The sequence below is a fragment of the Sceloporus occidentalis genome, unplaced genomic scaffold (genome assembly GCF_023333645.1).
Source record: "Sceloporus occidentalis isolate IW3139 unplaced genomic scaffold, rSceOcc1.0.p SCAF_26, whole genome shotgun sequence".
NCBI classification, from domain to species: domain Eukaryota; kingdom Metazoa; phylum Chordata; class Lepidosauria; order Squamata; family Phrynosomatidae; genus Sceloporus; species Sceloporus occidentalis.
This window is the reverse complement of record NW_028317006.1, coordinates 10887586-10959674: the sequence shown is the minus strand read 5'-3', so window position 1 is coordinate 10959674 and position 72089 is coordinate 10887586. Positions and strand designations below refer to the sequence as shown.

At 42.1% G+C, this 72089-nt stretch overlaps 3 protein-coding genes across 5 annotated transcripts; all 3 read right to left on the bottom strand.

The window, feature by feature from the left end:
• Window positions 1-6263: 6263 nt before the first annotated feature.
• Window positions 6264-12852, bottom strand: LOC149300151 (max dimerization protein 1). 3 transcript variants are annotated; one of them, XM_089485678.1, is made up of 6 exons: window positions 12780-12852; window positions 11180-11276; window positions 7928-7957; window positions 7040-7154; window positions 6796-6955; window positions 6264-6457 (listed from the first exon to the last, which is right to left on the bottom strand). In XM_089485678.1, exons 1-6 carry the CDS (start codon window positions 12850-12852, stop codon window positions 6264-6266), a joined length of 669 nt encoding a protein of 222 aa, XP_089341804.1. The 3 variants fall into 3 exon arrangements, with proteins under 3 accessions (XP_089341804.1, XP_089341805.1, XP_089341806.1); XM_089485679.1 differs by having other exon boundaries at window positions 6264-6454; XM_089485680.1 differs by lacking the exon at window positions 7928-7957.
• An 18827-nt stretch (window positions 12853-31679) lies between these two features.
• On the bottom strand, window positions 31680-45183 carry LOC149300150 (beta-adducin-like). Its single transcript, XM_089485589.1, has 14 exons — window positions 45001-45183; window positions 44268-44406; window positions 43729-43880; window positions 41599-41679; window positions 40952-41101; window positions 40167-40310; window positions 39791-39889; window positions 36458-36634; window positions 35542-35790; window positions 35139-35258; window positions 34553-34642; window positions 34311-34476; window positions 33975-34100; window positions 31680-31975 (listed from the first exon to the last, which is right to left on the bottom strand). The coding sequence occupies exons 1-14, from the start codon at window positions 45181-45183 to the stop codon at window positions 31680-31682; spliced, it is 2172 nt and encodes a 723-aa protein (XP_089341715.1).
• A 905-nt stretch (window positions 45184-46088) lies between these two features.
• Window positions 46089-70345, bottom strand: LOC149300149 (uncharacterized). Its single transcript, XM_089485575.1, has 4 exons — window positions 70136-70345; window positions 69751-69903; window positions 68639-68872; window positions 46089-46451 (listed from the first exon to the last, which is right to left on the bottom strand). Exons 1-4 carry the CDS (start codon window positions 70343-70345, stop codon window positions 46089-46091), a joined length of 960 nt encoding a protein of 319 aa, XP_089341701.1.
• Between the last annotated feature and the right edge of the window lie 1744 nt (window positions 70346-72089).

Genomic DNA, 72089 nt, shown 5'->3' with positions numbered 1-72089 from the left:
AATGTGCTGAATGAAGATAAAAAAAAAAAAAAAAAAAAAGATAAAAAAAAGCACCATTATGTGATAAACACAGAGCCTGGGGGAAATTAAAACAAGTGGTTAATACATTAGGTGGGAAACATTCTACACAATCGCACCCTGTGGCTGGGTGAGGGCTTTTCTTAAACCGTGGAAATAATTAGATTCACAAACCATATCCGCGTTATCAACCGGGGTGAGAAGTAAGGCTAATAGATTTCCAAATTTTATAACTTTTAAAATATGAAAGTCCTCTCCCATAAAAGGCAATACTTATATGATTATAATGCTGAATTCTCTGCCCAATTTAGTAAACTCTGAAAAAGGCCCTGAATATTATTATTTTATATAAAAATAACAATGCACCAACAAGCACCAGTGATGCACAGTTAGAACATATTCTTCATTTATATATTTTTTTTAAATATTATTTATTTTATTTAAATGATAGGCAATGTACAGTTTTGAGTATTTTATGATATATTTTGTAACTGGGTTCTGCAGCAGCTAAACGTGTGCCTTATTGTCCGATATCCAATAAAACTAAAAATACTTAAGGCAAAAGAGGCTAAAGGATCTACTTTTAGGAGACGCAAGGCGCACTCCAAGAGTAATAATTTGAAATTATTCAATGTTTCTCTTATTTCCAAGGAAACAAACCCCCCCCCCAAAAAAAAATAATAAAATAACCTCTCCACATAAAAGTCCCCCTGGCATAGCTTCAGACATCACCCAAGACAGACCATCTAAAGATCAAATTATGCATGTTTTCATAAGATTGATGAAATTCACACACAAATCTGACAAGAGTTAAGGTGCAGGTAATCGTAAAACATCTGCCGATTATATCCAAGGGAAGATATGAAATGATACAGTACCCCCATAACAAACCACACGGCTGGATCATTGAAATATTTTTGGGACTGTCATTTAATGAGCTCAATGATTAAATTATAGTTCGCTTTCATTTATATAGCCATCTACAATGAGGTTATATATATATATATATATATATATATATATATATATATATATATATATATATATGAGACTTAGCTGGTGCAGTATATGGGGGGGGGCTCCTAATAGAGACATTTAAAAAATGGGATATGTGGGGGGAGTGGTGTTTTTCATTGCTTCCCTTGATTGTTTGAAGCTTTAGTTTTTATCACCGCGATGTGTCGATAGTGTACATATGAAACAATGTCCCGTAATGTAAGGTGGCATCAGAGCACCATGACAAGCCTCATTCACAAAGGATGACTATCGAAGCCAACGTGTAAGATATGATTATATGGAGCAATACTTAAAAGTAGAAGTAAAACTAAAAGTAATAATGGTAAAGGCACTGTGAAGATTTGGGGTCCTTATACCTTTAAGGAAAAACCTTTTGTGATAAACTTGGATTGCTTAGAAAGAACATTTTTCTTTACAGAGGACCCAATCTCCATATATTTACAGCCTGGGGCGTACCCTTCCATGTGTCCCCCTGTTTTAGGTAGACAAACGTCTGAGGTTCCAAGCCACTCTTTCCAACCCTGACATCCCTTCTTCCAAAACAATGGCAGACACTTGGCGTCTAGAAGTGTGCTCTACAGCCATAAAACCCTAAGATGCGGCTATGCAACAGTAAACGGTTTTCTGCATGAATAAAGATCAATAGGTCACAAAATTCAACACCCCCTCCAAAAAAAAAAAACAAAAAAAAAACAAAAAACCACCGCACCCTAACAAAACCTACAGCCATGTCCCACTTGGGCTGCTTGAATTTTCTTTAGAGGTGTGATGAAGAATCCACAGTTAAATAGATAAAATCAATAAAATGGAAAAAAATATTATATATATAAGACAAGCTCTTTCTTTTGCTTATGTGATCAGTCTCATATCTGTAAATGACCCTATTAAGGTGAGTTCTGGTGTCTCCGTGGCCATAGAATGGTTAGCAATGTATCTTATTATATGATGTACATAGACAAATCTTTCTGTTGGATTTTTAAAAGGAAGGCTGCAGGCAGCGTGGCATTTAGTAGTCTGGGGTTTTAGCTTTTAAGGAGAATATCCATTATCTAAAAAGCTTTGTGCACAAGCCTGAGATATTCATTTTGGTTACAAATAGATCTCCAACGGGGGTTATAGCACTGACCGCAATGGTTAACACACATTTATGTATCAATGTATGGATACGGTCAAATGAAATGTTTTCTACCCTCATCGTCTAACGTACGGAAGAAGCTAAAACACTTGCCGGTGACTAATGCTTTAACACTTTAGCTGGTTAACCCTAATAGGGTTATAAATTTACTTTAAAATGAGAACAGTAAGGAAAATATAACTTGGTATGATCTGGGGAATGTAGTAAATTACAGTATTTTGAAGTAAAAAAATTACCCAGAAATTCACATACACCCCAGAATTGTAACCTTTACCTTAATACGGTCTTATAACTACATTTTTTTGTGAACAGTTCTCATTGGGGCCTTTTCTCTAAAAGGGGTGCTTATCGGAGTGTGCAGTAGAGCTGTGGTTTCATTTCCTTGACTTCATTATACTTCTTGAGGGAAAACCTCAGGGAACGTCGCTGTAGGAAGAGCTTTCCTCCAAAGGCTCCTTGGGCCAGTTCAGTCCTTGTCACGGGACGAACCTGCCAGTCACGAACCCGTCATAAGGTATACTGAAGTCAGGGAGCAGAAACCACAATTATCTGGGTGGATTCTTCTGTTTGCACAAAGCTTTTTGATGATGCAAGCCTGAAGGTATAGCTACCGTGTTAACATAAATCTCGGATCTTGTCCCAAGTTCCACCAGGTGTCTACAAAATATGGTGGTGCTAATGAATTGTAAGTAGAATCTGACATTATATGGGATATTAAAGGCTACACCACAATGAGAAACAGAAATAGCTGGATATTTGGTTTAAGCATTGACCTTGGTTGACCTTAGAATGAATGTTTTCAGAGTTTGGTGGAAGGGAAGGGTTCTCTGGCTCTATTTTGTTATATACCCAAAAGGTTTAGGACAATTTCATAATTCCTTGTGGTAGAAACATGGAGAATCAAAGCTGGTGAAGACAAGATGGGCTTTAAGATGACAAATTTTCCTCTGAGCTACAAAACAATATAACAGGTTTCCCATTTGGAGATTTGGCACTGCATTCTCATTAGAACGTCTGCATTACGTTCTAACATTGGTTCTATAGGTTTTCCCCTCATTCCAGGTTTATGAGAAAGTACTATTAATGCCATGTTGGGTACATTGTCCTGCTGGTTTTAGACTACACTGAGTGCGTGAGAATAGCAGCAAACACTTAACTTCACAAATCCAAATCTTATACTTCTTTAGCATCCACTCAGCAGACCTTTGATTTCCATCACACGTATGGAAGCCTACATTTGTAATATACAGAGGGAGTTTCACCTACAAGTTAAATACCTTTTTTGGCTAACCCCCACACCCTCCAGGAGTAGTCACATGTAAATGTGCATTAACGTCAATGTAACCCGAGAACCCCCCTGTGTTTTGGCCAAGAAATTATGTGTCTCCCAACATCTGGGGGTCTCGTACATGGCATCTACATAGCAAAATAAAATGGCATAACATTGAAACTAGAAACGTCAGGTGTGCTAAGGTATTCTGTATAATCTCGGCATACACACTTTAATAATTTGCTTATATTACACACACAAAACACATACAAAAGAGTGTTTCAGAACATTTATAAAAGCACAAATTTGTAAGAATCTCTATTACATCAGCTATACAAAACATGAATAAATAGTTATATATTTCCATGTGATTTATGTACATTTAGGTGTGCTTTTTCTTCAATAGGAGAACTTACATTTCTCTTTTTATAAAGGTAGAAAAACTTTTTAGCAGGAGGAATTTCTCTAATAACAATAACAAAAAAAACAAGCAACAAAAACAAAAAAAAGAAACAAGTGGGGGAGAAAGCAACAAAAATAAATATATATTTGAGGACCCATGGGCATGACTCTCAAAACAATTCAAACCCCGTTATGTAAATCGGTTTTCCCTGAAATGATGGAAACCTGTTATCAGGGTGCAGTCTGTCCTCAATTAGTATTTGCTTAAGCCCTTTCTGCTTGTGCTGAATATCACGCCGTTTAGCACCCTCTTTTTTAGCTCAATGTCTGTAGTTACTGCGGTGGGCTGGAGATACTGAACACAAGTAAAAGGGTGATTTATGATCGATACCCAGAGTCCTGCAGTGCTAGTTAACCATCACTATCATACACAATTCTAAAAATAATAATAATCATAAAATGTAGCCAGTGTCTCAGGGATAAGATGGGATTGTTACAATTAAAAATCATCCACTTTGGGGGATAGGGGGCAAAATCACCCAAATAAAACCCCATGCATTTTGTGGTTTGTAGGAAGAACAAAATAAAGTTGTTCATTTAGTTCAGGAGCTGGGTCCCTAACTCGGTTCAGAATTTTGCAGTGATGTCACCAGATTCGCTAACTCAATGCTTCACGTTATTGCTTCAATGTCTCTATGGCTTCCTAAGACTTATGGATCCGCAGAGGTTTAGCTCCTGATAACACTGAATATTGGATTGTGAACAGTAGTCAAACGTAAAGTAATTAAAAGGGTATACTAAGTATGCCACACAGGCCCACTTTTTGCGGAACAGGCTACAACTAAAATACAATTAAGCAAAGTAAAAGATAAACCAGTCATCATATATGTTCCTTCAGAGTTATTCTTGTTCATCCCTCTCTGAGGTAGGAAAATAAAATGATTGTACCATTAACTAGTAAGCAAAATACAAATACTTCGATGGGTTTCAGCCTGGGATAATTCACAAGTTCCAGATGAATGACACTATGGGGAGTTTGGGTTTAGTTACTGAAGATCATACCTGGGAACTCTCTGGGTTTGACCTGGAGTCTCAGGGTGAAGTGCTGCTTCCCTGGCTCTCCTGGTCAAGTTCCTCTTTCTCCGAGCAGAGGAATGCTGCTTGATCACACCCACTCCCCGCCCATTTCCCCTCCTACTGTGAGCACACTGGCTGTGCCCCTCTCAAAGCCACTCCCCCAGAAGAGGGAAAGCTCCAAGTGACCTATGCTGGGAGGTCCCCAGGTATGCTGATGATAAAGTGCCCAAAACACTGCTTAGAAATATCTCAACCAAGTTTTAGGTTTACGAAAAAACAAGGTTTGTAGTGCTGAGGGTATTGTATTTCTGGCATATAATCAATTAAACTAAGATTCTGCCTACCAAATAAAGCAAGAGCTGCACTGCTTCATGGGGTCCTTGAATCCCGAACCTAATTTACCCCTTAACTACATATTACAAATACGCAGACCTCTGCTGGTGGGAGGGAAATAATATACTGCTAGGAACATGAAATCATACAAAAATATTCAGAATGGCCCATAAATGAGGATGTAATAACTCATACATACATCTTATCAACATTAAGCAAGACGCCAATAACAAAACAAACAAACAAACAAAAAAACTAACAGGAGGCTTTATAAATCCCCAAAAGAAGCCAAGAGGCTCCAGCTTTGTTATTTTAGACTGTGCTGGGATCAGTGCAACAAAAAGCACAATTTTGTGAAAAAAAAATAACATTAGCAGCATTCTCAATATTTACGCTAGAACCCCTGAATAGAGACACAGTGTCTTATCCATAGCTTCCTGGTGGCTTCTGATTGGATGTTACAGGAGCTGTAAACGGAGGTCTTGCAGTAACGCAAGAGGCTTTTGACATAATCCTTCATACCATTTCCAAATGGGAGTCCCATGTGACGAGAGAGAAACAAATGTTTTGGTGTTGCTGGGAGACATACCAAAAGCCATCGTGTTAGGCCATTTCTAATGGGTACAGATGTGTTGTGGTGTCCCCCACTTTACTGCATTACACACCATCTGCCATATATATATATATATATATATATATATATATATATATATATATTTCCCATTGAGTGCTTCATTGTGTTGCTGGAATGTAGGCTCCTGTAGAAGTACTGGCTAATGGGATAGCATATCATCTACAATGTAAACTGCAAGCACCATACTTCTCAGGAGCTTTGGGGAAGGGGTAAAGAACAAGACCTGGGAGAAAGTCTGAGTGGGGGAAATTCACGTGCAAGATTACGTTGTGAAAGCAGTTGCAAGATAAGACAGTATCTGATGTGCGAGAACCGGGGGGGCAGGGGGAGAACTGCTGGGATGTGTGAATCCCCCCTCACCTTGTGTGACTGGCGGCTTATAGAGAGATGGTGGCTTTGGGATTGTCCTGAAGTTGTATCCTTTTAATGCCCGCGCTGGAGTAGCCTTCATCACTGCACAGGCTTTGCATACTGCCTCTCTCGTCCAAGTCACTGACGCTGCTGCTGCTGCTGCTCCAGTCCAGGTCTGCGGTTAAAAAGTCTGTGCTTTCAACGTCCACATCGATCTCTTCTGTGAAGACAGGTATTAGATGCCGTTAGCAAAGTATCTTTTAGCACTAAGCTGTTGCGGACTATAGTTTCCACAACCCTCCCCCAGACACAACTGTAACGCCCTGTAAGACTACAGTCAGGTGACACAGAGCTTTTTAATAATTGTATGGTTACTAAGAATGCAATTATAAGAAAGAAAAACCCTGTCACCTGACCTGTGTTATAGATTAATGGTTCTCCTTTAATGTGGAGCGCGATGTTATAGTTTATGGAGTCCAATGTAAGTTTTCTCCCAACCCCCCCCCCCCAATCTATACTTATCGCTAGTAAGATCTAAAGTCACGGTTTTTCTCCTACCTCTGTCGGAATCCGACCTGTCTGAAGACACAGCGGATCCTATACTGTCCATGCGTATCCTTTCCACCCCAAATTTTTCTAGCTGCCTTTTTAGGTGTCGCTGCTCTCGCTGCAACTGATCGATTTGGTGCTGCGACCGTTTGTCACAATCTTCAAGTTTCTACAAAACAAAACCAAAAAGAATGACTAAGAATTTGCGTATGAACGGGATAATAAGCATTAGACGGACGTACTCCTGGCTCACCTTTATGTGCAATTTTGCTCTGGTTAGCAGGCTTAACGTGGTATGTCTATTGGATTCTGGACCAAGAGGCACCAATACTTTTAGCTTTTCTAGACACAATCTTAAATGTGCTCGCCTGAACGAGAGAGAAAAAAAACAATATTAAAAGCCTATTCGGTCTACGTAACAACATTAGAAGTAAATAAGAACTTCCGCAGGATACCGCTTGAGAAAATAAACACAGAGATCAGTATCTACATTCTGATGGGTTGTACAATTACATAACAGCCCAAATATTCAAGTCAGACCTTTTTCTTTTTTTAAAGAAAATTCTTAGGCATCTGGCGTCTGCAAGACGGATTTATCATAAACATTTATTACTATATCAACATTTTGGTTGATACACAGTATACTAACACAAAAGCGTGCCCTGGGGAAGAGTGAAATATGATATATAATCAGATGGAAATTCCTAAACCCTATGGTTTGCAACTAAAACACTATGAAGTTTATTGGAGCCCTACACTGACGTCCAATCATGAACCTTTAACAATGTATCACACTTGTTGGTGTACTGGATCCATTAAAGTATTGAGTTCGATCTCTAGATTTAGAGTATAAGGGTGTCCCCAGAACCCAGAATCCCCGGAAATCCCCAATTACAGCAGTGTTAAGGAATGAGGCACACGAGGAAGAATGAAATTCCTCTCTTGAAGTCTTCACGCGGCCAATGGTGACTCAAAAACCAAACTGGTTTATAGTAACCGGTTTCTCGACCTACAGTTATATGGGTGGATTATTCCGTACTTAGGTGTCACATAGGTAGTGGCTGGAAATAAAGTAGATTAACCGTAGTAAACAAATAAATAAGGTACATGGAACTGAATTATATGAAGTCACCAGACGTACCTGTTTTTCTCCATTTCATTGTGGGTTGACCTGAAATGCAAAATAATCGATATATTAGTCACATCCTCCCTTCTAATATTAGCCCAGCAAATGAACCCTAATTTAAATATTAAGTACATCTCTGTTTGCAAATGACAGTGTGCCAGACTGTAGGCCTTGTAGATCCAAAACACGTTTGCCCCCGCTGCTTAGGGCACAATGGTTTGGTCCAGCTGCACAGAAGTTTGGAAGACATTGCAGCTGTATCCAGTGGTGGTTGCCGAGCAACCGCTATTAAAACTAGTTTATTTCCTACATTTTTATTTTGTTCACATACATAAAATTGTATTTTAATAAGCCTCCCTGTTTAAAGATGAATAAAGCAATTGTAGACAGATTAATGGGTGTAGAGGGAGCCGAAAGGTTATTGACAAGAATCCAATTTGATTCTCATAGACACATGGTGGAGCTTCACCGACCTCAGGGGTCAATAGAGCGATAGAGAGGAGGGAGGCTGGCTGTAAGCATTTAGTAATTGGTAAGAGGAAAAGTCTTCAAGAAAGACAATTTATGGGGGTTGCCGTCATTAAGGTGTGACCTGCTCAGGTGGTGAAGTGATATCGTAACATTAGGAAAATTGGTTGTTGGCTTGAAACAGGATGACAAAAATGACTAATGTAAGAATTTCAGGAGCAAATTAATACATAAGGCCTGCTTTTGTATAAGTGTATACATATATATATATATATACATATATATATATATATATATATATATATATATATATATACACACACATATATATATATATATATATATATATATATATATATATATATATATACATACACACACACACATATGCACACACCCACACACATATATACATATACAACAAAATGACGAGCACGGTCAGCTTTAGGATGCAGCTGTTATCAGTTTCCATACAGATGTGGAGGTAGGTGAAGATTTCTCATAAAATGTTACCCTGAACACACAAATAGGAAGTGCAGAACAATAGAAGCTGCAAGAAGACCCTAAACCAGCATTCAAAAGCATAGGCAACGAGTGCGCAAACAGAAAAGAACACCACGAATAGCAAGAAACATGTCCAGACAAGAACACAAGAAAGCATTGCGAACCCCCCACATATACATATAATGGATGTATTTTGGCAAAATATCCATCAAAATGGCTACAAAATACACGAGGCATATTCTGTCTCCAGGAATACACAGACCGGGGGTATATCTAAACGCGTCCCGGGATCGCTGGAACGTGGTGAGTTAATGCCTTCTATTTCCACAACATGGTACCGGTACGTGTGTATGGGGGGCAATAAGATGTTAAGATATGCTCATAAAAGATAGCAAACTATACTCAGAAACTACACTAACCAGAGAGCTGGCGACAAAGACGCTACGCCATATTTAAGATATTTGGGGAGGGGGTTGCAAGGGCAAAATGGGTCAAGTCTAATCAATGACCTTGTAAACACCTCCAAAAATGGAAGGTCTCCGGTGAACCATGTTTGGCGAGATGAGCGATTATAACATATAAACAACCTTCTGCAGACACCTTGTATGGAAAGAGACTACACGGGGTTAATTCTTCATCATCATTATCTCTCTATGTACGGAGCATCTTCATGGTATTTTTTACACGATTAAGCGTCACCGTTCTATCCCACTATAAAGGTGTCCTGTGTCGCCCATTACTCTTTGGCGCCATGACGGCACCATGCAAGGTGTGCACGCTTCATGGGTTAACCCTTTCACTGCATTGCTAAAGCTTTTCTCACGGCAGGGAAGAAAATGCAACAAACCCTCTACATCAAGAACCTAAAACACACTGACATTTTCCTCTTTATCTGTAACATGCTTCATGTGTTCATATTTACTGTTAAAAACATGCATCTAGAAAGCAGCACTTTGATCTGATTTAACATATATATATATATATATATATATATATATATATATATATATGTGTAGACTATATATAGCCACATATAGCGTATACCTTAACACTATAGCTTTTGTAGGCTGGATGCACCCGACAACAGAAAACAAAAGCTGATTTATTGTGAGAAATGTGTGTTTTGTGTCTTTTCTGTACAGCCAGGCTTGGCTTTTAATTTATGAAAGTATTGCTAATCTGGAATCAATAAACAATGGGGGGGGGGCCTCTTAGTTCCCATCATAGTCATTTTTCATCCCACCGAAACAATAGCTATTGACGCCTGGAGATATTTCTGGTCTGGTTAAAGATCAATAAATCGTTTTCTTGAACTGTTAAAATCTGTTGGCAGATCCCCCCCTTTGTTTCCCAGCACAATGAAGTGAATGCGATCACACAAATGCCTTAGACAGACTTATTTTACCAGCGGCCACAGGGAGGAAATGACACAAGTCGGGGAGGAAGAAGCAATGTCCCAATCATGTGTTTCCCCAGCCAGCGTTCCACGTCATTGTATGTGTTTTGTCATGTGCACAAACATGAACACGCATGGGGAGCAGACATGAGTAACGGAGTAAAATCCGCACCAATGATTCACCCGACACACAAGTTATGACTCGGGCGTCCCGCAAATCAAAGCGATCCGTGCACCTAAATAGTTACAACTCCAACACATTAAACGTTACTAGAAATAGTTCCAGAAGCCCAACCATAATATTTACATTTCCCCCTTTGGCCGATGTTATAGATTCAGTGAAAAAAAAAAAGTCCTGTGGGATTCCAACATATGCCGTGGAGGGTGTTTTCGGAAGCGAGTAGCTGCCAGGGCTAATGGTTTATATCGTGTTTCTACTGAACATGGAAATTAATCTGGAGACATCCGAAACGCCGGGACATTTAAAGGACTCCCATTGGCTGCCATGACCGCATTCTTGTTGGCTCGCGTCGCTCTGCTCAGTCCTGATGAGCATTCTGCATGCAAAACCTAGAGCAAAAATAACATGGTCCCCTGACCCTTGCACGTGTTTGAGTGTGACACGTGCTTAATATGTTTTCCGTACACCAGTTGCGATGATGTAGTCATTGGCGCCATGCTCTGCGTAGTGGTTTTGTGGCCCCCATCCGTTTGGTCGCATAATGCAGCATATGAATACCAACAGATCCACGAGAGGTTCCTCTCTGCACCTGAAGAAGTCCTTAATCCACACGGGATCCGCAGCCTTCCCCGCGTCGCGTGTGCACGGTATGTGTGAAGCGACACAGCCTTATTATTATTAATCAATTATTATTATTTATTATTATTATTGCTCCTACCTGCTACTGCTGCTCTTTTTCGACTTGCTTTTCCTCTTCACGTTCTCTCTCTCCTTGCTGTTGTAAGGCATCATGGAGGCATAACCATGCTCGGCTTCTAAGAGCAGAACAAACACGTAACGTGAGCATTACACTGGTACAGCATTCCTTCCGAATGACAGCTCTGCGACTACAGTGCTCAGCTCCCTGGCACGCGAAGTGTTAAAGAACAGATTTTAAAGGAAAAAAACAACGATCCCCAATATTCTGCAAATAAATGTAAATACAGAACAATCATTTAGGTAGATCTGCGACAAACTGCCGCTATTCACCAGGCTGCTGCGGGAATGCACGGTACTCTCACCTGCACAGGCAGCGGCGGCGCATGCTTAACCACGGCGGTGTGCAGCGACCCTCCAAAGACTCACAGAGCCAGCAGGCAGAACACATGCACATGATACGCTGCGTGCGCAATTAAGCTTTATTTATTTGATTTTAAGAAATACACCCCCGTTACTAGAACGTTTGTGGTAAGGCTCATTTAACCCCTCGACAACCAGATCTTTACATAGAATTGCTAATATGACTGTACAGTAGGCATGCTAGGGTTAATTATAAAACATAATGTCTTCCCCCACTGTGTACTGGTGCTATATAGATGTAAAAATAATACGTTAATGGCGATGCTTAGAGGAGAAAAAGATGTTATTTGCCTGTTATATATACTATATATATATATATATATATATATATATAGATATATATATAGGGAGTCTATGCTTGGTGACCCCCTAAAGAGGCTTCACAATATTAGTCTTTTTGCATGCAAATGACCTCTATTTTTAGAAGTGCTTCTATTTGTCGGTGCGGCTCCGGAGACAGCATGGAGGACAGGCTCCGTTTCCATGCACCATGTGAACTATTCGCTCTATCACCATCATAACAGCCGTCAGATCCCTGCCGACGGGCGAAGGTGCCGCTCACAACCACACAACACGACACGACACCTGCTTCCCCAACAGCCTCATCAGCACAGTATCCACTACTCTGGAAAGGCTACTCATACAACACACACACACATATATATATATATATATATAGAATATGCAACATATATACATAATAAACTACACCTATAATGCATATCATGGCTGGTTGGGAAAAAAAAGGGCAGATGAAAAAAAGATGGAATTGACTTCAGCTGCAGCACTAATACCGGTATACAGCTATGAGATATATATATATACATACACACAGACAGACAACACATAATAGGATATAGATACACACACATGCATACATACATGCATGCATACTGGGATACACAGCAAGAACAGACATCTGCAGACGATCTAAAAATGTATCACCTATAGCGGTGTATGTAAACAGGCTTGATTTGAAGACAAACCGTTTGAAGCCCGTATAAGCGCATGCAGCGTTTGTCTGCCGGCACATACACTGTCATATGTCTGTATATGTTGCCGGCACATACACTGTCATATGTCTGTATATGTTTAGGTGAGAGACATCCGCACACACGGCACCGTCCCCGCACATATGACCGGCGCACTGAATGTACCGCTGCAGGCTCGGCTCACACGGGAGATACACTCACTCTCACCTCTCTCCCTCCGCTCCAGATACTCGGCCGCCTCCAACAGCATCTGGATGTTGACACAGACCGAGGCCGCCATTTTCCAGCACCAAGGAGGAGGAGGAGACCGGGTAAGAGACAGTCTGGGGATACACGGGGAGCGCGGAGGCCACAGGAACAGATGACAGAGAGGAGGGGGGTCGTGTTTGTCACCGGCCGGGAATAGAGATTATTAAGGCGCTGTGGCCTAGTGTGGGCACGGTGTGTATTTCGGCTGCCCCTGACTATCCGCTTCCTCTCCGTGTGCTCAGGAGCTGCCGTACCACCGTAACCTAGTATCCCGGGGAAGCGCAGCGATTGTTGTTTTGGCTCCTGACAGACACGCCTCGGTCAACCCAACCCCCAGCTGGACCGCGCAACCCCGCCCATTAGCAACAGTGTTCGCACGTTATTGGTTGACCTGTAATCGAGTGCCACCCCTTCATTGGGCCTGGCAGTAACGGCTCCCTGATTGGCAGGAAATAAAAAGGAGGCGGACACAGCTGTCACTAACAGCTGACACCTATTCGCTAGTACGTTGACAGCAAAACACCCAGCACCCCTCTGGCTTCTCATTGGTCACATGTTGGCAATGTGTTGCACAGCGCCCCACCTCCTTAGCAGACAGTGACGTCACCAGAATACATATAATAAATTCCTATATTTCCCATATACAGTATATAATAACACCCTGTATGGACGCGCATATGAGGGGGTACATACAGACATACATGATGTACCATATACATTGCTAATACCTGTACGGGAAACAAAAGGTCAAGATTCAGCGGACAGCGACCATTAGTAAAATGCAAATCCAAACGTAGACAGCGCGATGACACTTCAGTTGCGGCGAGAGTCATGTAACGTGGTGTAATTCACATGCATGCAGTATTTCCGGGACTCAAGTAACCGCTGATGAGAGCGGTATCATTTGCACAGTTTACATGGAAATGAACGGGTTAGTTAAACGTAGCCCTTTAATAATTGCTTTGTATGTATATCGTGCATGCACGTTAATAAGCAACCCGCAGAATCCCTAACATGGGCAGCAGTTGCCACTCGTCAGGAAGTTGGAGCTCGGTAAGTATGGAAGGAGGGGGGAATGCAAACGTCACTGCTGGAGCCCACCCGTCAGTCACGGCAGGATCCCCCTCCCTGACGTAGAGAGTTTTGTCTCTGCAAATAGAACGCATTACGTAATGCACCTTGGCTGACACATCACGTGATAAGGGTGGGCCGGTACAGCATCCTCTGAAACCACCGGTTTCATCGCTTGTAACAAGACGGGTATTTATCACGTGAGGAAACCGCAAAACTTTCGGAATTTTTATTCAGAATCCCTTAAATCTTATACCCTGCTGTCATTGGCCTTATCTTTCACGCCATGTAAAGTTTGAAGGCAGGGAGCTACCCCCGGCACTGTAACCATCAGTAATATTCCATATCAAATGCTACGATTTACACCGGACGCGACGGAGCCATTTAAATACCAAAGTACAGGAGGGAAGTTTATTTCAGAGGAGAAACGTTACAACATAAAGCCACAGTCTAAAACTAGAGGGTCAGATGCAATGCAAGGAAGTTTAACTTCAGTGAAAGTGGTAGATAAATGGAAAAGCCTCCTAGCAGAGGTGGTAGAGGTTAATACCATGAGGAATTTAAATAGGCATGCCATAGATGAATTACAAATGTCATCAGATGGCAGGAGAACATCTGTGCCTATAATCCGAGAGCGAATACAACCCCTAGGCAGAGAAAATCTAATGATCTAAGAGTGCCCCTGGCGAAGCTAAACTCTGCCATCTTGTTTCCTTGGGTTTGTCCTTTTATTCGTACTATGCGGAGTTAGGGTATACTACTGTCGGTATGAGAGGGGCGCTATGAGATATCGCCCCATGATATACCTCTAGCTACGTACTGATATAAACTCCAGGGGGTGATAGTAGGAACAGCGATTCTCTACCTCGAGGTTGTATCCGCTCTCGGATTCTAGGCACAGATATTCTCCCATCTGAATTAAATTAATAAAGCTTTTAGTTTTTTTTTCTCTCAGGGATTTAGCTCCCACTCGCACTGCCCCGCCGCTGGTTTTTTTGTGAATAGGTTTGGTGGCATTCGTATCCTATTGGGATAGGCATAGAACCATCCAGAATGTAAATCGAGATGCAGGATTATGGTTGGAGTGTCTATGGGATGGGGGGGGGGTTTCAGGACCATGATAATCTATGTTCCTGTGGCCCTTTGGGGCCAGTGTGTTCCAGATACACCGATTTTAAATCTCTCAGCTCTTAAAGGACAGGCACATGGAATGTAAGTCTGCGTGGCCAGCGCCAGAATTGTGTGCTTTACTGAAAACACTACCCCTGCATTCTACTTGCCCTCCCCTACAGCATATGTTTGCAGCCACACCAAGCCAGGAAGAGGTTAATCCCACGGCAGTGGGTGTGGGGTGCAGCCGGGATTTCGGATACACCCTGTGTGGGCTGCATTTACGAAAGGCCTTCAATCTGTGTTTATCCAGGTAGAGCATGACAAGCGTGCGAGATATCTCATCACGCCACGACATATACCTGACTGCAGCATTATAACGCACACGAGAGCACCAATCCCAGCAAACACCGCGGGAAACCGCGAGGAGACAGGGGAGATGAGATGGAAACATTTAAATACACAAAAGGATTTAACAAGAGGCCTCACTTCAGATGTTATGTAAGGAAGTTTTACTTTACTGAGCAGTTGGTAGATAAATTGAACAGCCTCCCAGCAGAAGTGGTGGAGGCCAATACAGTGAGGGAATTTAAACACGCATGGCATAAGCATTAAGTGATCCTGAAGATAAACTCAAAATAAAACAAAAGAACGTAACTTGCCATAAAATGAATCTGCTTCATTAGGACTGCTATATTTACATGCGTGGATTGTAAGCCCAAAGGTTTGATTACACCCCTCGTCTTATATTCGAGGTCTGACTACAAGACTAAGCTCCAGATCCCCCGCAGCACTGCAGGGGACCCGAATCCTCCTCTCTGGCAGCCTCTACCGCTGCCGGCACTTCCTCTGGGGGCTTCTATGACGGAGCGCTGGCATCACATGACCTTCCGGTGCTCCACCACAGCGGAAGTGTCGGCAGCAGTTGGTTATGTTGAAATGCGTGACAGTAACAGTACTCTTACCTGCTTTCGGGAACGGTTCCTTAAAGACCATCTTTGCACTTGGTGGGAGTTCTACTTTCCTATGATACAAATGGCTGTACCTTTATCTCAGCAGCTACAAAAACTACCGGACAGGGCCGCGTCAGGCAGACTGACCAAAAACTACCGGACAGGGCCGCGTCAGGCAGACTGACCAAAAACTACCGGACAGGGCCGCGTCAGGCAGACTGACCAAAAACTACCGGACAGGGCCGCGTCAGGCAGACTGACCAAAAACTACAGGACAGGGCCGCGTCAGGCAGACTGACCAAAAACTACCGGACAGGGCCGCGTCAGGCAGACTGACCAAAAACTACCGGACAGGGCCGCGTCAGGCAGACTGACCAAAAACTACCGGACAGGGCCGCGTCAGGCAGACTGACCAAAAACTACCGGACAGGGCCGCGTCAGGCAGACTGACCAAAAACTACAGGACAGGGCCGTGTCAGGCAGACCAGACAACCACTTAGAACAGTTAGAAATATGCGCATGTTTGTGGCGTGTTATACAATAAAGTATATAATATACAGTCTGCCGCTTCTCCTGTTCATGTAAGTAATTTCAGTCTGGAGATATATTATATCTTTATATATATATTGGTTTTATTGAGCAATTGAGCTTTTCTGTGCTGCAAAAACAGGGGCTGTGACTCAGTCATCACAGCTGTACTCCACTATGTTACCTAAATTAACCTTATTTTACAGAATTTAAATTAGATATTTGTACCTCACTTCATTAGGATTATTTCTTAGGATTTCTTATCGCCATATTACAATGTTTTGTGGTGTAGACACCGTCTTCTGCGTTAAGGAGGGGGTGAAACGCACCGAACCAAACCGCTACTGCCACACAGTGGAAATGTGGGAAGTTACAGCCATCTGCCATGCAGGAGGGGTGCTGCAGCCACACAGTACTTAAATACAGTATGCATTATTATCTTTTATTTATATAGCGCCAACAATCTACGCAGCGCTTAATACAACACATATATTCAAGGGATATGACAAGACAAGAATTGACAGACTAAGACAAACCGATACATGAGGGGGAGGGGACCCGGCTCGCAAGCTTATGTATTACTCTATAGTGGGGTGTCAGGGACCTTTAAAGGCAGCTTGTTTTCCTTACCCGGTACGTGTGCATGCCTCCTGGGTGTACCGTGCTGCTGACTGAGTGAAGCATTAGGGGCACAGAGATGACATGATCGTGCCTGTTAATCAGATATCATAAACTTGCAAATATTTTTCAAACAAGTTAACATTCCAAAGTCCGAATATTATCAAGCACTGCAAAGACCCATCAGACCGTTACTTGCAAACTCCCATATGATAAACACAGACATTGGCTCCAAGTCAACTGCATTTATTGGTTATACATACACATAAAAACAGCAAAAAGGGACATGTCTGACCACACATCCTCCACCAACATTTAACATCAACCCAAATAATTTTGAAGATGACGGTTTTGTAAACCAACAGCAAATAGGTCTACATAGACAAAAAATATATCGGAAGGATCAGAATTTCTTCTTTCAAGAATATGCAGCGGGTTCCTTTCCCAACTAGTCTATGCCACAAACTGCTCCCATCACACAGTCGCAAGAGAAAGTATACTTGCAGGATTCAAAACAGGGAAATCACGGGTCACGCCGGGTACACGGCTATGTTTCTGGGACAAGTCCTGTAAGCTGGATCTATACATTATAGCCCAGTATACAGTGTGATACGTCGTGGACAATAAGTTACCGGAAATCCTCCTCATGCCCCACTTCAGGCAATGAAGTCCAAGGGTCTGTTGAAACCTCCTTTTCTGTTCATGTACTGCCTGTAATGGAATTGTTGCAGTGACATCATTAGAGGATTTATTGATTCAATAGTTTCGTTCATCCCAACCAGTACAATGTTATAAGATCATTTAATACAGTCCAGACAAAGTTTAGGGAACAATCACAAACTAAGAAATTGAACATGACCAGGAAGTTGGGTAAGACAGGCTCACCCACTCATACCCATGCCATGCAGTTAAAGGAACAGACCAGAGCCTACGACGTTTGCATGGACGGCACACAGATTCATTACTGCATTCGTGTTCTACGAGATAATACTCCGCTACTTAATCCTAATGAAATACATCAGAAAACTCACAAGGCTACAAATGGAACTCCTGATTCTATAGAACCACAATGTGCACATTTCAATAATAGATAATATACACACTTATGAAGAATTTTCAGAAAAACCACAAAAAAAGTGGCCCGCCATTTACAGAAGTGTACAAGCTTTAGGAGTAATTTATATATATATATCTATCTTACATACATTTAAAGTCTGCTTCTACCACCAGCATAGGGACTGTAAGGGATTTTGTACACAACGCTCTCTACACACATGTGCAACGCAATAAGGGAGCGAGTGGTGTATTGCCGAGGTGCAAATGTGCATGGGGCTCACCGAAAAGCTCTTATAGTCTCTCCCAGCAACTAGTTAAAAACACAGTATCATTCAAATGGTATCATATAATATAGATAGAGTTCCTATTTAAAGTGCCACCTTATGACAGGTTTAATTTAAAATGAGTGTGTATTTTTAATGTAAAATATGGTTTCAGCATAAAGAGGCGTAATGGTTTTGTAGCAGTACGACAAAAAGCGCAGTGTATCCGGGCTGCTTACTATCATCGCCTTATATGTCATCCGCACCTATAGCTGCAGATACAGTTTGTCGGCCACATTCTGTGATAACCTTGCTCACAGCTGGAGAACAAATATGCTATAATCTGCGAAGAGGACAATGCTCTTGGCTGCGGTGATAATCATGGCACTTTGCCAAGATGTTGCACCAGAATCTTTTTTTTATTTTTGTATTATACAGTTGACTCATTGATTCAGTTTACACAAGTATATGGGGTCCAAGTCTGAAAAGCAGTTTTATCACCATTCCATTGGTTTCTAAGTTGATAAGGAAACTTTTCAGCCTTTCCCCACACAGGTCTACATCTGCAAGGATGCACGTCATGTGAGGCAGATTTTTTTTAATCCTACTTGCCCTTTATCCTTCAAGGGTAATGACTGTGTGACCATCATGTGCCCACTGAGCAATTTCAGTGACCAAACTAGGCAGCAAAATGATTGCAAGCCAATGCTTTTACTGTGTGAGGACGTCTATGTCGTACCTGTATTTTCGCTTCTGCGACACATTAAACGCATAGGCATTAACCGATCCATCAACTTTCTTGCCCTGAAAAGAGAACACAATTTATGTCCGGTAAGTTATTAAACGGCAGTTAGAAAATCTATTAATGTTCTTTTTCCCCACATAGCACAGCCTTGCTTAGTGAATATGATCATACACAGTAACTAGCACCTGTATTATAGAAACGCAAACGAACAACAGATTAAGAGCCACTTAGCCCATCTATTCCACCTGGTGTGAGACCTCAACCATTACCTGATTCTTAAATTGTTATGATTGAAGAATAATTGGTCTTCGCAGTTAGGTTTGACAGACATCAGTGATGCTTCACTTAGAAAGCTGGTCTCAGATGCACAACTATTGGGAACAGAAATCTGTGCGCTCTAATGCATCTCTCCCCTAGTGACCAAGTCATTGCTGCTACCGCTATGTGTTGCTGAGCCGGCATTATCAACTCTTTCACATTTCACAACAGCAACAATAAAAGGATATTGCTTAGAGATAGTACCTTGGTGGTGTCAAATGTACTAAAGCCCATAAGTTTCATCATTTCAATCTCCTCCTCTGTTTTTCCCTCAAGATCCTCCTCTGAAAAAGACCATCATATTATTAAGAAAAAGACCCCAAACAAATCAGCTGCAAGTCAAACAGGGGGGTGGGGGGGGCATAAGGGAAAAGACATATGGGGAATACTGCAGTATCCCTCCATGCATTTCCAAAAGGGAAACACCACAAATCCTTAGTGAACTCTCAGCTATTATTACCATGTGTTACAGTACTGCATCGTGTGACTGAAAAGGAACAAGATATTCCCAATGGACCAGACTACATATTAACTCACAATTTAACACTTAAAAACCCCCCCACAAAAAGCTGCATTACTGCTAATAAGATAACACAAAACAAACTATACATAAATGCATAATATTTGGAGCCATTATACATATTTTGTAAGGAAACTCAAGCTTTGCTGCTTTTTCCATCATACTCAGGAGGCTTCTCAGCTTAGAATGAATCAAACTAAATACATGAGAGGCTGCTGCTGCTGCCGTGTCTAAGCATCCATGTGCGAGATAAATGGCCCATCTACTGCTCGTGTTTCCAACCGCAAAGACCCACCTGAAGTGCCCTAGAATTTAGTTATGAAGATATGCCTCACGTCAAAAATGTTTAAAATCACATTCTTTTTCTATATTATTGTTTTAATTCAAATCACAATGTAATAAACCGCCATCTTAGTTTCAAAAATTGCGTTATACAAAATGGACCGTGCTAGTGGCAAGCGTTAATGACACTGATCGTAAAGCTGTAAAGCCTGACCTGTCATTTCCCGTTCCGGCACAGAGCTTTTGGACTCTTTTTCGTCATCTCGTCTCTCCTTCTGTCTTGATGGGGAGAGGGAGGAGGACCTGTGTCTACGGGGAGACCTAAAACATGGAATACATCAAAACAGTGGAATATAACCGGGGGGAACAAAAGTGTTCTGTGGGCAACTCCATCAAAATATATTAATTCCGGATAACACTGGAATATTTATCATGGGCAATAATAAAAAGCACAAGCAAGACATACAGCCGGTCAAGAATAGCCCAAAACAAAAGTTGATTGATCAGATTCATAACGGGAATAGTATTTAAAGGGAACTGTCGCAGCTGTAACAGATAACATTAAACATGTGCTTTATTTGTTAACCAGTGTGATTGTTATCTTGATATCTGGTTTACCTCAGGGAATGAAGCAGAGAGAAGTTAAGACGGCTTGTCCCACGGCAAATTCATTATTTGTTTTAATACATATATCATTGATTTCAATCTTTCACTGTAACATGTAGTTATTACTCCAATAACACATTATACAGACAAAGGCAGGAGAGAGACAACAAGCCCTGCATTACTTTACCTGGAGCGACGGCGGTGCGGGGAGCGAGAACGGCTCCGGCGCCTTTCACGGGACCTGGAACGCTCTCGTCTTCTCCTCTCACGTTCTCTGGAAGCGGATCTGGAACGTCTACGTTCTTAAACAAGAACAAAGAAAAAAGCGTCAACAACATTCCAAAGTATACCTCGCTTAATAAATATGCCAGCACGTGCAACAGCTCCCACGGCATCCTGAAGAGCGAACATACAGGAAGACTACATCATTCTTTCACCACTGACTTCATCTTCTCATGTACACAAAAACAGAATTCAACCACTTGTATGCTTTCTTTTTTTTATGCCAGCATCGGTTTACGCCGAAAGGTTACCCGTATTATTACGAAGAGCGTTACATGATGCACTGGATGGGGGGGGGTGAATCAGTGTGAGAGCCCTACTAAAGAACAAGCATTCTTCAGAAATGGGCAAAATCACACATACCTGGGTTAGAAACAGCAGCCCTGCTGCTGCATGGCCCATAGTGTCAGTAAAGGCACCAGACTCACGCTGAAAGCATTTGGTGAGCCAGCTGTAGCTGACTGGCGGTAAGTATATCACATACAGGAAGATGCATTCGGCTCAACATATTTCCCGCAGGGAAAACGGGAGGGGGGCAAAGGTATATGGGGGATTCTACACCCCATGAAGATTTCAATGGACCATGCAGCCAATATATGCATTAAGATACATATGTTGGATGGAGCGTCCCTCTAACCCCTTCACGGACAGAGCATACATCCAAAAAACATGACGTTTCCCATGCGTCATGGCCATTTTGCCTAATCTCACTGCTGAGAATTACTTTTACCCTATAATGCCCAAAATAGATAAAAATCCGGTCCATGGGCTCCAAGTTAATGAACATATTTGGGTATTTTTTCACATTTGCTCTAGCTGTGCATAATTTATGGAAATCCATGAAAAAAAAACATTTCTCACTTTTTAAAAAAAAGATTTCTATTCATTAATGTAAAACATTTTGAATGATTAAAGATTTCAAAAGAAGGCCTTAATTGTGCTGGACTCCCCCCAACCAATGTATAGTTTGTGTGGACACACAGTAAAAACACGAAAACTGCTGTTGTCTTGTAGCGTAGAAAAGCCTTGGCCCTTTAGGGGTTAAAAGTAAAGCAACAAAACAAATGCCAGACCCCCAGCAATACCGCGAAGGGGATCACGGGGCTGCCCGTGTGGGAGACGGAAAGCAAAGCCCAGCACGGCGTGTGTGGGGGGAGGGGTGCTGTTCAAACTGTAATCGGCGTATGGCTTCTTTATAACGTTAAAGAAACGCTACAATTCCCGGTTTCCAGGCAGGGATGCGAAGCCTCTAATTATGTACCTATACTCCACAGCACGGTATCCTAATGATACGCCGCTCCCTCCACTAGCGTCGCACAGAACTAATCTCGCCAGTCGGTTCCGGTAAGTTACTCACCTCTGCGTCTTTCCGGGGACCTGCTGCGGCTACGACCCATCTCGCCTTCTCCTCAGTCGCAGGAAGCGTAGCACGGAACAGAAACTTCTAGACAGTGCACCAGCTGCGGCTCCGGTCAGAAACAACTTCCGGTAAGAAAGGTTCCGCCGTCTGAATTATGCAGTAATTGTGCTGTATGCTGTACAACTAACACAAAATTAACAAGGCCTGGTGTTTATTGTGCTAGATTTTACTTAATTGTACTTTTTATTATATATTCTGGAGTAAAATAAATCTTTTCTTCTTTTAAGTGCCCTAAAATGAACTATGTGTTCGATTCGGTGGTCTCTTCTTCTGATGGAAGTGTTCCTACCTGAAAGCTTTGGCTTTGTAAGGATGGGTGAGAAAACAATGAATCTCCTTTCCTTAATTTAACAGCTGGGTCTGCCATAGACTGACGCTGATTTCTGCTTTCACGACGTGATCTTTTAAATTAATTTCTATAAAACATACTGCAAAAAGCAAGTATTTCTTTCACTTTTAGGGTACCCATACACTATATATACAGCGCATGGGGGTAGGAACCGGGGGGGAGGGGACAGATCCCCCCAGTAACTCATGTAGGGGGGACCGATAATGAAGAAGTCCCCCCCAGGGCCGTAGGAACCCCCCCAATAGAAACGCCGCAGGAGGAGAGCGATGGGTGCCGAGCGGTAGTTTTCAGCAACCGCTCGGCGTCCTTGTGTCTCCTCTACTCCCTGCCGTCACACGTCTCAACGCTGCCCCAACTGGGCACGGTGGGAGCGTGAGGCGTCTGTCTCGGTGCTAGCGCTTCACGCTGAGCGCCGGCGTATGACGTCATATGCAAGCGCTCAGGAGAGAAGCCGTGCGTACCGCGAGCAGCGAGACAGAGGCCTCGCGCTTCCACCACAGGACTGCAGGTAGGTAGGTAGGTAGGTAGGTAGGTAGGTAGGGAAGGGAAGCTAGTGAGGAGGGGGTAGATAGTGTGAGAAGGGGGGATAAAAGTAATAAAAGGGGGGTAGTAAGCATATTGAAATAAAGAGTGAGAATTAATTAATATGTGGATGAATTGTGTAAATGAGTAAGAGAATGAATTAATCCACGTGTGGATGAATTGTGTGAATGAGTGAAATAATGAATTAATGTGTGAATGAATTGCTTTAATTTTTTGTGAGCTGCGCTTTTTGGGGACAAAGTTGGCTCATGCTGGGTTGTTTGGGGACAAAGTTGGCTCACTCTGGACTGTGATTTGTTTGTTTAATAATCTGATGGCTGGTCAGGTTCTATGTGGGGAATGTGGATGCCAGGGTCTATCTTTAATGCTGACTCTTTATGTGAATTCCAGTTGATTTATACCTGCAAAGCGGATCCATATCAGCTATGCTATGTTTCCATACATATGATATATGATCTGTGATAAAGAGCGGGGTGCCGTTCGAAACGCGTTCAGATTTCCGGTCTCCTGTGCACATAGGTGCAGTGAGGTGTGAACTATGCTTTTTAATATTGAAGTTAAATAAAGTGGGAAGTTTTTTCATTCAAGTGCTGGATCGACCCCTTTTTTTTTCTTTGTGTTTATTCCACGCATCAAGTCCGTGCGGATCCGTGCAGATGAATATATAGGGAGGTGAGCTGGCTTTTGCATTTATTCAATTATTTATATATACCTGAGGGACAAAGGGACTCAGGGGATGATTACGGGGGGGGGGGGGTGAGGACCTCTCAATGTCACAGAGTATACACAGAAACAACAAAGGTTGGAACACAGCACTCAGTTGTGAGATGGTGCACGAGCCAGGGTACCACCAAGTTCTTCAATAAATCCAAAATAGAGAAGCAGAGGCTCAGTACTCACATGGTAAGGTGAGTTTAGTAGACAGAAGGTGGGAAGACTGCACTGACTCTCACAGTCTTCCCCTAATCTACGGTCAGTGTGGCACATATATTTTTTCTGGTGTGGGAGTGATTGCTTGCTAGGGAGAGTGGAGTGTGGTCAAAGGAAATGCTTGCCTAGGGTCCAATTTTTCAATATTTTTCAAAAATGTTTTTGTTACAAAGATTAGCTGTTTTTTCCTATATTTAATGTATTAACCCCTTAACGACAATTGCCGGTCCTGGCACGACACGGAAAAGCATGTGCTTTACGACAATTGACGTGCCAGGACCGGCACGTCTTTAAACGGGTGCAGAAAGCGATCTGTTTTCGCTTTCTGCACCCAAAAAACGTTGCTGAATGCCTCGACCTCGAGGCATTCAGCAACGCCGCAATCGGAACGAAGGGGCCATCTCTGGCCCCTCCACGGGGCGTCAACATCCGCCATACTTTGTATGGCGGCGGACGCCCGTTTTAAAAGCGTTTAGGAGGCGATCGACGATCGCCTCCTAAACTTAAATGGTGTCGCTGGAATGCCTCGATCAGGAGGCATCCAGCGACACCAAACACTTACCTTTCGATGGGCTGTGACCGCTCTCCGAAGCCATCAAGCAAGATGGCCGCTGCCCTGTAACAGGAACCAACAAATTTTAAAAGTTCGCTAGATGGTCCAGACCATCTAGAGAACTTTGGCTCCACTTGCAGGTTGAATACAGGTACTGCATTCACCATGCAAGTCAATGGAACCCAGCTTTCTAATCACAGTGTGATTAGTAAAAATAAATTAAAAAATAAAATAAAATTAATAATAATTAGAAAAAAAATAGTAAAAAAATAGTAAAATGTAAAAATCATTTCCCACTGATGTCACTATCAGGGGAACCTCCAAGTTGAAAAAAAATGTTAAATTTTTTTTTTAAAAAAGACAAAAAAAAATCTATATATATAAAAAATATATTTTTGTGAGCAAGTCCTAAAATTAGCATATTAGCTTAAAACAATTCTCGCATGGAAAGAGTTAAAATACTGGCATATTAAATGCCCGTGGGGTGTCTACTTTTAAAAAAGGTATGATTTGATGGGGTAAATTGAATTGGCCAGGTTCAACAACGTCCCAATTAACACCGGGGGAAGGATGGCCACACACCTAATTTCCAATTAGAAAAATGCACACGTACCAAATGTGGCCTTTTAGTTCCCACAAAAATGACAAACCCATGCATGTGGGGTATCACTGTACTCAGGAGATGTTGCTGAACACATTATGGGGTGTCGTGTGACAGCGGCATATACCAGGAGCTGTAAATTCATACATAAAGTAGGTGTGTGTGGGAAAAATACACACACAAAAATACTACTGCAAACTTTGAAAACATGCTGGTGGTAAAATGTGTGCATGCAAAGAGTTAAAATACCAGCATTTAAAATACCCTGTGGTGTCTAGTTTTGAAAAATATATGGTTTTGTTGGGCACACTGAAATGGCCCGGCTCAAAGATGTACCAAATAGGGCATGGGCAGTGGATCCCCAAATGCCAAAGTTCAACATTGAAAAATGCGCATGCCCCAAATGTGGCCCTTTTGCCCCCAAACGGCCAGGCAAAATCATTCATGTGAGGTATCGCTGTACTCAGGAGATGTTGCTGAACACATATTGGGGTGTTTTGTGATAGTGACATATACGAGAACTTTTTAATTCATACCTGAAGTAAAATGTGTGTGGAAAACCAAATGCAAAAAAATGACTACCACAAAGTTTGACAAAGACTGGTGGTAGATATGGTGCATGGAAAGAGTTAAAATACTAGCATTTGAAATACCCTGGGGTGTCTAGTTTTCAAAAATATATGGGTTTATTGGGCACACTGAAATGGCCCGACTCAAAGATGTACCAAATAGGGCATAGGCAGTGGATCCCCAAATGCCAAAGTTCAACATTGAAAAATGTGCATGCCCCAAATGTGGCCCTTTTGCCCCCAAACAGCCAGGCAAAATCATTCATGTGAGGTATCGCTGTACTCAGGAGATGTTGCTGAACACATATTGGGGTGTTTTGTGATAGTGACATATACGAGAACTTTTTAATTCATACCTGAAGTAAAATGTGTGTGGAAAACCAAATGCAAAAAAATGACTACCACAAAGTTTGACAAAGACTGGTGGTAGATATGGTGCATGGAAAGAGTTAAAATACTAGCATTTGAAATACCCTGGGGTGTCTAGTTTTCAAAAATATATGGGTTTATTGGGCACACTGAAATGGCCCGGCTCAAAGATGTACCAAATAGGGCATAGGCAGTGGATCCCCCAAATGCCAAAGTTCAACATTGAAAAATGCGCATGCCCCAAATGTGGCCCTTTTGCCCCCAAACAGCCAGGCAAAATCATTCATGTGAGGTATCGCTGTACTCAGGAGATGTTGCTGAACACATATTGGGGTGTTTTGTGATAGTGACATAAACGAGAACCTTTTAATTCATACCTGAAGTAAAATGTGTGTGACAAAACAAATGCAAAAAAATGACTACCACAAAGTTTGACAAAAACTGGTGGTAGATATGGTGCATGGAAATAGTTAAAATACTAGCATTTGGAATACCCTGGGCTGTCTAGTTTTCAAAAATATATGATTTGATGGGGTAAATTGCATTGGCCGGGTTCAAAGATACCCGAAATGGCACATGGGGGGAAGAATTACCAGATTTGGAAAAAATGGCTTTGAAATAGCAAAACGCTACCTGTACTTATTGCCCCATAATGGGTAGAAAAAAGCAAAAAAACATAAAAACATTGGGTATTTCTAAACTCAGGACAAATAGTAGATTCCATTTAGCAGGTTTTTTCATTACCTTTTATAGATGAGTAAAAGATTTTTCAACTAAAAGTTAGAAACAGTCATTTTTTTCTAAATGTTTCACCATATTTTATACTTTTTTTAGTAGTAAATAATATGATACAATCAAAACAATGTCATCTAAAGAAAGCCCTTCTTGTCCTGAAAAAAACAATATCTAATGTGTGTGGGTTCAGTAAACGGGAAAGAAGAAAATTACAGCTAAACACAAGCAGCGCAGAAATGTTAAAAAGGCCATTGTCACGAAGGGTACAAAAAGTAAAATCAGCCTTTGTCACGAAGGGGTTAAACGTACATTATTTTTACCACTGTTGCAAGTTATATATTATTGTACATGTTTGCAAAAAAAGAGATGGGGAGAAAGTGGGGATCTGATGGAGGGAAAATGCTGATACAGCGGGCAATTACTTTCAAGGGTTCCATTGTTGACCTTATTTGCATGTGCCTACCCAGAATCCCTTGTGGTTGTGGTAGCACCTTCTGGCTTGCCTGGTGTCTGTAGTTGAGTGTTTAATAATGCTTCTACTACCCCTTAAATTTAATTGAAAGGGTTTCCATCGCCTTAACCCACCATAACTTATGTAATGGTATATATATAGATAGATATGTGATGATGCATGCAAATTGGCTAAGCTTGACCCAAGTATGCTAGTCACCTTCTACCACTTACATCCAAGGTCGCCGAGATATGACATCATATCTTTGCACGAGTGGCACAGAGTAAGTTGAGCCTATGCCAACTGAAATACAAAAAAAAATAAAAAAATGAGCCTATGCCAGGTAGTGTTCCATGGTGCATAGGAGCCAGAAACACGGAAGCTCAACTAGCCTATGGACTAATGGCGCACCAGGGAGCCTGACTGGCCATTAGGTGCAGTAGGGAGGCTGCCGCCCCCTGGAACTCCCACCCTACGCCAGATTACGTGCAATGTATATGCACGCTTCCTGCTTTCAGTAGTAGCCTCGGGAGGAGTTAAATGGGACATATAAACACCCTATTTATTGCAAAATTTACAGGCAGGTGTTTTTTGATTGTTTTGTTTTTCTTTAAATTAGATAAGAGGGGACTGCAGCTCACTTATTCCCCCATGCATATATATATATTTTTTCATACAGCCTTTCCCCCATCAACCTCTTCTAAGATGACAGGCTTGGACTCGCCATTGGCAGGCTGGCCAGTCGCATACATGCATTTGCAAGTGTAAAAGAAATGCGCTAGAATGCATGCAAACTAAGCAGCTTTACAAACAGCATTAACAATAAAGATTGGAATATGGTTGAGAGGCTAGAGAGACAAGCGACCCCCCCCACCCCAAATGCTTCATAAGGAGAGAAACTCATCAGAACAACGGAAAGAACCACGTTTAATGAAGAAACACAACATCATTTACCATCCAATAGTGAAGTCAATTTATTGTGTGGGTACAGAAGAAAACAGAGGCTTTAGCAGATGAGCACAAAGAAGGCTGCCCATGCAGTTATATTATTTACACTGTTCCTGACATAACAGTATCAGGGCAATGGCATCTATAGGCATTTATATACATTAGGAGACACTACAGACCATCGCTGTTACGATTGTCAGACCCCACGCTTTCCAGGTGGAATACGAGACAAGCTATGACGTTAGTGTGTTCAACCAAGCAAACGGTGGGTTTCGTTTCACGCGCAAACTAGGCCAACTAGCGTATTCAGTCTCTCCTTTGGTACAAAAAACTAAAACTGTCTGCGCTTCTTACCCTTCTTGTTGCCAACTTTATTAGGGTGAGAAGCGCAGACAGTTTTTGTTTTTTGTATACATTGTACAGCCAATACACTGTTTTTGCAGCATGCTAACACCTGTTTGGTAGGCCTCGTATTATACATTTGTAATATTTGAGCCTGAGACTAGCTTAGCGCACCGACATTTTTTCTTCTCCTTTGGTACAGAAAGGATTAAGGATGTCTGAGTCAGAAATGAAGTGGCATGTACTGCTCGTTCGTAGATTTAGAATAAATGCTGTGTAAGACGGTATAGCCAACAACTCTTTTACCAGTTGTAGAACTACAACTCTCATGATGCATCTTCCTGCCGTAATGCTGGTAGAGCGTATTGAGATTTGCTTGAGGTCTAGTAGTGGGGTACCTCCGCTCTAAGGGGTATATATCGTGTAAACAGGCCGAGCTTGCGGGGTTTGCTAACATTAAGAGCAGTCATGGTGTTGAAATGTCGCTCATCAGTAGCGATGGGTCACTGGTGGCTTCAGACCATGGCTGTATATGTTTACCAGGGTGCAGCAAGATGCAAGCAGCTACAGGGTACATAACCAGATCGGTAAGCACTAGAAAAAAGTGCGCACAGCGGAAAAGCTTCAGATTGGTCCCAAAAGCTACAAGTGGAAGAGATACAAAGTTTGTAAACAGCACCATAAACTGCTAAGAGGTAACCCATCCAAATCACTACGTTCTCTCGTGCTCCCGAACGGTTGAGGGTCTATTTATTTCAAAGTACTTGGAACTACATATTTAACATAATTAGGAAATTTAAAAGCAGGATCTGCTCCACATTTAAAGTTAAACTTCAACTACCATAAATATTGATGCACTGAGCAAATTAATAGGAGTAATTATTATTATTCTATTACAACAAATGACTTACTAGGAACTGGAAAAACGTGGTATTCACACAAAGAAAGTGAAAGTAATCTTCTTGCCAGCACCATGTTCCTTGTATCATTTTATTATACTCGGGTGATGTAAGACAATAAATATGTTGTATTATTGGTGTCACAGCACAGGGAACATCCAAGATCTCCCCCAAAAGTTATTGGAATGCATATTCAAGAAGAGTATTCTGGTGATCAACTCGACTCAATGAAATGTGTAAAGTTCTGTAAAAATGTCACTTCTTGCCCCACTATCTGTCACACAGATATTGCTAAACAGTGTGTTGTGAATGAGGGAGAATCCACAGATTCGGTCATTTAGAATGTTGGTGTATGGTTCCATTTTGAAAAATATGTGCTATTTAAACTGAAGCCATGTTGGTTTTTTCCCCACACAGGATGTCCTCACTGCCAACTATCCGTATCACTGTTGCATAAACCATTGACAAAAAAAAACATCAAAAAGAAGTAAAACTTCAAAGAAACGGTTAATAAAGCGATGTATAATATGCCCGTGGAAGAGACCTAGATAGTCTTGAAAGCTTGCAATCCATTATACGTCAGTTAGCCAATAAAGGTATCATCTTTACCAAATTTGCTTTCTCGCTTTCCATGGCTAACACGGCACAACTCTACACCTAAAGCGATGTGGTCATCGCATCTGTATTTCAAGCTTGTGAATCCAGAAGTGTCCCCCCTAACAAGTCACATACATTGTTGGATTCCTGGTCTTTACAACAAATAAGAAAATAAAATGGTTTTCAGAATGTCTCGTGGTCCTTAAAATATCCCCCCCCCTCCAAGACACGATAGCTTTTAATTGAGAGTCTGTCTTTATACTACAACCTACTTGTACCATATACAAATCCAAAGAATACAAAGAACACATTAAAACATGATAACATAAGTGAAGAACCACAGATAAGAAATGAAGCCCGGTCAGGGGTGGATTGTCCATCTTGACATGCCTTGGGGCATTATGGTGCCATGGGCTGAGCTGTTGTAGTTTGTGGCTGGATCCAAGCAAAGCGCACCAAGTGGGAGACCCGGATGTGCATTTTATTTGTTTCCCAAATGCCACAAAGTACCATATAAATAATGAAATGCCAGTCCATGGGCTAGTATTGTCTGTGATCGACTCTTGGGATTGTGGATAATGGATTCAACGAATGCCTACAACGCAGAATATTCAGTACAGCATCCCCTAAAACGGATACGTGTTCACGTGCATTGGAATATATTGGTAGAGTATCTGCAATAAGTGTATTTATTTTGTGTAGTGAGGAATAATCCACCAACCAGGAGGCAATGGAAAACAGGTATTCTAATGTCATAAGTAGCCGTAGCCACTATGGTTGCCTCCACATTCACTATAATAGCCAAAACATGGCAGGTAGTTATTAGGCTGCCCTTCCCGGTATCTGGCTATGACTAAAGAGAACGTAATTCACTGTTAAATAATGTTCTTTTTTATGGAAAACGTAAAACTGAAGTTTTAAACATGATTGTGGGTCTTTAAACTATGTCGGGTACAGTGTTCATCCACCTGGTGTCTGCGGTGCTGGAAACATTATGGAAATGTCTTTTAGAGAGATAAGCTGGATTGTTCAAGGAGGCTGTGGACCTACTGAGCTGTCCAGCCCAGTCCGTACACATATCACTGAGTCACGAGCAAACAGCCCATCTCTAATCTTGATGTCCCTATTAAACAGGGTATATTTAACCCCCTGGAAGCAAAGGGGCTTGATAACCCTATCTGTTCAGTTTTCTCCAGGAAATCAGGACTCTACTTTCTCTTTTTCCTTTTCTTTCTTCTTTCCTTTCTTTAAGAAGGAAGGTGTACGGAACTTCTTTTTCTTTTTGGAGGGTGATTTTGTGGGGGATCCTTCTGGGGAGGCATTGTGAACGGTATCGTTTTTCCCTTTGGGGGTCTCTGTGTCTGTGACTTTAGCCGGTGGTTCCTCTGGAGGAGGCTGATCCTCCTCTTTACCGTTTAACACCACAGATGGTGGGGCTTTTTCTTCTGCAGTTTCTGCTTCGGTGGCTGCTGGGGTCTTTTCCTTCCTCTCCGTGCCTATATAATAACAGAAAAAAATTATATAGAAAGGGTAAGCCATTCATAAGGTCAAAATGTGCCTATATTTAAAATATTAATGTTATTCATTCAAAGATGATTTACTCTTCAACCCTGTGATCTAGAACCTAGAACATAACTGATCTTTGTAGAACCTTCTCTAGGCTATCTGTTTTTCCTGCTGTAAAGACTCAGGCCTTCAGTCCAATCAGTTGTTGGGCTTGCCCACACTGTGCATGTTTATATTTCCCATTGAATTAACATCTACCAGGTCTGCTGGTAGGCCATTCCACTTGTCTACTGCCTTCTCAGTAAATCCGATATAAAGATATATATATATATAATATGGTTCTCAGGGAAAGAATAGATATGTTTATTCTGGCAGATATCATCTGCGAAAATATTGCCGAAAAAAAATAGAATTTTCAAATAACTCCCCTTAAATGGAGGTGCATGTAAAAGATGAAGGCATAACAAAAATTTAAATACCCTGTACTCTATTGCTGATTTACATTTACAAAAAAGTAAGTTTCACGCTGGGAAAGAAAGGGGTTAATATTAGAAACAGCTAACTTAATGTAAAATCGAGGCAGACAAATGTACATTTTTCATGTTAAAAAGTGTTATTGGATTAACAAGGCCGCAAATGCAGTTAGTTGACAAGGTTGGATTAGTCAGATTTTACTTGAAGCACAAGGAGATTTTTTTTTTTTGATTTTTTTTTAATAAAATCGACCTACCCAACATGCATACCTAAGGTCGACCCTCCCCCCATTCCCCCAAAAATACGTAGAAAATCAAATATAACACAAGATGCGTCCTCGTTTTGGTAAAAGTCATACATTTTGTTTAGATAGCAATCTTCGTTTGTTTTACCATCCTTCAGTTTGCTCGAACTACGTTACAGAATTTGGTTACCATTCAACAATGGAGAAGGTCAAATATCTGGGGGGGAAAAACTACAAAACAATCAATAAGGTTCAGCTATGTTTGATCAGTACCAATAAAATCAAGCAATGATCAGTTTCCGTTTTGAGGTCAAAAGTTGTCAGAAATCAATCAGTTGTTTTTATGTATGGTCAGCTTCCCACCGTTTAAGAATGGAATGGTATCCAAACGCCTGTAATAGAGCTGCCGAGGAGGGAACGTGATTGTATTCCTGAAGAAGCGTTAAGGGGTGGAAGGAGCAGCAAAGCAGGCTGGCTATACTTACTACAAAGACAGGTATTCAGAGTCTGAGGTGACTCCTGCCATGAGAGAGCACATGGAAAAAGAAGGGGAGAGGTTGTGGCGACACACACACAAAGACACAATGACAAAGTGTGATCACAATGAGTACACAAAGAACTGCATGTACCGCAGCGGAAGGAGAAGAAAGGACACATGGCCAAGGTACTCTAACCTTGGTGCTCCTCCATGCCATTCATCTATATTTACCAAGCTGAGGTTATTTATTTTATCAAATATGATTAGAGAAATTTGCTGAAATATTTTGGTTTCATTTTTAATCATAAGAGGCGGCAGTAAGGACAAACAACTGTTTATGTTTCTTCAAAAACATAAGACTATTACTAGCTGGTGAATTACAAGTTATCTCCTGATGTTTTTATATTTGCCGAGTGCGACTGTGTTTCAATACGTGATACTGTCTCATATGCGGGACCTGAGCATCAGATGGAACCCAATGAATATGTGATTTCTAACAAAGAACCTTTTAGAGCTTTTGGTGATGGCTTTTCCTTCAAAAATAAGGATAATAACCATCACCTTGAAATATCTATATTTTCTGCTTCAAACTAATACACTAACATGCTGTGTCAGTGTTAGGGGCACCACACTGGTTGTTGCACCGCTCTTGTACCTAAGCCTATGTTCTGTTAGTTAAAGATTTTTCCCCCTATCCAGTTTCCTAGAAATGCACCCCCAATAATACCGCTCGTATGTCCCATCAAGAGGGAACGGTCCCTGTTTTTATATCCACATCCCAACATCTGCCTACCTTCTGAGGACTTTGAAGGAGACCCAGATGCAGCAGGGACTTTTGTGGGACTTCTGGCTGGAGAAGTGGGCGGGGTCACTAGAGAAGGTTGTGAATCCTCATTGGATATTTCTTTGTCACCCAAATCTATAAATACAGAAACATTGTAATTCATAGAAAAAAGTATCTTCTCCAGACTAGTAGGTGTAATATGTAGCACTTTGAATGTGAATTTACAAAGCTGTTTTCAGTCGTTTGTATCAGTAATTTGGTACACACTTTTGGGTCTTCTTGCATGTTTTAAAGAAACATCATATCTATAAGCAGAGGGCACATCCCACAACCTGTTGTACCAACCATCAGGGGCCAGCTTCTTCCTTTCCACCTCCTTCTTATATTCTTCCAGCTCCTGGTCAGTCAGCTGGCTAAATGGGTTGGGTGTCTCAGGTTCTTGTGGCTCTTCTGGAGATGGCTGCTCCTTGGTTTCACCTTCTGTTTTGGAAGCCAAGTGACTGTCTGCAGACTGGAAACGGACTCTGTTAAAGCCTCACCAAATTTACTCTAAAACAATACCCCATACATAATGTGAAATTTCTTACCGGGCTTCTGCTTTTATCTGTTATAACACTAGCCAATAATTGAGACTGAGGACCGGCAGACTTCACATCTTGGCGATTCTGCTCTCGGATCTGCAAACAAAGCATATTAATAGTTATATCCTACCATGAACAAAACAGAGAACCAAAGCATTGGTGTTTTTTGATAATGCTCTAAACAAAAACAGCAAATTGTATATTATATGACATAAAATAAACATTTTCTAGAGCATCCTTTGTATATGATACCTTCTTTTGGAGTTGCATTGATACATGGTTTTCATGACTTGTGTTTTTTTTGTAATTGGGGACAAAGCTGATTTACAGTACTCTAATTTTTTAATTGTTTTGGGATCCCACAGTGGAGTGAGTGGGGGCCTTATTGCTGTCCCACTGAAGAGACCGAAATATCTCAGTGTCATCTTGATAATGGCCTCACTTAAGAGACCAATATTATAAATATGTATATATTTAATGTAGGAGCATAAACACCGTTTGATGGAGGGTAATTAATGGCTATATATATATATATATATATATATATATATATATATATATATAATATATTGGGAGATTGGATTTAACCTACTTTGTTCCTTGTTTCTAGGACTTCACGAGGGTCTGTGAATAGTGGTACAAATTGATTGGGGTTCTCAATACGGATTGGCATTCCACTGCTGGGCTTTACCACTTCATCTGCTTTCAGCCACTAAAAAGAAACAAAATCAGGCTGCAGTTATTAGGTGCCAGTCTTATATCAGCCATAGACTGCACTTGAATACTTAACTCCTAGTACATATTATGTGATTTGTTCTGCAACTATTTTCTACTCACCTTTCACCAAATGATTCTAGCTACATAATAGATGAAAAAAATTTAATAGCAAAGCACACAAGGCTTTGTCTTATAACGCCATATACCTTTTATTCTCAATCAGGAATAAATATTATATCTGGTGTAGCATGACTTGGAGCCGTCACATGGAGCCTTACCGTGGTTTTGCTCCTAGGGCTGCTCACATTTTCTTCATCCACATTGACCCGTAAGTAAGTGTTGGGTGTGTTTAGCCAGCGGGTCTTTTCCTTTTGCTGTTTCTGGGCGTGTTGACGTAGGGTAGAGAGAGGAATGCCCTCTTCCTCGAAAACAAATGCAGTCACGGTGGCTGGTATCTCCACCTCGCTCTTGTGTCTTGTTTTTTCTTGGACAAATGGGTGCCGGTAAGCGTATCCTGTACGGTAACCCTGCAGGCAAAAGAAAAACGGGTGGTTATACAACCATGCAGAACGTCTGAATTAGAATCATTAAATGGAATGCTCTTCAAGAAGGTACGGTTGGGACTCCTCTCCACTAATGGAAGACAAGCTCACAAGACATCACATCTTTACGCGATCACCAAGACCAAACCTGCATTGCACAAAACGCTAGACACAGATCCGCTAAAAGACCCCTCTGCCTATGCCCCTTTTGGGAATTGGTTGCTATGGTGATATCACGTTTTATATCTATGGTGAATTAGATTTTTTTGGTATTAAAAAAAATTAGATATGGCTACTGCAACTCCAGGATATAAGAAAATGAATTGTGATATCTTTAAAACAGATATACATCTTGTTTTCGTGATGCTCCATCTCCACTAATAACTGACTGCAGCTTTGAGATACTTTGTATACTGGGTGACACTCCAACCTTTATATGCTCATTCACTAACTTTAGGTGCCGTCTTGTGCGAGAATGAGAATACACAGAAAGCATCCCCCTGATTGACTGTAGGCATTCTTTGACGGCGAGACTTGTAGGGGACATTAAACTGTACCTTTAATGTATAGACCACTATGAAATGCACACTAATTCCTCATAAAAATGCATGCCGCCTTCATTGTGATGTTTGACATTTTTATAATGACTCACCAGATTATCCAACATTCTCATCAAAGCCTCAAATTCATGTTCTCCCAACCGGCTCTTCTGCATGGGTCCAAACATGCTGCCAGCCCAGCCCACCGTGCCCACCTCGTGGGGCCGACACTTCTCCTTGTCCAACAGGATCAGGTTCTCGGGACCTCCAGCACTGGGCACTGCGGAGACCTTAAATCCACAGCAAACATGTAAAAGAGTTAATAAAAGGCGAGGAAAACCCAAGTGAATTAAAGCACAAATGGTCCAACAGTGATGTGTTTCATATGTTATTAGCAGAGCTCAGCTAAATCGTCATAATGAAAAGGTGAGCGTGCACAAGCTACAACTACATTATATGGCCAAAAGTATGTGGACACCTGACTCTTGTTGGAAATCCCATTCCAAAACCATGTGCATTAATATGGAATTTGACCCCCCCCTTATGGCTATAATAGCCTCTATTCTTCCACAAGATTGTGGAGTCTTTCTGTAAGAATATTTGCCCATTCAGCTAGTAGAGCATTTGTGAGGTCAGGCACTGATGTTGAAGGAGAAGACCCGGCTCACAATCAGCGTTCCAGTTCATCCCAAAGGTGTTCAATGAGGTCTTTGTATTCTGTACCCTTCAAGGGAATTAAGGGTCTCAAACCCTGAAAAGCAGCCCCGCGTCATTATCCCTCCTCCACCAAACGTTACAGTAGGCACTATGCACTGCGGTAGGTAGCGTTTTCCTGTAATTTGCTAAACCTAGATTTGTCCATCAGGTGAGGCGTGATTCATCACTCCACATTTTCACGGCTCCAGAGTCCAGTCGTGGTGTGCTTTACATCGCTCCAGCCGATGCTTGGCACGCCACATAATTATCTGAGGCTTGTGTGCAGCTTCTCGGTCACGGAAACCCATTTCATGAAGCTCCCAACGCACAGTGCTTGTACTTCAGTGTACAAGTGACGGGTCGGGTCTACTGATTTGTGGCAGATCTGTTACTACTAGATGCTTTTGTCTGGAGACTCCGGGAGAAGCGCCACTTCAGAATACTCTGCGGTGCGGAAGCAGTGTTCTGACACACCGTCCCTTTTACCCCTTATACAGCAGCTTATCCCATGACCTTAGCGGGATCGCAATCTGACGTCAGCGGCCCACATCCCACAAGGGGGCTCCGGGTAGTCAGAGCGATCAAGTTACCAGGTATGATGCGTCCGTTACACGATAATAGCACATATATCCTACAAAGGTGCCATGTTTAAAGTCACTGACCCTTTCTACTGCCAATGTTCCTCTTAGAGATGGCTGGCTAAGTGTTTGGTTTTATTCACCTGTTAGCAATGAGTGTGGCTGAAAACACCTAAACTCAATATCTAGGAGTGGTGTCCATATATGTCATAGAGTGTAGGTCAGGGCCTAGGCTTTGCTCATTGAGACACATAGAAGTTGAGCCAGACTTGCCTGTAGAATAAGAAAGGTCCTCACAATCGTCACTATGGATAAAATAATACACAAGAGGATGAGTCTGATTGAGTCAAGCTAAGGATCCTATTCCACCACTCTTGCTGAGCCTGGGGCATTTCTGACATGTTGGCCACAAAACCTGTTATTTCCTAAGGGGATCATCCTGCCCAGTTGGAGACGTCTAACAACTAAGGTTCCCTCACTTTCTGAAAAAGTACTGGCCAGGATATTAATAGATTTTTAGTGTTCAAACATTATTTGTTAGATAAAGGAACACCGGCACTCCATGAAGATAGAAGTATTAAAAAAAAGTCTTTTATTTGGATGCTTGATCCCATATGTATAAAAAAGTGTCCAAAATTATGCAAGAAAAGTAACAAAAAAATATATACAATGAATATCATACCAGCCGCAGAAAAAGAGAGACCGCTTGGCGTGTTTCGCACCTCAAGTGCTTTATGAAAAGCTGAACATGATTTGTTAAATTAAATTTTCTAGCCAGCACTACCACCTTGTGACCAGCAGGCTGCGCACTTGCGCATGGATCAGGATACCCCCCACAGCCACAACACGATTAAAATGGATGGTGATGTGTGATTTGTTGCGGTGTAGCCATCACGCTACTTTCCTACGTTGTCATCATTTGCAGGAGGGGCATGAATGGAAAACCCAAGAGAATTCTGCTAGTTAACACGCTACACGTCTTGCACCAAAGGTTGCCATGGTGATCGTAGCGATGGAAGATCCTTGTTTCTGCTCTGCCATGTGCTTTGTGCCCTCTACGTGCCATCGGCATTTTTTAATTTTTAAATAGCCCCTGAAAGGATAAATAAATGAAAAACTAACTGTCCTTCTGTCTATATTATATTATAAATATCTGTATATATTATATATATTTATTGACCATAATGTCTTGGCTGCTGGTAAATTATGAGCTAGGTGGGATCTTGAGTATGCACAGCGCTGATTGTGGGATTTATGTCCACATGGGCGGGTGCTGCTTCTTATGCATCCTCTCTGGATGCATAATATCGATGTTGTATCGTATTTAATGAATGCGCCAAGGCTCATTACCCCATAACAGGTACTTATTGAACCTTAGTGTGTCCCAGCTGAGATATTAATAGTATGTGCCAATCAGCTGTTCCTTATGCCCAGTTCGATGATGGCCTGACCACGCCGCAACAGACTCGCAACTTCCTCCAAGTCAACATAACGTGGGATTAAAACCATTAAATACCAACAGCACCATACACTTCAGTGGCCCCACCATTATGTTTGAATATATTATTAATACAAAATATGGATGATAAATAATAGATGACTAGGAGTGAGTGAGGAAACATGTCAATTAGCGGTGGTAATATTTATAATTAATATGATCTCCTATCTTTCCTAATGCATCGTAGTCTGGTTTTGGAACTGCAGCGGCATTTAAAACACAATACGAGATGGACAGGTTTGCTGGGTATGAATATTTCATAGTGTTCTACATCCACAAATAGTGCCATATACAATTACTGTGACATAAAAAATCTCACCTCCCAACATTTTCAGGACAAAAACATTTTTTTTATTAAAATAATTAGTGATATAAAAATAATATGAAATAAAATGTTTTTGGGGTTTTTTTGTCCATATAAAATTTTGGGAGTTGTGATGGAAGAGGAGGACAAACAATGGCATAAGAGACATAAGAAATAAATGAATGTTCCCCATCATCTAATGTCATTGCGAGAATAACTTGTACCAGTGTTGGCCTTTAACGATATCACGTCTGAGCTAATTTCTCATCAGTATACTTATTGGCTGTTATTGACAAAATAGCCGACGCAGAAAAATATGTCACACTTTTCAGGCGTTTCTTTTGGAACCAATGGCAGTGACTCCGCTTACCTGAATTTCACAAGCCTCCTGCAGGTGAAAAATTTTATAGAAAGCTTCTTCCACTGTTTCTCCGAGCGCCACCACTCCGTGATTCCTCAGAACGAGAATCTGATCAAAGTAAGCACAGCCACCATAGTAAGTACATCAAAAAACAGATATAATATAAAAAAGTCATGTATGGAAACAATTAATAAAGATGTAGGGATAATTAAGATCGCTGCTCTCATGCTCTGATAAGGGGATTTTAATAAGTTTGTTTTGTTCATTTCGTGTGCATAACTGTGAAACGGAGGACTCGAACAAAAAGTGACAGGTCCTTGTTTAAAATGGATGACCGAGAGGCTTTGTAAGACCTTTGAAAAGTTGTTCCGGAATGTGGCCTCACCTTGCATGTGGGTCCCAGACACTTTTGGAGTTCAATTCTGTCTTTTTCCTCTTCCATGTCACCATTATAGTCATAGTAGACCACCTCTCCAGCCAGCAAGGCGTCATGAGAGATGGGCAAGAGACCACATTTCATTGCTGACACCTGTAATTCATAGACAACGACATACCTGAGAAAAAGGGTGAATCACTACTTTTCATTCCTACGCTTTGCAAGGTAAAGCGAATGCATGCAGCTGAGGCTCAAAATTTTTGGAGCATTATGATAGATTTCACATGAATAACTGTGTTCAATGTACAATGACTGTATGTGGTCACAGAGGGCTAGACTGGTCAAACTCTATTTCATCCTGTACCGTGAATTATTTATAACCCCCTTGACACAGCCTACCTTCAGCTGCATTTACCTTTTGCGCCCCCAGTCCCCTCTACCTCCATGGTTGGCGTCTCCCACACAATAAAAAAAACACATCGCCTTTAAGAAACAGAGTGCCGGGATATGACATCATCTCTTTTAATGAAGTCTATGGAGGCTGTGCTGGATAGCGTAAGGTGGCGCAAAGATCTCCCTTGAAACTGTCCTATTGTGTGATGGGACTGCCCCCCAACCCCAGAACTGCCGCCGGAATAAGTTAGTTCCAACCCTAGGCTTTCTTGAAACCTGGACGAGCCTGCATTTGTTTGCTTACACAGGGGAGAACCTTATGGTGGAGCCTCTCACAGGCTTATTGCCTCCTAGGCAGCCTAGGGTTGGGCAGCACAGAATAAAATAAAGAAAAACCTTACCGCAGTTGTGGCTGCAGTGTGTAGCTGGATGATACATCTCACGTCTGGTCTTGCAGAATAGACGGCAGAGTGAAGGCTGAAGTCATACGTGTCCACCTCAAAGCTAGTGCTACCCGTTTCCACCATCTCCCCCAAAATGTTGACCTTCACCTGCAGGTGACATTTGGACAGGAATGTCTATTGTGGCTATTATTTTTTACAATATTCGGTGATAAAAATGGTAGGATAGTGACCCTCAAAAGGACAATGATAAATGATTTTGGGTCAGCATAGGATTAGGTTCCCGACTTGCATGCTGATGTGCTATGCTCAGTAAAGTTTCATGCATCCTGGAGAGCGCACATGAACTTCCAACTCGGTTGCAGGGAAAGACACTAATGTCCTTTAACTCCAACCCTTGCCAAGTTGTCCTTATGAGAAAAAGGGTTCTGACGTGAAAGTGCTCAAAATCTGAGCCAAGAACCCAAAATCTGAGCCAAGAACCAATGACATATGAAACTGGAGGGGGAACCATGAAGTCAGGTTAAGGAATGTGAAATGCCCCTTGCTGGTTCATCTGACAACTGTGGGCAGATTTTATTAAACATATTTTGTTATTAAGTTTGAAAATATCTAACATTACATCTCCAAATGTCCTCGGTACTCACAAGGCTTGAAGCTGTCACCTCAGAGCAAGCAATCCCTCGAGGGCTGATTAAGAAATGGTCCTGTTCTTTATTAACTCTTATCTGAAACAGAAGTAACACATAAACAAATACACTGCAAGGCTCAAACATATTGAACAGATATCAAATGAGGATTAGACCCCCGAGGTTCCTAAAGTTTATGTGACTTCAAATCTTGTGCATTGGCCAAGTACAAGGTACTTCTCCATCTCCTCTTTGGCCACTATATCTTTATCTATCTTCCTTATTTAAAGATATATAGAATACCTCCAAGATTAGAATCCAATTTAGTATAAACGGCTAAAAAACATCCAGTTCTAACATTTCTTCCAGCTACATGTCTTAATTCCAACAGGTAAAACAATTCTACTGTGCCTTTGTTAAGCTACAGCGGAAGAGCATTCATAGTAAAGGGGGATTGATTTGGCATTCTTACTGTACTTGTGCTAAAACATCATTTGCAGTGGCGGATCTACCGGGGTCGCAGGGGTCGCGACTGCGACCGGGCCCCGGCGGCAGGGGGGCCCAAGCCAAGGGGCCGCCCGAAATCTTTTTTTTTTACGTTTTTTGTTTTTTTTTTTAAAATAAGGCAGGGGCGTCCAACATGCGGCCCGCGGGCCAAATGCGGCCCGCGAGACCTCGAGGTGCGGCCCGCGTAAGATCGGCAGCCAGGGCAACCGATCTTACACGAGCCGCACCTCAAGCCCTGCTACTTACTTGTGGGAGGGTCTTCTGGACAGCACGGAGGAAGCGGAGTTCACGTGACTTCCTACTTCCTCTGTGCTTTAGCAGAGAAGGCAGAGGGAGGCCGCGCCCCCTGCTGAAGTCTGTGAGCGGCATCGAGGAGCTGCAGTGCAGGTAAGGGGGTGGGGAGGGTGTTTGAATGAGTGTGTGCGATTGAAGGAATGAATCTGTGAATTAATGATTATATGAATAAATGAGTGTGTGTGTGTGTGTGTGTGATAGCATGGATGTGTAAGTGCTGGAACCTAGGCATGATGGGACTGTGATTGCTGTTAGCAATCACACTCCTATCATGCCAAGTCAGCCAGTACATGCTGAAACCTGGCTAGCTGCCCCCCTTGTGTATTGATGCTGCCAGCAGTATGGGGTCTGCACATCACTTACAGCCATCCTGTACCAGCGTGTATTGGCTGACTTGGCATGATAGGAGTGTGATTGCTAACAGCAATCAGAGTCCCATCATGCCTAGGTTCCAGCATTTACTGGATGGATGTGTAAGTGCTGGAACCTAGGCATGATGGGACTGTGACTACTGATAGCAATCACACTCCTATCATGCCAAGTCAGCCAGTACATGCTGAAACCTAGCTAGCTGCCCCCCTTGTGTAGTGATGCTGCCAGCAGTATGGGGTCTGCACATCACTTACAGCCACCCTGTACCAGCATGTACTGGCTGACTTGGCATGATAGGAGTGTGATTGCTCACAGCAATCACACTCCTATCATGCCAAGTCATATTGCTAATTTTGTCCAATTGTGTGTTACCTACTTTTATTAAACATGTGAGTTTTTATTATTATTTTTAAAGGTGGGGGTCATTTTCGGTTTTGGCTAAGTGAACCCTGAATGTTTTGGTCCAGAATTTTCATTTTAGTTCATCCCTAGAATAAATCTAGGGAATCCTGAATTTGTAGTCGCAAAACTTTCAAGGCCCAGAAATCAGTGAGAGGAAGAGTAAAGGTTTTGTGTCATTTTACTTTATTTTAATCTGCATATTTTATTAAAGGCCATATTTTTTGTCACAGTGAAAAATGAGTGCGGCCCGCGCACGCATACAATTCTGATGAAGTGGCCCACTGCAGAAAAAACTTGGACACCCCTGGATTATGCCCTTTGTACATGCGCCCCTTTTTCTTTGATTATGATTCAATATGTAAATTGAATTTGTTGAATTAGTTGAAAAAAAATTGTTGGGTAAAAATCATGTTTTTTTTGGGGGGGTGAGGGGGAGGGGGGGGAGGGGGTGGGGGGGCCCTTAACAGATTCTCGCACCCGGGCCCTGAGGCGTCTAGTTACGCCCCTGATCATTTGAGTCCTCCACATATTCTTTTTCTACTATTTTTCTCTAGCTATGGATATTTCTCCTACCGAAGCAAATGTTCCACTGAGCTGAGCCCATCCATAGAGGTCCAGTAGTCTGTATACACTGGCAAGCTTGCATCTCATGAGCCTCTCACCCTTGGCCAGTGGAACAGGATCGTTGCAGTGAATGTCATTGATAGGCGTCACCATTGAAGAGTCTAGAAAAGCAAGAAAAAAAAGCTCTCATCTAACATTAACATTAGAGGCATTTATCCTTTCAGTTATCAGATTATTTATTGCATCACAGCTCTTGGTGGAGCCAAATGCTGGCCTATGTACTCTGTCTATTCCCACATATGCCATTTCATATTTTGGATTTTATTAGGACAGCAATGTATATCCCAATATTCAACTATATTAATGGTAAAGCGAAAAAGTGATGATTTCCAACGTATCTAAGCAATATAAAGTGATCCCTTTATGACTATTATTACTAAAGAGAGAGCAATTCAATGTCCCCAGCACATTTCCCCTGTTGATGCAGAAAGGGCTCTTTCTTTTTTAAGTCTTCTCCACCAGTTCCCCCAGAAATGTGGGACACGTACTGATGGGACAGGTGGGGAAGGCAGAGGGAGCGGTGCAGGCCATAAAGTCAGCAATTTGCCTGAGAGCCCAGATATTGGAGGAGTTGTTTCCTTTCTTCATCTGTTCCTGGATGAGACTTTCCAGTTCCTCTCTAAAAGACTAAGAAACATAGAGAGCATCAATAAGCAAGCAGAAGCACAATGATACCCATACCTGTAACTGTATAAAAAAGCCGACTCGGAGTCTTTTCAAATATTAAAACCTTAATTCCAAGGATGGCAACCAAGGAGCTCTAATAACGGAAGTTATGAAAACCATGACTTGTTAAGAAGTATAAAGTACGTCCAATTGTCCGCTACATTCAAGTAGGGATTTCAGCAGTGATATATCAATGATAAAAAATACCAGCTTGGACACTCAGGTATAATTACATCGGACTAGAAGGAGTCAGCTCCAGACGGCGTGACCTCCAAGAAGATGGCCTAACTCTGAGATGGGGTAGCTAAGACTTAAAGCTTCCTTGTATGGCAACACACGTTATTTTTTTTCTTTCTTTCTAAGGAAAACACTGTTATGGGTGAACAATATCTGTATCTTCGTGTTTATTGGAATGTGTATAGGGGAGGGAAATAATGTGATATAATGTCAAACTACAATAGTATGGCTATATGTTGAAATAAAATGGCTAACATGGCAGGAGAGCCTCCCTTGGTTAGACACCCTTAATTGCCCCATTGCAAGACTAACACTCACTGGGCTCTGGAGAATCATGGTCACTCTCTTCTTCTGCTCCATCACATTGAAGTCCTGCCTAAGGTCCGCTGCCATGTTTCTAATACGAAGATATTCTGGATCATCATCTGTATATCGGTCAAAGTATTTCTGCCCATGAGATGGGGGGGAGGACACAGGATCTGGGGTAGTTTGGGTACTCATATTTGCTTCTTCAAGTCTTCCTTCTCCCACATGGACACCTGGGAACAATAATATCTATAAGGTAAGAGAAAGCCCAGACGTATAAACAAAGTACCCAATCAGTAACCATGCAAGACTTGTTTTCTACAGTCTGGCCCTCAAGATCCAACATGGACTGGAGTGAAACATGCCCATACCCTGAGCTACAACAAATTGTGTTTTTAAATATAATAAAATGCATGAACTGACTTCCTTATTCTGTTAAATATAATCACTACCACCTTATTCTAAACCTATAGATTGCGTTGGCATGACGGGGAAGTGAATTCCTTCTGTTAAGGTGATTATCTTTTTTAAGCCTGTTAGTAAGATTGGCGTAAAAGAAAGTCATCCTCACTTTTAGAGCTATGGATCGTGACAGAGTTAACCAAAACACGCATAAATGTATACCATTAACCGGAGTGCAGATAAAGCATCCCATCACATGTAAGATGACAGAGTAGAAGCCTGAAGGTCGATGACAAATCCTTATTCTTCACCTTGAATATTAACAGCGTGATGGGTGTGCAAAGCCACTCACTAACATGTAGTGTAACTAAAGAGTGAATCTTACGCGGCACAAGGATTTCAGAGGAAACATTGAGAAAGGGGCCGTTCTCTGCAATGTTTGCTCTTCTTCGCTAATAGACTTAGGTGACATTAGTGTATCGGGAGATAGTTTCATGTTTGATTTATCTGCATTAATTTTTCGTTGCTTCAGACAAGTCTAACATTTTGTTGTCTCAAAGGGCCCCCCCTCTCGACTAGGTCTCTGGTGCTAATGGTAGGGTTAGGGTATTCTTCTATGACAGGACCCATTCTTTGAGCCCAGAGGTACTCAGATGCTCCTGTCTTCTCTGCCTACCACGTACAGGATACCTTAATGGTTACACAAGCAGGAGGTACAGGGATGGGTATTCCGGTAGCTGGGGGTACAGGGATGGGTATTCCCGTATCCGGAGGTACAGGGATAGGTATTCCGGTAGCCGGAGGTACAGGGATGGGTATTCCGGTAGCTGGGGGTACAGGGATGGGTATTCCGGTAGCCGGAGGTACAGGGATAGGTATTCCGGTAGCCGGAGCATGGTAAACTTGGCCATGAGTACCTCTTGAATCCATGGCCTTGGTGAACATGGCCATGGATTCAAGAGGTACTCATAGTCAAAGATACCCGAGTCAAACATGGAAGTAGTAGTCCAAACCAGAGGGGAAAGCAAGTCCGTAAATGTAGCAAAGCCTAAGGTCATATACTAGTAATCAAAACAACAAAAGTACAGCATACGCAGATTTAAAGAAAACCTGGCTCCTTGATTGATTGAAAAATAAGGGTGACACAGGGATCTAACAGACAGTGAGACTTTTGGCATTTCTTTTCTATGCACCCCAATCAATTTATTAATCCTTTTAACATTACAAACAGCCAAATAGGGGCACTTTCCATTTAGGGGGTGTAGCTAGAGGCATGGATAAGGCAGAGTTTTAGTGGGGATTTTTATGTCACTTTTTGACCTTCTGATTGCTGTTTTTGTAACTGAGTAAGTCGGTTATAAATAAAAGTATTTTATTTACTTAGTTCATAAATACATTTCCTGTTGTGTCCCCCCCCCCCACTGCAACACTTCAGCCATCCAAAGTTGGGCTCCTTCATTGGGGGTGTGGTTAGAGGCGGGCCAGGGGAGAACCATCCACCTTCCTTACCCCCTTTACAATATACTGAGCAGAAAGCTGGATTATGATGTCATATCGCAGCGCTCTGATTCAATATGTTGTAAGGGGGCCATGTGTGAGCTGTGATCTAGTTTTTGGGACACTTATGAGGTAGGATTCTAAGCTTACTAAAAGCCAAAGACAATCAGATGGGGAGCATGTTGGATGTAGATGTAGCTGAACCACAACAACTAGAATTCCCATTTACCCTCCCTTGTTGCCAAACATCACGGGAGTTGCAGGTGTTTGGGAAAGCTTCATGCTGGCACAGCTTTTAATGCAGACAATCACCTTGTTAGCATTTAAGCATAAAACGCATGCTGAAAGTATCACTTTCTGGGTTATTATATGTAATTTCACTTTTAAATAGTCTAGAATAGTATATTCTAGAGTAGTATCAAGGATACATTTGGCTTTAAGTGATGAAATAAACCCATCTCTATCCCGTAAACCAACGAGTTCAAAGTGACCCAAACAACAAAAGAAAGAGTTACAAGATTAGTCTGTATTAATCTCCATCCATTTCTGCTAGATTCACATCTGGACCTTGCGTGAAACATTTTAGAACCTTAATTATTTTCCTGTTCAGCCTCTTGGGCTTTAAATAAATATCCTGCCAGAATGTAGGCTTCCAGCCAAGTGAAAGTGCCTTCGTTGCTCCTAACAGGTCCGCTGCCGAACAGAAGCATCCGTGATATACGATGCTGGCAGAATCTCGTTACATGCTTGATCGTGGTTACATGCATGTCACGCGGCTCAGAACATATTCACAAAACTGGGCCCTTTCGGGTCCATGCACTCAGCTCACTGTTGATCAGACAGTTCATTCCCCCTCCCTTCTCCATCTGAACGGTCTGCAGGACGGATTAGTGGCTGTCACATCCGTCTGCTGTCCCTGAACACCACGGCCACATGCCATTAAAATGCACGCCTCAGCACATCAAAATTATACTAGAAATCTGCCACTGAGCAACTGGCATCAACTTATGAGCGGTGCTGAATGTGCGGTCTGTCGTAATGCTAGAGGCCAGGAACCGTGGGCATTGTAGTACACTTTTCCCTGATCCCCTATGCACCCCTATGTATCCTGACTGCATATATGTCCTGGCTGTATCTGACATTGGATATGTCTGCTATTGCTCCTAAAATAAAGGTATATCTGTCATGTATGTGTTAAATTGTACAGCGCTGCGTAATTTATTGGTGCTTAATAAATGAAAGCTAATAATAATATACCCTCGTGCACACATCTCACTAGCTCACACACTTATGCTGTCTTTAGTCGAAAGAACAGACCTCTGAGCTCCCAAAACTTTACGTCTTGTTCTACTTGACACAATAAAACGTACCAACGTCACGTAAAATGACGAGTTTCTCTTGGGCTAACATGGCATAATGAATTTTTCACATGCATGTGCAAATGTATACAATTCTGGCTAAGTGGATAACTTAATTGCACTACAGGGCATTTGTGAGGGACAAATGCAGTAAATATACCCCAGCCGAACGATTTAGGGCAAAAGGGACTCTGTAGGCAGGGCCGGCCTTTGGGGTGTGCGACCTGTGCGACTGCACAGGGCGCCACACTCCAGGGGGCGCCGCCGCCACCGTAGCGTACCGCTGCCGCCAGCAGCGTACCTAGCGGCGGGGGGGGCGAGCGGCACCCGGTGCAGCTCATCAGGGGGGCACCCGGCACCCCTCCAGAGACGGACAGTAATGTCCGCCGCTGGAGGAGCAGGCTCGCAAGGGAGCGGTATCGGAGGTCTTTAACAGACCTCCGGCTCCCTTGAGTGATTTTAAGCCGGTTCAAGGATCTCCCTTGAACCCGGCTTAACATCACTCAAGGGAGCCGGAGGTCTGTTAAAGACCTCCGATACCGCTCCCTTGTGATCCGCGCGGCAACAGCTGCTGTGCGCCGGGGTTTGTTGTCAGATCCCGGCGCACAGCACTGAAGCCGCGCCCACCGCTGTCCGTGCCCTCTGACCCGGAAGAAGACAGAAGAACTGAAGAAGAAGAACGAAGAGGAGGAAAAGGAGCTGTAAGGAGAAAAGAGGAAAGGTAGGAAAGCATTCAGTGAGAGTGGATTGGTATGTGTGTGGATTAGTGTATATATGTGTGGATTGGTATATATGTGTGGATTGGTATATATGTGTGGATTGGTATACATGTGGATTGGTATACGTGTGGATTGGTATACGTGTGGATTGGTATACGTGTGGATTGGTATACGTGTGGATTGGTATACGTGTGGATTGGTATGTATGCGTGTGGATTGGTATGCGTGTGGATTAGTATATGTGTGGATTGGTAAGTGTGTGAGAGTGATGGGTGTTATGCTGTACCATTTCCAATGTCTTTTTCATGATCTAATTATGCTCTAAAAGTACATCATAACTCCCATCACTCTATACTGTTCCATACAGTGGCAGAGCTGGGAGGCAGAGGCCTTGCACCCCCACCGCAGGACTCCTGAAAGGTAAGTGAACTTCAAAGAGGGAAAGGGTAGATAGTTAGGAGGGCGTATATAGGGAGAAGGGAGTGAGACAGGGGAAAGGGGGTAGATAGGGAGAAGGGAGTGAGAAGGGGTAGATACGGCAGAAGAGAGTGAGAAGGGGTAGATAGGGCAATCATACTCCTATCATGCCAAGTCTGCAAGTAAATCCTGGAATCTGGGTATGCCTGGGCATGATAGGAATGTGATTGCTGTTAATCATATATATATATTTGATATATATAGACTTGAAAACCGAAGTTGTTTGTGTGGTTATTTGGAAAGTCCCTGGAGTGCCGGTAACTATTTTTGGACATATATATATATGTTGTCCTGATGAAAGTCAGTAATGACTGAAACGTTGACTTTGAATAAAATGAAATTGTCTATTTAAAGACCTGGAGTGCTGACCATCTTTTTGAAAGTGTTTTACATGGAAACTGCTGGTTACTAGCACCGGGCTTGGAATATTTGGAATGGTGTGCAATGGACTCTGTGAGTAAATATATATATATATATAATATTATTTAATTGTTTTGTCCTATTTTGGTGTGTTACTTACTTTAAATAAAAGTGTTAGATTTTTTTATGATGTGGGGGGGGTCATATTCGGTTTTGGCCAGGTAAATGCTGCACTTTCGGTTTCAGTCCAGAATTCGTTTCGGTGCATCCCTACTACTAAGCCAGACAATTAAGTGGTAGGCCTAGACCACATCAATGTTTGGCGTAGTATATAGTGATTGGGGTTTTGTTACAAGTTTTTATTCCTTTCTTTTTTTGGAATGGGGGGGCGCCAGAGGAGTAGTCCGCACAGGGCGCCAGAACACCTAAGGCCGGCTCTGTCTGTAGGAAAATGTGGGGGGTGCGGTGATACACATCATAAGATTATGGGTACGTCTCATATACTTTTTTATATATATATATATATATAAATATATATAAATCTTTCTTTTAATATTGGTATTTATTTATAAATAGTAATAATACGCTGTTTGCCAGGCTAATTCTTAAAGTGGATCTGTTTCTTTTCCCGAACTCCAACAGTTTAAAACAAGAAACGTAGGTATGTTTATATGTCTATGGAGGACTCGTATCTTTCAGTAATGACAAGTCAAGGTGTCCTTGTGTACCAGTATCAGAGCCACTTGGTTTCTCTCGGGGTATAATGTGGTGTTAGTTTTTGGCAAGTGTATATGTGGTGATATATGTGGTGATATATGTGGTGATATATGTGGTGATATATGTGGTGTATATGTGGTGATATATGTGGTGATATATGTGGTGATATATGTGGTGATATATGTGGTGATATATGTGGTGATATATGGCACACAGGCCTATTCTGCTGCCTCTGGACTGAAGCTACAAGGAGCAGTCATTGTCTTTCAGCTTCACTGGGCGTTTACAAATAGAGTTCCGTTAATCCCAATCCATTCCACGCACTGTGATGAGGCACTTGCCAAAGATTTACCTGCAGAAATTATATGGGGGCTGTTTTGGTTTGTAGTTTTAAATATTCAATGTGACAAATCCCCGCCCCCCCCCGAGATCTTGTCAGCCGTAAAGCGTGAGAACGGTCTGCCCCTCTGCTGCGCTGCGTGTGTTAAAAGGAATGGGTTTCACAACCCTTGGTAATGGCAGTCAATCGGTTAATTAAACGCAAGCCCCAATCCTCTTCACTCCCCACCTCCTCCTCTACAGGACCGCAGCATCTCCAGGGTTGCTAGGATACCGAGACAGGAGCGAGGATACTTACACAGCAGGCGCGCATGCATACACACATTTCACGAGTGGAAAGGCAGCTGCTGCCAGCCACACACACCTCCAACTATTAGTGCCAAGACAACGGACCCCCGGTGCCCCAGCTGCTCCCATGCCACATCTGCTGGGAGGCAGCCATAATGTGTTTACAAATGTCTAGCTAATAGCAGGGCACGAGTCACCTGCAAAAAAAAAATCTGCAGATAAAAAAACATCATCATCCAGAGAAATAAAGAATATTTCCTAACATTGAGGGTTTTATTCAGTTATTAAATATCCTATGTAAATGGAACTAATGGAAGTTAGACAGAGGCCTATCAAGGGGTCATATAATCTTCAGCCTAGCAACATGGCCAATAATATACACTTTACATAAGATGTCTTTCTTTTTTTCTCTCACATATATATATATATCTATAGATATATATATAAGGTCGGGGATGATTAAGCGGCCCTGATACTTTAAGGCTGGTGGAGGCCGCATGTTACTTTTTTATGCTCACATAGCTTGTGACGTGGCATCAGATCAGATGAGTATAGGTCCGCGGAATTAGCTCCATTGAACAGGCCTCCTGGAGTGGTTCCTCAAAGGGGTGGAGCCTCCGAGCACACCCTCCCCTTATTGGAGGAGTGGGGAAGAGGCCGCCCTCTTAGTGTGTGTTGTGGCCCCACCCTTTTGCGGAAGTACTCCAAGAGGAAGTACTCCAAGATGGATTTGCCGGCTTCCCGGAGTACTTCTGCGAAAGGGCGAAGCCAAGGTGCGCTCCACTGGGGCGGCCTCTTCCCTGTTAACCTGTTGGACAAAAGGGTGTGCATGTGGGCTCCGCTCTTTCGCGGAAGTGCTACGAGAGCACTGGTTAACGGAGATGATACCAGGGAGAAGCGGACGAAGAAAGAATAACAAGAGACGAAGCAGAAAGTAGGGAGACATTGAGAATTTGTGTGAGTAATGTGTATTTTTTTCTTTAAAAATTACATTTTCTTTCAAATGACACCAAACTATGTAAACTCTGCGTTGTTCATATAAAGAAAAGCCAGCACTATAAAAATGTGGAAACACAGTAAAAGGCACTCGCGCATGCATAATATCCTAACATGATTAAACAATGCGTTTCATTAGCCTTCATTTCAAATAGGCCACGGCGTTGGTTCGCATAGAACGCCAACCAGATATAATCACACAGAAAGTAACAAAACACACGCGGTATGAAGACACTGGTCGTTCAAGCTCAGGTAAGAGACAATGTATAGAACAAAACCATAAATGTATCAAAGACGAGTAAAGACAGGAAAACACAATAGATTTATGAATTGGACAAAAATTATGTGTGGCCATAGTTTGCGTTGGAAAGAACCACATCAGAATTTATTAATGTCATGGCCATGCGCAGAATGTTCTCCTGGCAGGGACCATCATAAAATCGGAACAGATTTAGATCCGAGGTGATCCTTGGCACAAGTACTATAATGACATCATTTTACATGGAAACATGGCTTCTGAAGCTACGTGTTGCCCCTCCTGCCCTGTGGATGCCTGTGTCGGCTGTATCTGATAGCAGATAATAACAATTTTTCCTGAAATAAGACTCGGACATTAATCAGTTCGTGATCTTGTCTTAGATTCAGGGTAGCGTTATGCTTCTCCTATGCAGCCCTCACTGTGTTTACCTCTATCACTTCTGCTGGGAGGCTGTTCCATTTATCTACCACCCTTCCTGTAAAGTAAGGAGATGGGAGATGATTGTGTGTGCATCAAATGTTTACTCACTCTGTCCGCTTCTGCCATTGATTCAAAAAATAAAGTTCCGACTCCCGGATTTCTCTGACGGTTTCACCAGCATTCTGAGTGCTCAAGAACTTTACTCTATCTCAGTTCGGTTTAGGATGCCTCGTGATCTAGAGACAGAGGGAGGACAGATGGCTGGATCCATGAGATAACACTCTTTGCCTCCTCCACCCACATTTTTTTAACCTTCTCGGCAGAAATAAGAGCAAACGACAGCTTGCGAAGGAATATACTTGTGAAAAAGACTTTATAGTTGACTGCTGGGCTACCACGTTGGCAACTGAGCTCAGCAGGGTTAATGTTTTCTGGGAATATGAGCAGGAGAAATGGCCGCCGTAGCAATGTTCTTATTAATTCTTAAGGAGCCATCATATTCCAGGACACACAGTAATTATGAAAAGAACATAGTAGCACATCTTGTACATATATCAGGTGGTTTTCTGTAGACACTTGGTATTATTTACAGAAAAGTAAATGTTTAACCTTTGATGTGCCATCTACAAGAATCGCTTTGTAATTGGCTGATAAGCAAACAGAAGAGCAGCAGGAACCATCTGGGAGAGACCGCTCTCTTGGTTACGGCTCAGTCTGCAAGCCATGGACCGGCATCGGCTGCAGTATCGTACCAGGTGCCCTACTCGGTAGTGGATTCATTGCTATGACAGCGTATCGGTTACCTGGGAATAATTTGTGAGCTGGAATTGTTACTCGGCTCTGTTCTGCTTCTCCGAACAGACATCGCTCAGCAGTAACAGGGCAGACGGATTACTGAGGCCTCGCATTGCAGGCAAAAATGGGATTATTCCAGCTGCCGCACACACATAGAAACACCACAGCACAGTAAATGGGGAATTACAAGCTGGTATCCTGCTCTTGGCACAGGTGTGTTACCACAAACCCCACCGGGACCCCGCATACCCCGAGTGCCACATCATGCCAACAAGGATTTGCATTTCACTGACTGGCCACCAACCTGTTGTATTCAGAGCCAATTCATGCTTCCAGCAGCTGTCTCTGGACAAATCTTATTGATTTCTTTGATTGGGTGACTAAAGTAATTGATCGCGGTGGTGCAGCAGACATTGCGTATCTGGATTTCAGTAAGGCCTTTGACTCTGTCCCACACAGAAGACTTATAAATAAACTGCAATCTCTGGCTTTAGATCCCAATGTTGTTGAATGGATCAGGCAGCGGCTGAGTGACAGACAACAGAGGGTGTAGTGAATGGCGTATATTCAGAACAAGGTCTTGTTACCAGTGGGATACCTCAGGGATCTGTACTCGGACCCATTCTCTTTAATATTTTTATTAGTGATATTGCAGATGGTCTTGATGGAAAGGTATTTTTATTTGCTGACGGCACAAAAATTTGCAACAGGGTTGATGTTCCTGGAGGAAGAAGCCAAATGGCAAACGATCTAGGAAAACTGGAAAAATGGTCAGAGCTGTGGCAATTGGCATTTAATGTGGATAAATGCAAAGTAATGCACCTGGGGCATAAAAACCCAAGGGCAGAGTATAGAATATTTGATACTGTCCTAACCTCAACGTGTGAGGAAAGGGATTTAGGGGTAATTATTTCTGAGGATTTAAAGGTAGGCAGACAATGCAGTAGAGCAGCAGGTAATGCTAGCAGAATGCTTGGTTGTATAGCGAGAGGTATTAGTAGTAGAAAGAGCTCACGCCGTTGTACAGATCACTGGTGAGACCTCACTTGGAGTATTGTGTACAGTACTGGAGACCAGATCTACAGAAGGATATAGAAATGTTGGGCCTACTGGTTCTTATCTGACATCACTTTCTATGTTTCTAAAGGCGTTTCCTTTCCGTGCTCTGCCTTCCCACGAGGAACCATTGGGGTCACATGACCCATCACATATCCTCGCAGTAGCAGCACCACCGCTCCCGGCTCCTATATTTTGCGGGTGGCTCATACATGTACAGATTTGGCGAACCAGGCAGTTCAGAATGATGGGGGGAAAACTACCACACCGAGTGCTATCATCGAAGGCAACAACTGCTTTTAGAATTAAATTGCTATGCATATTTAATAAATAAAAACAAAAGTTTCAAAGTGTCTTTACGTTTTGGGTTTGCTTAACCCATTCGTGACAAAGGCTGATTTTACTTTTTGTACCCTTCGTGACAAAGGCCGTTTTAACATTTCTGCGCTGCTCGTGTTTAGCTGTAATTTTCTTCTTTCCCGTTTCCTGAACCCACACACATTAGATATTGTTTTTTTCAGGACAAGAAGGGATTTCTTTAGATGACATTGTTTTGATTGTATCATATTATTTACTATTAAAAAAAGTATAAAATATGGTGAAAAATTTAGAAAAAAATGACTGTTTCTAACTTTCAGTTGAAAAATCTTTTACTCATCTATAAAAGGTAATAAAAAAACCTGCTAAATAGATTCTACTATTTGTCCTGAGTTTAGAAATACCCAATGTTTTTATGTTTTTTTGCTTTTTTCTGCACGTTATGGAGCAATAAGTACAGGTAGCGTTTTGCTATTTCAAAGCCATTTTTTCCAAATCTGGTAATTCTTCCCCCCATGTGCCATTTCGGGTATCTTTGAAGCCGGCCAATGCAATTTACCCCATCAAATCATATATTTTTGAAAACTAGACAGCCCAGGGTATTCCAAATGCTAGTATTTTAACCCTTTCCAAGCACTTATTCTACCATCAGCCTTTGTCAAACTTTATGGTAGTCATTTTTTTGCATTTGTTTTTTCACACACATTTTACTTTAGGTATGAATAAACAGGTTCTGGTATATGTCACTATCAAAAAACACCCCAATATGTGTTTAGCAACATCTCCTGAGTACAGCGATACCTCACATGAATGATTTTGCCTGGCTGTTTGGGGGCAAAAGGGCCACATTTGGGGCATGCACATGTTTCAATCTTGAACTTTGGCATTTGGGGATCCACTGCCCATGCCCTATTTGGTACATCTTTGAGCCGGGCCATTTCAGTGTGCCCAACAAAACCATATATTTTTGAAAACTAGACACCCCAGGGTATTTTAAATGCTGGTATTTTAACTCTTTGCATGCACACATTTTACCACCAGCATTTTTTCAAAGTTTGCAGTAGTATTTTTGTGTGTGTATTTTTCCCACACACACCTACTTTATGTATGAATTTACAGCCCCTGGTATATGCCGCTGTCACACGACACCCCAATATGTGTTCAGCAACATCTCCTGAGTACAGCGATACCCCACATGCATGGGTTTGTCATTTTTGGGGGGAACTAAAAGGCCACATTTGGCATGTGTGCATTTTTCTAATTGGAAATTAGATGTGTGGCCATCCTTCCCCCCGTGTTATTTGGGACATTGTTGAACCCGGCCAATTCAATTTACCCCATCAAATCATACATTTTTTAAAAGTAGACACCTCATGGGCATTTAATATGCCAGTATTTTAACTCTTTCCATGCACAAATTGTTTTAAGCTAATATGCTAATTTTAGGACTTGCTCACAAAAATATATTTTTTATATATATATATTTTTTTTCAACTTGAAGGTTCCCCTGATCAGTAGGAAATTATTTTTACATTTTACTGTTTTTTTACTATTTTTTTTCTAATTATTATTAATTTTATTTTTTCTAATCACACTGTGATTAGAAAGCTGAGCTCCATTGACTTGCATGGTTGAATGCAGTACCTATATTCAACCTGCAAGTGGAGCCAGAGTTCTCTAGAGGGTCTGGAGACCGTCTAGCGAACTTTTTAGACTTTATTGTTTTTCTTTATTGAATTTTCCCGGACCGCCGCCATCTTGCTGATGGCGAAGATCACCGGCAGCTGCGGCTGTGACCGCTCTCCGGAGCGGTCACAGTCCATCCCTAGGTGTTTGGTGTCGCTGGATGCCTCCTGATCGAGGCATTCCAGCGACACCATTTAAGTTTAGGAGGCGATCGTTGATCGCCTCCTAAACGCTTTTAAAACGGGCGTCCGCCACCATACAAAGTATGGCGGATGTTGACGCCCCGGGGAGGGGCCAGAGATGGCCCCTTTGTGCCGATAATGGCGTTGCTCGAGGCATTACAGCAACGCCGTTTAATGACGTGCCGGTCCTGGCACGTCATTTGTCGTTATCGACTTGAATTTCCGTGACGTGCCCGGACCGGCAATTGTCATCAAGGGGTTAAGGATGCAGGCTGTTTATCACTTCTGCCACTAACTTTAAATAAACAATGCTGTCTTTTTCTTAACAGATAACGATGGCATTGGGATTTATTCACTAATTGCCTGAGGAGTTGTGGTTTCAACTCCCTCGCTCCGCTTTTCATCATGAAGGGCCAACCCTGACCCTGTATGATGCACAATACAATGGCTAGAATACATAATGTAACAGGGAGAGCTTGAAGCTCACTAGGGTTGAACCTTCGTAATGAAGTTAAGTGAGGGAGTGAAACCACAGCTCTCCTGCAAACCCATTGATTTTACCTCCCTTAAAACGCCCACTTTAGGGAATATAAAAAAAAATCAAGGATAGGCTATGAGGAGGAAAACATTTCTAATTCTTTATCTGCAGACCTGGAGGCTGCCATTGTTGTCAGTCATGTGATATATTTGGTGACTTGCTCCTGCTCAAACATCACACTCAGCTGATTGTTTGCTAATGAAGTCTGTTCCTCCGCAGAATGAATCAGTCAGACATTACTCCAGCTGGATAATTAAGTCTGAGCCATTCTATTGTTTACTAGACTGCGGCCCACAACAATAAAAGAGCTCCAAAGTTTAATTTGCATTTCTCTAACGCTATCTCAACACGTCTCCCTACCTTCTCCGCTAACGTGTCCCTTTCTCCTTGGCTGCGGCCCTGCTCCTTGTCTTCTTTCTTGGTCTGCTTTTACCCACAATTTGTTCCGTTCATTTAGCCTCCTACACAGCAGAGTACACCACGGGTCCAACCTCACCCCAGATTGAAGGAATCCGGGAGAAGGAAGTGCGTCTGCATTAATATGGCCTGCTGGGAGTGCTTCTAGAAAAGGACAGAGCCAAGTTGCGCCATTGGCTTGACCCAGAGATTGCTGGGTGAGCGCTGCTCCTCCGTTTCTCCGGGCCAAGATCCGAATCTTCCGTGTTGTGGGGTCTTGACACGCCCCGCCTATTTTTCCTTTAAATGGGGGTGTTTCCCGCTGCTGTCAACAGGAACGCCCCCGACGTCAGTGTGCAGTCCTCGCCGCGTCCCGCAAGGAAAGGCTCCGGGTAGCCGGAGCCCAGAAGTTCCCAGGTATGACCATAAGCAGAATGATAAGGATGTGTTTTATAATAAGGAAGTGTTTAGTGGACTGGGATAAGACAAGATAGCTGGGACAAATTGCTGATATGCAACCACCCGGAAACATTCTATTATACAAAAAGAAGAAAAAACGCCTTTCCTCAGTTAGAAAAACACTGAACTGTAGGGCTGACCTGGTCCTGAATAATGTAAAGTTAAAATAGCGAGGTGTGTTTCAGAACTCTCCGCATAATAATGATAGCCAAGAGGTCTCTTTAAATTTACATGATATCCCATTTTAAAGGATTTTAATCTATTTTCTGTGTAGGAGGTGTGCTTGGCTGAACACAGCTCTTTGCACGGAATATACGTAACAGTCAGTCAGCTCCAACACTCCTCCGGGAACGCTCTGGATGGGGGTCTAATCCCTCTGTACATACACGGAACACACTCCCATTGATTTCAGGGGGAACACTTAAATGCCACCACTTCTACCTAAGTATACCCCCAAATTTTGAACAATGCATATGTAAGTACTAGGTTTTAAAAATACCAGAATGCTCAGCTGTATGTTTCAGTGTAGAGAACAGCCCTGATTGTCTTTTTTCTGTCTCTCAAAGCAAATCGGACTTTTACTTCCCTTCACCCATTCAGTAGGGGAAAGGACACTATTTTGGGAGGTTAATGAATGGCGTTCTGCAATTTGTAAAGCAGCAGGGAGGTTAATAAATACAAATACTTGGCGGTGGCGGACGCCCAGCTGCTGCTTCATGTGAATAGATTCACGCAGTCGCCAGGCACAAGCAGCTCCCGTGAGCACACGTTCCGATAATTCTCTTAAAGGGAAACACTCAGACTTTTCTAGGGTGAAACGTGGTCACGTTTCTGTGTTCTGTACATACGACAGGTTCCTCCTCCTCCTCACTTTTAATTTAATCACATCTGCTATATCACACAATGGTAACACTGATGGCGCTGTACAATGGGTACCCCCTAGGCCTTTTATATTCGACTAGTATGCAGTTACACATTTACAGGTTTTCTTTTTCTATGTGTTCTTCAATAGCTTCATAGACCTTGCAGTTCTCTGTTATGGTCCAATCCACAGAGTCCAAAGATGGCCCCTTTATTACACATCACAGAATCATGTTAGATATAAACCAGTCATAACATTATGACCACCTGCCTAATAGTGCGTAGGCCCCTTTTTCCACCAGAACCGCCCTGACCCGTCGAGACTCCACTACACATCTGACCTGTCAAAGTCACTTGGATGCTTACGCTTGCCCATTTGTCCTGCTTCTAACACCAACTTTGAGGACAAAATGTTCACTTGCGGCATATTATATCCCACCCCATGACAGGTGCCATAATACTAAGAATACACAAAGATGATCAGTGTTATTAGCTTTGCCTGGCACTGGCCAGAATGTTATGGCTGATCGATGTATGTTATTACAGATTAATGTAATAGGCCATAGCAACATGTATGAAGCAGTCACACATACGGTTTTCAGTGATCAGTGGCATGTTGGAAGCATCGTATGCCAGAGCCCATACTGTTAATGGCTGGTCTGTGATTACCCCTGGTTTATATATACTGTATATTATAAAATATTGAAAAATACATTCACATAATATCTGAGCCAGAAACAATCACGCGAATAGTTTCTAAACAGGCTGATGGATGCGTAATAAAGCGAGGGAGGGCAGGTAGCACAATGTGTCTCTTCTATTGCTCTCAGCAGCGGGAATCCAAAATAAATCTAGAATGTTGGATCTATGCAGACATTTACAAAGTTAACACATCTTTACAGGTTAGTAGTAGGACAATAACATTTAGGAGCCGCGGAAGCAGAATTTGATGGCAGATAAGAACGATTCGATCCATCTCCACTGCCTGCTATTATATATTCATTGTCTTGCTGAAAATCAGGGGGAGCTGTCCAAGGTCCTAGAAATCGTTTAATACAACCTCCTTATAACATACGTTTACTGCTGTTAATTTCACATCCATAATACTGTATACAGATGATTTAACCCTTAATAAACATTCTTATGTTGATAGTGTCATTACAGTAGGGCTCTTGGTGGATCTAAATGTAACTAAGGTTATATGGGAAAAAAGCATTGTAGGGACTGATTAGAAGCCAACGTACAGTAGAGCCTGTTAGACTAAAATGTTACTCTCAATCTTCTATGCAATATTTATTTAGTTTGCTTAGTAGGCCACACAGTTTCACTGCCCAAGCTCATGTCTGTTCATCAACATGCCTGGTTGAGTAGAAGTCGTGATATCACGGCACTCCCCGATTCCACCGATCTGTGATCCACGCAACACACGTGTGCCGGCAATACCTTAAAACATGACAGTGTTCCTTTAAATTATTCATCCCCCATCACCTCTACAACTGATAAGCGTATATCAGGGTCAAGCGACTTCTAACCCCTCATCTGTTCCAGTACTAAAACTTGAACTCAAGGGCAGTAACTAAGTGCAGGTCGCAGGCTCGGTGTTCCATTTAATGTTAACAGCGAGCACCAAGTTAAGCAACCCTAATGTTTTGTTATTTATCGTATGTTGAATAAAACACTGATCGTCTCTTTCTTACAGCGAAAGATGAAACCTTTCTCCTGTTTCCTTATGGAGTGCCTCCGCTTGGCAAGTGCTGGCACCTCAACCTGTTTGACCGGCTTCCATGCCAATGACACAGACGGGGCACCTGCTGGGACCTCAGCAGATGGGGGAATATTTTCAGAGCGCGCTGTGCATGCGCGAGCCGATACGCTACCATTTCAGGGGAGTTAAAGACACCAAGCAGCGTTTTGCTTTACTTAACCCCAAAAATAGGCATGAGCACCCCTTTAATGCCATTCCTCCCACAAATAAATTGTCTGTACATATTCTAACGAGCTCCTGGTCTCCGAGGCTCATATAATTACAATAATGGAACAACTCTTCTCGACAGACAGACGTTGTTTTTGAAAACAACTTCATTACTATAACGGGAGATGCCAGAATGTCGTTCTCGTCACCATTTGGCTAGTTTATGTTTAGAGCTGAAAGAATTAACTAATTCATGGTTTGGCTGGAATTTAAGTGCATTAAATCTTTCTCTGCAAAGCGAGCGACTATACACATTCCTGGAATACAATCCTTTACTCCGGAGCATAACCGCAACGGTCAAGCAGAGATATAAACACCCTGCAACATGCGCGTTAGAACGGATTGACACATCAGCACCGGATATGTGAAGACCAGAAAGTTGTTTTTACGTTATTTTTCTTTTAAACCAAACTATCAACCAAAAAGCTTTTGTAAAAATGATAAACCCCCCAAAAAAGCAACATATTTAGTAATCACTTTTTTTTTTTTTTTAGCTGTAAATCTATTCCTTGGCCCAAAAAGGGTATCAACTTTGACTTCTTCCTGCAGAATAATACATATGCTGGCTGCGGATTAACCCCTTAAACGCAAGGGGTTTTCTTTAAACCCTTTAACCACAATGCATTGTGACCCCATACATGCACAGGCTTTGTCGTGAAGGGGTTAAACGGTTTGTCTCAAAAAGCAAAAGACTTTTGTTGAAGAGGATACTGTGCTAAAGAGTCTGGAAACAATCCCATTACAGTCATTAATTAGCAGAGATACAGGAAAGATAAACTATTAATTTAGGAGGACAGATCTTATCTGTCGCTATTTCATATTTTTTAATCAAACCCAGGCTGTCTGCGAGATTTCAAGACTGGCAACAGAAGAAAGCGTGTGGTTCTCGTATCTAAAATCAAAAATAATAATAATAAAAAAAGGTAAAAATATATTTTTTCACCTAAATTAACGTGTAAAGAAAAATTAACTCAAAAATATATTTTTAATAACTTTTTAACCCCTTAATGACAAAGCCCGTACATATACGGGCTCAAAATGCATCGTTTTCAATGGGTTTAGGGACCGCCCATTGTCCTTAAAGGGTTAAACTAATGTACACTAAGATTAACCCAGCCCTATATATGTGTTGTGACCCAGATGACTATACCAGCCACGGATGGTTTGATTTTCAGGTGCCCTATGAACAGAGTCGCCGATACCACATAGATTTTATGGGGAAAATAGCATAATTAATAATAATGCCCACTATGCTGCTCGCTCACTTACCTAGGAGCTAGATCATCAAAAGAACATGAGGAACCTATTCCTCTAGAAGATGCTTTTATACGTTTGTCAGAATGTTTACCTGAAAGAGAGACCTCTGAGGTCCTGAAATCTTGCACAGCTTTACATCTTTTTCTACGCCAGCCCAAATAAAAACTATCAATTTCAACTAAATCATCCACGTTCTCTTGGGCTCATACAGATATATCCGTTTTCCCATAAGCATTTATCATAATACATTTGAACCTGCCCTACCACGTCTGATGGGAGGCTGTTCCATTTATCTACCACACTCAGTGAATATAAAGACACAGCTTTATGTTCTAACGCTTCATTTTAAGTTTGCAGCTCCTGAGATGGCATCACTGCATATTTCTAATGCTCATGTTTCTAAATATTCATAGCAAATTTCCACGGTGCCATAAACATGTGTACATTAAACGATGTGAAGGAACACAATTTGTATGGACCGGCCACATCGCAGACTAGAAGGTACCAGTATGATGCAAAGGTTAACGGCACTAGGATGGGCAGAAGGAAGTAAAAGTAGAATTTAATTAGTGAGGGTTCATTAAAAACCAGAAAGCCCCTCTTTAACATCAGGCGAGCAGGCAGGCTTTTATTCACGCTGCCGTGTGGGAGATCGCAGAGGCGTGAACTTAAAATAACCGTGACTCAGACAGCACGGTGACCGATCTGGTAGAGGCGTCCGCTTACGGCTACCTCATCATCCAGACCCCTCTATGTAGGCAGAGAGCAGCTATAGGTTTGCACCGTTATTCCGGCAATTAACGCTGGATGTAGGAGGAGATCTCTAACGTTCAATCGCCATCGTGTTCCGTGTTCCCTGCAGCAGGGTGCGACCTCCAGGCACCGAACACACACATTGTAGTTGCTTTTTAATCGGCTCTTCCATACAGAGCGTTTATAACATTAACGCCAATTCCAAAGTAGCAGATTCCTACTATGTAATATAACCCATTCTAATCCCCCCCACCAGGGATCAATCTAACCCTGCATGGATTTACATTTTAACTCTTAAACAATCATATAGATTATAGGTAAACTCGTTGGGCAGGGATCTCCTCACCTGTTTCTGTAAGTCTGTTATACACTACTTGTCATGTCCTGCTTACTTATTGTACAGCGCTGCAGAATATGATGGCGCTATATAAAATAATACACAGTTACTCATGTAACTTCTCTGTATACTCTCTGTATACTCCCCATAGCACCAATTTATTTAAATGCATCTAAAGCTTTATAGAATGAGCAGCATGCCCCATATATAATATTCTGCCCGTTTCCCTACTCTCCGTGATGATTGGGATACTGTATCTCTGGTGGCCCATTGACTAGGGGAGTGAGACCCCTTTCCTCCTCTGGACGGATAAAGAGTGTTTGGTGCTATGGCAAGTAGTTGCAGAGGACGGTTATACAGAAGAGAAGGTCATGGACAGGCACCTCTATGGGTGACCAGCAAAGGGCCAATTAAGTGTGATCTACACCATAGGAGGCAAACAAATCCCCACCATCTGCATCAGATCATTTACACATTCTTCTAACACCATTACTCTACAATTGTTCCATTTTACCGCTTTTTGCTTGCTGGAAGAAACAGTGAATATAATGGCAGCCAGTATAATAATAATGGTATTCTGGGCTTCTCCGAGATGCCCAGTCGGGGTCAGTAACGCCCAGGCCGGCCGCAGACAGAGATCGCCTCGGCAGTCCACACCCAGCCGCGGATGCACATTAACCCCCTGCATGCCAGCACACTGCAAATTACAGTACACTTAACACTGTCTTTCTACGCAAAAACACAACATTTGTAGGTGAAAATTATCTATATCTATATATCTATATATCTATATATATATATCTATATATCTATATATATATATATATATATATATATGTGTGTGTATGTACACACAGAGACATTTTAACCCATATAAAGTTCATTAACTGGCACAAAACACCAGATTATATGCTAAAGATGGAAAAATTTTAATCAAACAAAAAACATCAGAAGCAGCAAAAAAATTGCAATTTCCTTGTGCTGAACCTAGTTATTTGGTTCGACGAGGAAATACATTAAATATCAGAATACTTGCAAACGTCTGCGTTTAACCCTTTAATTTCCTGAATTTTCTTCGCATAGCCCCACAGTCCCCAGCTCTGCTAAATGCCCCGGTTCTGTAATTCTCACAGGGCAGCTGACGCTGTAAACTGATTGCTACAGTAAACAGGTCACTCCCTTGCAAACCCAAATAGACACCTGTGCATTGATTCCTCAAACGGTCCAGACATGGAAGGGATCTTATTTATATATAAGTCTTTATATATAAATTTATATATTTAATCCTCTATTACATATAAAATAGAGACTGCCTACGCATGCATAGACAGCATTTTATATTTCGCTGTTACACTTCTTTTTGGTGGGCAAACACATATATTGGCAGATGCCCACTTACAGGGTTTAAAGTGTAATCTATGTGTAATCTATGCAGCCCGTCTTCCCATCATGCAGAATACACTGCTGTTTGTCCCAATATCATAATAAAATAATATTTGATTACAGGCTTTTCTTTCTGCAGCCCAAATGCTCTCCTGTGGCCGGCGTCAGAACTGCAGCCATAAGGCAATCTCAGCAGGATGCTCTTACATCCATTATGTTGACATTTCTATTTGTACGTAAGCCATGAAACGACATACACCTACAAGGAGGTGAAGCGGCCATTGAAGCGCTCCGCGTAAAACATAAGAAGCTGGTTGCTATAATATAATCGCGCAATGCATTCATTTATTAACGCAGGTCTGCCTGAAAGCTTCACGATATGATTACATTCCTGATCTGCAGCAGAAGCCTGTATAGTAACCTGCGCACGATCGCAGATGGATTTTACTGTAAGGCAGAGGACTGAAGCCATAGCGTGATAAGAGACCTACCTTTTATGTTGTGCGGTGGGAATGTTATCTCTTGCAGGTTGGGGATCCCATGCTATCTCCCGGCTGACGGTTAGATGGTTAGAGAAGAGAAGCCCAGCCCTCTCTCGGTACAGCTGGCAAACAAAAGACCGTGACAGTGATCTCCCCGGCCCCGCCCCCTGACACACCCCCGACCCACCCACCGAGCGGCTCTCACTAACATGCTCACAGCATTATACCACCCCTGATGTAACCATCCTTACAGCCACAACCTGGCCAAGTCTTTACGCGATGCCATTTACTGCCAGGGTTAATCATATAGAACATGATTATCTGTTTCATCGCAGGCACTTCAGTGAATGGCTTTTAAACCAGGAGGGTTCACCTTCTCTGTAATCGGAGTAGATTTCCAGCAACAAAACACTGAGATTACAGAAAAATGAAAACCCCTGGTTAAAAGCCCTTCGCTGAGCCCCCGAAACGCCTTCACCCCCGCTGTGACACATTATAGCGCTAGATGAAAATGTCTCTCCTACAGCAAGAATCTCTGAATCACACACACCTACACAATCCGAACTCTCCGGATTAACAGCGAAAGAGCCAGGACGCCTACCGTGCCTACAAACATCCAATGACGTCATTAAATGACACGCTTCGCCGGGGGCTGGGGCAGCTTTACGTCACAATACCCGTCAGGCGGGGGCAGGCACTGGAAACCTGTAAGATCCTTGGACAAAAATCCAGGTAATACATGCTTACCAGGGCTACTACACAAAGTGACAGGTCAATTGCCCCAGGGCAGGGTGAGACAGCCCATACACAGCACTCCTCTCCCACCTCTTGGCTGCTCATCCTTACAGTCTTCAGCTATTAAAACTACTGCAGCCCTCGCCTCCAGTCCATCAGCTAATTCAGCAGCATGCGCAGCAAATACTGCAGCCAGACAGTAATCATTCCATAACTGTTTAAATGCCATCTGGAATGATAGCTTGTTTCCATAAAACCTAGAATTAAGAAAAGAAAAAAACTTCCTAAAAATGTGGTTTTATTCATTACCTTTTTTTGGGTAAATTTTTGGCTATGGTTGAGTTTTTTCACTCATCTCCATCTCGCATTTTGAGGGAGCCGCCAACTATATAAATAAATTGCCCAAAAGGTTTATTTTTCTGTTTCAATATATTATAAACAAATAAGCATCTGGCCATATGGAATTATAAATATTTTACATACAAATAAACAAATCTTCATTTCAATAATTTCATTTAGACCTAGATGGGGAAAAACAAAAAAAAAAACAAGTTAGTCACACAAAAAAGGCTACTTTTACTAACCTTAATTATGAACAGATATGTTTAATATAAAGTAAGACATTTCACCTATACAGTTTACAGAGCAACCTCATCTGGCCAGACCTCCCCCCCTATGGCGCTGCGTACAGTTCTGTAGACCCCATCTCCAAAACTATATAGAAAAATGACCGGGAAAGACTTATAGATCTCAATTTGTTTAGCTGGAGGAGACGCGATAGAAACATCGGAAGTTTATTTCAAAAGTTGAGAAGCGTTAGGACAAGAAGTCGATCTAAAGTTTTACTTGACTGAGAGGGTGGTAGATAAATGGAACAGCCTCCCAGCAGAATTGGTATAGACTAGTACACCATGAAGGACGGTGCCAAGCCTGTACAGCCCCTATTGCTTCCTGCACATATCCTGAAGGCATATTCTACCCCATGCTCAGCAGTGACGATGGTGAGTGAAAAACACATCACCCTTCCGCTGCAGACACACCATGCGATAATGTGACTTTTTCCCATCACAAAGGCAGAAGAGTCCTTTCTACTCAAATAAAAATGATTTACATGCAGGGGATCTTTAAATAAACAGACGGATTCCCTGTCAGTTAAAAATGAGAGACGAGGAGCGCGCATATTAAAGATTTAGCAACAGATCCGCACTAAAAGAAAAAAAAACACAGGAGGATCCCAATTCTTCTGTTCTATGGACGGCTGCAAGGCTCTGCTCATCATCTGGCCTTAATATACCTGAACCTATAATGCGATCACTCTGCACGTATAAGAACAGACTGATATAAATGTAATTATGCGTCAAAGCTGGAAGGACAGATACAAAGGGCGAGTACACTGCTGTATTTATAAAGAGCCATATTTGGCCATATATTACGCTAAGTGCATCAAACTTTGTAATCTCTTCAGAGAATAAACCCAATGTGATTAGCAGAAGGGATTTGTACAGTTAGTGGACGGCAAATGGCGCATTACTAAAATGATTACTGCCAGTATGTACATTATTGGCAAGCAACATGGATGACTTAATGGCTCTAGATAGGTTCTAGATAACAGCCATAGGTGCAGTATAAGAATTCATTTCTTCACCGAGAAGGTGGATACACGGAATAGGCCCCCAGCAGCGGTACAGATTAATACGAGGGAATGTAAGTATGGCTCATGTTTTTATTATAAGGCAGAAGTTTATACAACCACAAATACCTGTTATTATTGGGAAGATTCCTGGTAAATTGTGATGTAATCCATCTTATTAAATAACAATTTAAAGTAAATATCTTTGGTGGCTGGATATGTGTAAAGCTCCTGCCACCTAGTGGACCTGCGATCACTCCCGCTGCACAATCTATTTCTTTTCCCCGAATAATCAGATGCACGTCTGAGAACCACGGTCTAGGTCAATATTCAATGCCAAATGCATGAAACCATCTGATTTATTGAAAACAATACACGTTAATAGTAACAGATTGACTTTCTTCTGCTCAGCGGCTTATGGTGTTAAACATGATCAGGCTTCTGTGCACATTTTAAATCTTTGTAACTTGTTTTGGAACTAGGAAATCAGAAAATATTAGGAAGGTCAGAGAAAACCCAAAATTCCCCCGGGCGTAATGGATTCTCAGATGATTACCGAACATATTGACACCACTGACTTAATTGCTTAGAGGTTTTGATTTACAGTCAAGGTAAGTACCCAATGAATTCAGTAAGGACTTTTGGAAGACTTGGTAGAGTTCTGCCAAATACTGTCTACAAACATTAAGGGCCGTGTATAAAAAGCACTCTTAATAGAAAGGAGTGACCAAGGAGTGATCCTGTACAAAATATGGAAAGTCTGAGATAATCACTAAGCAGATAATATTACACTTCATTTACATGTGTAATCCAACATGGTCCAATAATACTCACCAACGTGCGGAAAGAGATCGCTCCTTCACAGACCACCGTGAAACATCTAGCAAATAAAGGGAGAATATTCAGTGTCGCCTACACAGCTTACACGTGAATGTGTCAATGCCGCCACCGCACCTGTAAAATCACTAAGGACATTACCAGTCGGCCTGCTTTGTGGATCTGTACAATGCCCACATAACCAGGGAACACACCGCCTGCTCTCCATAAACACACGGGCTCTTCAGGCTTTAGCAAGAAGGGGACGTTCCCCGACATATTTCCTAAAGGCTTCAGATGGAATTCAGCCGGAAGGGACCCCATATACTCGGGCATCATGGAGACTGGACCTGGGTACCCGTCAGGGGGGTCTACATCAGGAACATCATCTACTTTCTGAGTATGAGAAGAAAAAAACATTGGCTAGTATAATCTATATGGAGATGTGTGCCCACTATGAATACATTAAACACAGTGACGATACACTAATCCTTTTTGTAGTCACTTTCACTGTATATGTATACGGTCTGGATACAACATTTTACTCTGATACACAGTAATATTTGGGAAGCCAGCTGAAAGCGTTGTACAATGGGCAGCGATTACAAGTCAAAAGGGAACAATAGGTTAATGTCAAAAGCTTACATTGTTTCAAACATTTTTATTTATGTCCACGTCATTTAAATTGACTTATTCTATTTAATCACAAGTCTATACTATATATACACACACAAAGCTTTTGTTGTAATCTCAATGTATCTGTCTGTATACTTTTTTTTTTACTGCTTGCTTATTGTTGGAACTGCAGATACCCAGTACTACAGTACCTCGTGAGTGTGTCTGTACACTGCAGGACTGGCTCGTCAGATGATTTGCAAGGATCACATGTTGTAAGATCTTACTTAGGCCTTAAACATTACACTATAATGCCAGCTTACAGTATATATACTACTTTAAGCCTTTATTGGCACACCTTAAACACTAGAGAAATAAGCAATGCAGGGTCAAATACTGGGTTATTTCAAGTGGCTGCTATGGGCCATGATCAGGATTGAACCCAACTGTGACCTGTATGTACCATTGGCCCTCTAGCCTGTTAGACATACTTACTAATGGGTTCTTTTCACGTAAGGTGAAGGGAGCAGGCAGATCTCAAATGAGTTTTACATAGGGAGACTGCAGCGATTTTTTTTTGTTTTGTTTTGTTTTATAAGTAACAGGCGCATGATTATTGCCTAAAAAAACTACTTTACAAAAATGCATTAAGACAGTACCTCAAATCCACCCGTGTCCTCCAAGATGTCATGAAGAAGTCTAATGTACTCAGTGGCAGCTTTTAGTGTATCAACTTTACTTGGTTTCCGGTCCTTGGGAATCAAGGGCACAATGGTTTTCAGCTTTGAAAACCCACTGTTGATATTTCTAATCTGCAAAGGGTTTAGGATTTATTAGAGGGTGTCCAGTACAGATGTAGAAGGAGCCAAAACCAAATATAATTTCTAGACTACAAAATGAGCAAAACAATGGAGTATAAAGAGCAATTCTGGTTGTCAGTGGTGCAGTTACCAAAACAACATGTGGAACATTGCTGCTGACTCTTTAATCATAACCATACATATATATTTTACAGTATGGAGTCCTTGGCCATTATACTCTCACCCGCTCTCTTTCCTTGGCATTAGCTGCCTGTCGTCTCTCTAAGACATCTTCAAAGTTTTCCAAACACAAGTAGTGGCCAGATGGGAGCCTCTTCATTTTGTTGATTGAGGCCATGAAAGGCAGGGGTGTATAATGCTCCCTCAGAACATCCCCCAGCAGCTCAGGTGGTGGTGTTATACACAGCGGAGGTAGTTCTGGTTTTCGTGACATAGTCATCACGTCCTTTACTGCTCTAAAAAAGAAAAGGGACAGATCCAGAACACAATTTAAAGAAAGGCAGCCCATGTCGCCAAAAAGGCAACGAGAACAATCTAAGTGAATAAAATTAAAATCAGTGGGCAAACAAAAAAAAATAAAAATTGGCCAACATCAGTTCTGGTGCAGAACAGATTTTCTCTTACTGGCCGCAGATGAGCGGGCCCTGTACTGATATACCGGTCATGAACAAACTGAACTTAAAGAGACGGTCTAATGTTTCCGACACCCCCTCTATAGAATCAAAGTACTCTGTACTATAACATGCCTTCTTTCAATACAGATATCTTGTCACAGATAGCCGAGTGTCCCTTTAATACAAGCACAAAAAGTGATCCCAAAGTGTTGCACTGCTCTAGTATTTCAGAGGCAGCACCTGCATCCGCAGCATTAAGCGTCTTCAGCCCCGTATATATATAAGCAAACTGCGTATAGCACTGTTATCTTATTTATGTAGCACCAACAATTCACACAGCGCTTCTTATACATATTTAACAGGTATGAGGGTCTGAGACAAACTGATAGGTTAGGTAGAGAGGGCCCGGCTCGCAAGCTTACTGACCACCATGTTATTGGGTGACTAAAAATAAAATACCAGATACACCAGATATGGCCATCTTCACTATATAGGTAGGGTGTATGCAAAGTAATAAATCCTCTAGACTTATTGAAATAGACAGGTAGAAGGCAGTATATATCACACACGCCAATTCCATCGCTGTAACAATGTAGGGATCAGTAGTCTCCCGGCCCTCTATTAAAATTATAACATTAAATGGCCTCATAATTTTACCAAATATATATATATATATACATTAACGGAATATTAACGGGGAAGTCCAATCGTCCTCCTCTTTGGAGGCCAGCTACAGTTTTCATGCAGTAACCGTTTTCATCTACACTCACCCGACAAGCGACGTAAACTTCCCCCACCAACCCGAAATTAGCGTTCCACAGCACGCCAAGCGCACCACCAGCTTCCCTTCTCCGCGGTTTCCGGAACCCGCATTTCCGGTTTCTTACGTCATCAGGCGCCGCGGATCCAGTCACTGGTAAGTAAGGCCTTCCGACTCGCGTATATCTGTCAGTATATTACGGTAATTGTTGGAATTTTCTTAAACATTTAAAGAGTATGCGTTATTCGGCGGGATTATTTGGCATTTCGAAGTGTGTTTTATTTGTTATACTTAAATAACGCGCCCCAAAGACATGCCAGCTTTGGGACCCCAAATCCTTTATGCTCGTCTTTCTTCTTTCCTTTTTTACTTAAATGGATTCTTCGTTGTCTCGAGCAGCCACACCAACAATGGTAAACAATAAATAAATACATAAATAAGTACTTAGGACTAAAACAAAAGCTTCTTTCTTTGGCTATTGGAATTGATGGGAGGTGACTCGGCAGGTCACTTGTGAGCTAAGGAACGGATGAGCACAAGGGCCAAACTATCAAAGAGAAGCCTGAATTGGTCAGGATGGGGATCCCCCCCCCCCCGTACACTACCACTGTACAATAAAACATGCGCTCACCCCAACACCCTTTACTTACACAAACTCACTCTTAATACGGTATACGTACACACACACTCTCTCCATCTCCCATTAGTACTGCACCTCACACACTTCCCCTCTCTCTCAACCACCCAATCAGTGGTAAGAGTAGTCTGATCGTGGAGTAGGAGGGCAGGTAAGCTCTTTTATT

Coding starts and splice junctions, on each gene's coding strand:
- LOC149300150 (XM_089485589.1), bottom strand. CDS start 45,183: ATGAGTACCCAAACTACCCCAGATCCTGTGTCCTCCCCCCCATCTCAT. Junction 35,791..36,457: donor TGAGAATGTTGGATAATCTG/GTGAGTCATTAT, acceptor TTTTGCCTGCAG/GGTTACCGTACAGGATACGC. Junction 34,477..34,552: donor CAGATAAAAGCAGAAGCCCG/GTAAGAAATTTC, acceptor GTCCGTTTCCAG/TCTGCAGACAGTCACTTGGC.
- LOC149300151 (XM_089485678.1), bottom strand. CDS start 12,852: ATGGCGGCCTCGGTCTGTGTCAACATCCAGATGCTGTTGGAGGCGGCC. Junction 11,277..12,779: donor TCTGGAGCGGAGGGAGAGAG/GTGAGAGTGAGT, acceptor TTCTGCTCTTAG/AAGCCGAGCATGGTTATGCC. Junction 6,458..6,795: donor CAGGTCGGATTCCGACAGAG/GTAGGAGAAAAA, acceptor CTGTCTTCACAG/AAGAGATCGATGTGGACGTT.
- LOC149300149 (XM_089485575.1), bottom strand. CDS start 70,345: ATGTCACGAAAACCAGAACTACCTCCGCTGTGTATAACACCACCACCT. Junction 68,873..69,750: donor AGGACACGGGTGGATTTGAG/GTACTGTCTTAA, acceptor TCTCATACTCAG/AAAGTAGATGATGTTCCTGA. Junction 46,452..68,638: donor TCCACAAAGCAGGCCGACTG/GTAATGTCCTTA, acceptor TTTGATTACTAG/TATATGACCTTAGGCTTTGC.